We start from the raw sequence: 70,523 nt of genomic DNA on the forward strand, positions 1-70,523 counted from the left end.
GTGCACCATTGCACATTTCATGCCAGACTCAGACGCTGTGGGGATGAAACGGAAGTGGTGGAAAACTGCAGCAGGAGCCTCACGATTACCTAGGAGTTGGCAGGACACGGCTGGGGCAGCCGCCTTAGTGTGCTACAGGCCAGGAAGTCTACTTTCCGAGGAAAAGGGCAGCAGAAAAGCACAGCGAGCAACTTTATGTGCTTACGAGTAACAAGTTGACAAGGAAGTAGCTAAGAGAATGTAATAGCTGGCTACTGGAGGCCCATGGGCTCGGTCTGAAGCTGGGACTTGCCATTAGGAGGAATGCAGGTGGGTGTTGGGTAGTCAAGAGAGGAGCTATCCATTATAGACAGGCTTTAAGAAGAAACTGATATTAAAATCAGATAATCACAAAATGGTGCCCCAAAGAAGAAGCTCTATCTAAAGGAAGCAAACACCTTTTGTGAGGGATGGAGGGGTATTTTTTTATAAAAATAAACTTTTAAAAAAGTTTTTTTCTTTTTCTGGAGTTGCAGGTGATTGTTAGCTGCCATACTGGTGCTAGAAACCAAGCTTGAGCCCTCTGCAAAAGTAGTAATTTCTTTTAACTACTGAACCTTCCCTCCAGCCCATAGATTTTATTCTTCAATTAATTACTTATTCATTTAATTTTAGTTTCAGAGCAAACTTGAGAGGATGCCTCCCACATTCCCAGTGTTCCCCAGTGTGCTTGCTGCAATAAACTAATTTATAGACAGACCCTCATCACCCAAAGACCGTGGATGGTGTTGGGGTTCGCTCTTGGTGTTGTGACGTTTTAGACAACTGCAATGATGTGGATCTACCCCAGAGTACGGTACTCAGTTGTTAGTTTCACTGTCCGAGGCTAAAATGAAATAAATGTGCTTGCTACCAAGCAAGATTGTCACTGTGGGTTTTCTACTGACATTTTGGACTAATGGAAAAGCACCACGCGTTGGAATAGATTTTTAAGTGGAAGCGGATATGTTTTGATGAGTTTTGAATGGATTTACAATCCATGAAGCCCTTAGATGCCAGAAAACAATGCCTGCTTGTGAGGCAACTTGGCGGAAGAGGCAGGAATGATTGCTAGAAGTCAATAGTGTATCAGGGCAAGGGATGGATCAGTTAGACACTTAGCGCTATTGGTGAACAGCCGTTTGGTAACGGGAGGGCTGGCCTCGGGACAGGTCTCTTTCTTGCGTGTTATTTTCACATCCAAGATGTAACCTGTGTTATATAACTGTAGGGAATATTGCTTAAATTAAATCAGCCAAACTAATGTAATGTCTAGGACCTATGTGGAAATCTGCATTGGAAAGTTGGAAGTAGTGTAGTATAGGATACCATGGAACACAGAGTAGTAAGTTCTCCATTATATACTATGGAATACAGTGCAGGATAGATTACCGTTACAGTACATTGTATACTATGGAGTATAGTGCAGGATAGATTACCGTTACAGTACATTGTATACTATGGAGTATAGTGCAGGATAGATTACCGTTACAGTACATTGTATACTATGGAGTATAGTGCAGGATAGATTACCGTTACAGTACATTGTGTACTATGGAGTATAGTGCAGGATAGATTACCGTTACAGTACATTGTATACTACGGAGTATAGTGCAGGAGAGATTACCGTTACAGTACATTGTGTTTTTTTTTTTCAATAAATATTTTGGGCCAGGTAGTTTGACTAACTTTGACCAGGACATAACTTTATTATCTTCCTCACTTCTCAATGAAAGTCAGCATTGTTGACATCAGCCAGTCAAACTCAAACCTGGGTCTCAGAACCATGGTGCCCTGAAGTAGAATGGACCTTAGCGACTGTCCCTCAGGCGGTGCCTCCACCCTTACCATTATAGAACTCACGATTTCCCAAAGTCTGAGAACCTAACTGGTACAAGCACTGTGCTCACTCTACTGAATAATCATGTCTGGAAAACACTGGACACCTTCTAGCAAAGCAGCGTTATTCACGACGAGGTACAGCTCGCACTAGTGTAGGACGCAGCTGAGGACATTCTCATGTGATATTCTGAGGCTTCGCGCAGATAATGGTGAGACTACCAGGAGAGATCAGGTGCTTTGTTCGGGGCACACCCCAGAAAGGAGAGGCTGGAACCCATTTTCAAGAAAAGGGAGGAAAAGGAGCCCTGGAACAGCCCTGAGGTTGAACAGAAGACTAGAGAATTGGTGTGTGCGTGTATGTGTCAGACAAGGAAATTTCCAAGGAGCTCGATGGAAGTTGAAGCTTTATGAGTTTCTCTCTCTCTCTCTCTTTCTTTCTTTCTCTCTCTCTCTCTCTCTCTCTCTCTCTCTCTCTCTCTCTCTCTCTCTCACACACACACACACACACACACACACACACACACACACCATTAAACCAAGAGGGGACCTGCAGAAACAAGAGGTCAAAGGGACAGGTCATCAGAGAGTGGAATGAGGGGGGAAAATGACTGAAATTCATTATATATGAATGAAACTGTCAAAGAATAAAAGCAAATATTCAATGAAATTAAAAAAAAAAACCCTGAGAGTCTGTGTATAACTCGCCCAGTTTTGTTTTGTTTCTGGTGTGTAGCAGTGTTTGTAGACATGTTGTGAGAGGAATTGAGGGTAGGTGTGGTTATAATGGATGTTGTCAGGGATTGTGTGATTACGACAGCTGCTACAATAGACCAGCGGGGAAAAGTGCCACACGGGCCAGATGTCTACAGAGATCACCGAATGAATGCAGTCAGAAGTCTGCAGGAGAAATGTCGTCTGAAATGGTCACAGAGCCTGATGTACGCAGAAAACTGAGTCTCAGCGCTGGCACTCCGTCTTCTAGAATCATGCGGACGGCCTTTTCCTGGCTCAGGGCACCCCGAGTCTACACTTCGGCACCGTTTCTTTCTCCATCACAAAGCAATGTACTGTTTAGGAAGTAGGACTCGCCTCTTACGTCACACAGTGCCGTGTGTCAGAAATTAGCAATCCTCAAGTATTAGCTCAGGTAACTCAGAGCGGTCCCCGAAGGCGGAAATGGAGAGAGAGTGGTTAAGTCACTTGCAAGCAGTACCGAGCTCAAGCAGACTGAGGTCATGACTCCTGACCCCTGTTCTTATCTCTACACACTGGATCCCTGAGCCAGGCAGATCGGGGACTTCGTAGGGAGTTCTGAGCCCGCAGGCCGAGGTTAGATGCTATAGAAAGTCCTGGGAGCTCCTCTTCCACACCTCAAGAGCATGGGCCTTGCACGTGGAGGTCAGAGAGTGGTACGCTGTCTCCCCATTGTGGCCATTTTAGCTGACCTACATTGGAGCCCAAGTTTGCCCTAGTCTAAAGACCCAGACTTCAGAGGGAGAAACCAGGGCCCATAGCAGAACAGCTCTACTCTGTTCTGAACGCAGGTTTTCATTTCTCAAAGCTACGATTTGTGTTTACCTTGGATGGAGACGTAGGCGGTGAGCAGTCCTCAGTACGGACTTTGAGAGCTGTCATGGAGTCATCTTACACGACACAGCGCATTGCCCTTTCTAACTCCTATGAGGAGTTCTGTCCTTGCTACATCCGGCTAAGCTGTGTGTTGACTTTAATCGCTCTCCCTACCTCCAGGTCTTTCAAGGGATGGGGTGCCAAGGCAGAGCTCAGCACTAGTCACACCAGCATCCCCTAAGAGCAAAGCTAAACAAGTGAGAGATTGGAGGGACAGCATCACAGAGCCTCTCCTGCTAGGCTGAGACCTGCTTCTTACTATTTTTATTTTATGCGTCTGGGTGTTTTGCCTGATTGTCTGTGCATCTTGTGCGTGCAGTGCCCACAGAGGCCAGAAGAGGGCGTCAGATCTCCTGGAACTGGAGTTTAGGAAGGTTGATGAGCTACCATGTGGCTGCTGGGTTAAAGTCTGATCTGGAAGAGCAGCCAGTACTTAACCACTGAGCCATCTCACCAGGACCAGACTAACAGCTTCTCTCTACTTCTCATCCACTGAAAGCTGCAAGTGCAAAAATACACATATGTCATCAACGCTGCTTCCTGAGGGGAGTGTGAGGCGCTGAGTAGAAGATAGTGTGGGGAAGAAGGGAGAGAGACGGTTTGCACATGCTTAGAAGTTGGCTTATGCTACCTCATCAAGAACAAATAAAGTAATTTTATTTGCTTATTTGCTCTTAAAACTTTTAAGACCAGCTGCAGCAGATTGCAGGGGAAGCTCGGGGACCCGAGAGTCGAAGGGCTTCAGTTTGAATCCTGCTTGACTATGTACCAGTTGGGCGAGTTTGTTCAATTTGCTTAAATTTCCAGTGCCTTGGGGCCCTCATAGTAAAACAGCAATGACAGGACCTGGAGAGACAGTTAAGAGGCAAAGAACGCAGGTTGCTCTCCCAAAAGACCCAACATTAGCGCTCCCATCAGGCTGTTCACAAGCACCAGGGGTCTGAGCTCCTCTTACAGCCTGTGTGGACACTGAAACACTCTCTCTGACACACACACTGAAAAATAAAATTAGTTTTTAGAATGGTGATAATAGCTGAGTCCAGAAAGGTGAAAAGGTTGGGGAGGACCGTGTGCAACAGTGGCCCCGGCTTATGTAAAGCAAACACATTTTATAGCTGGAGATTTCAACCCTTCCATAAATTATACATAGAACCCATAGAGCTCACCCCTTTCCCAAGAATCAGGACACACGAAGGACCTGACTGGTGGCCAAGAACTGAGTATTCAGGTATTCAGCAGTCTCGCCACCAGGGCCACAGCTAGTAGAGGCGTCTTTGCATCCAGTTTAGACTCGATTAGAACAGAAGTTTTATACAGCTGCAGAATTGTTGGGCTGCAGCTTTGGCTTCACAATATGTGCAGCTGCTCCCCTTCCACCTAGATCATTCCATATTCGCCTCGTTTGGATATCTTCTCCCTTTCGGAAGCTGAGAGCGAGGGCAGGTGCTCCATTACCTCTTTCCCTGGATCGTGGTCAGTGGGGTGGAGGTGGCAGAGATGGGAGGGAAGTTTGACAGTGGGCACCAGCTTCCAAAATTTCTCTGCATCAGCAAACAAATGGGAGAAGAGAGCCGTCAGCAGGCACAGGCAGGTATTGCTGCTGCTTCACTGAGCCTCTCTTGTCTCAGAAATCCTCACTGCCAGTTTCATAGCCCATCCAGCCCAGCGGTGCTGGGCGATGCCGTAGCTGATTGCTTCAGATATCCCAGGCTGGTCTCCCTGGGTGTGAACCCAGCTCTTTGCCAATTTGGAGTAACGAGACAATACAGAAAAAATTTATATATCATGTCAAAATATACATCGTATATTGTGTGGCACGCACTGCATATGTCTGAACACATGCACATGAATAGTGGAGGAGAAGACGAAGCATCGCCCTGACTTCTCCCAGGCCTCTGCTTGCCGAAGGTCTTGTGTAAGGTGGATATGCTTTTCAGGACAGAACTGGAGGTGAGCAAATAAGATGGGGCTGTGTGCTTGAAGTGGCATGGCACATGCCAGTTCAGGAAAGCGCTGGTGAGAAAGGTGCTGCAAGTGCTTGCTTTGAATTAGGAACTAAATTACCTTTAGAATTAAGGAATCGGAAGATGGATAGCCCCAGTTACTTATTTGATGAAACAGAGGAGGGCCGATGGAGCTTGTCTCAGCGTATTAGGAAAACAACCTCTGGGCTCCCGCTGACAGGACACTTTCTCCATGTGCTATTAATTAGATCGTGTTATCAGCTAACAGCAGGGAGCAGACATCCTTTGCATGTTAACTAAAGAGCACTCGCCATTTAGCTACTGGGGCTTGCTCAGTCTTTAAAACTGTCTTAATCATTAGTGAATTAGTTAAACTATAACATTATGAGATAAAAATGATGACTGGTGTCACTCGGGAACAAGTCTGAACTGGACTGGTTGTCAGATGTTCTCTGTACAGTCAGCGCTGACCGTGCGGACAGCTCAGCAACCCGGCTGCCCGTGGTTGTGCAGTATCTTGAGATCAGTGTGTTGGGGAGGTAGGGGTTAGGGGGATGGTCCCGGGGCTTCATCTTCCATCCTCAATCACCCGGAATTTTACAACATATAGTTGTAATTCGTGTATGTAGAGGTCAGAGAACAACTTTGTGGAGCGCGTTCTCCCCTTCCACCTTTCCGTGGCTCCAGGGATCAAACTCGGTACACCAGCCTTGGGTAGCAATCACTTTACCGCTGAGCTGACTTCACCAACTCCATCTCAGCATCTTGGCAGCTGGCATATTTTTCTCCTGCCACTAATAACCCATATTTAATAAAGTACACACACAAGGCTTAATTGATCTATTTTGACTTATGCTTTTAATCAATGACTACCAGTAGAAAATGTGAAGCATGTCTTACAAGACCTGAGAAGATAATTATATCATAACTTCAAAAAACATTCCAAACAGGCTGATAACCATGAGCATAATTTAAATGTAACAAAGAAAGAGTTAAACTATATACATTAAGAGAAAAGGAAAGGGATTTTATTCTATAGCAACCATTTCCTATTAATTCAGTTTCTGTTAGAACTAAACACCTTTTTCTCAGTTTAATTTAGAATGAAGTAATAGAACTTTTATTATCAACTTCATAAACTGTCTTTAAGGAGAAAATGAATTAAGGAGAAAATAGGTGTCACCATATTTACTGGTGAACTGGCTGCATGGTCAACTTGGCTCCTTTAAGTCTGGCTATCATTAGAACTAACAAGAGCAAGTCCATGAGGCCCACAGGGAACTCAGTGGCTGTGGCATCCAAGGGGAGGGCACACTCCACACATCACAATGATGAGAGCTAATGCTCCTACCCTCTGAGTCCACATAAAAAAATTACTACTCTCATTCAAACTAACTGGAAGTCAAACAGTTTAAAAAGTCAGAGTAAAGAATAAAACTATTTTCTTTTCACATAGAGGAAGGACACACCCTCTGCTCCATTTAAAGTGAGTTCTGTGCTGAGTCCCTGCTCCATCAGAATAATAAACTGAAAGTCATTTATTGTTAGTAAAGCTCCAGTGGTCCCTTTCCTACTTCAAAGATGTTTAACACAAAAAAGGCTATTGGTTTGGCTTGAAGCCCTCTGAGGAAATAGTGTGGCGGTGGAGGCAGGCTGACACTGAAGGCCTATCCTCTACAAGCCACCCTGTGCCTTGTATCCCCAGGGGCAATTTACCACTACACTGCCTCCGAGAGATCACCAGAGCACCCCACACATATGGAGTGGGGCAGAGATTGTTCTGTGGTCCCATGGGGAGGAAGAGGCACCATGCTTTGCTGATCAAAACCTACAAAGCAGTCAAAAGTCCAGAGGATCAAAGCCCAGTCAGCCAGAAGAACAGCTTTGGAAATATCGATCTACTCAAGGACTGTGGGAAAGCCAGGGTAGTGGAGGCTTAGTAGGCGACTCCTCTGAAACACGGGCAACAGTGGCTTGGGTAAAAGCCTGGAAGTGAACAGCTGCTAAGGCCACTGTTACTGCTACCACCTCCTGGTATCTATGCTTGGGCAGACATCAGGGGTGGGAACTGAAAAACTGAGGGTTGGAGAGCACTGTGGACAACACAGGACACAGCAGAAAAGAGAGGACACTCAAAAACCTGCTTGTCCTCCTGGCCTTGAATGTTCTGTGCCAGGCAAAGACCTTTGGAGCATGGGTAGGGATCCTGAGAACAGCTGGTGAACAGAGATGGGGTGCAATGGGCACTGCTCCCCATGGGAGGCAACACTGGGCTGAGGACACCAGCAGTGCCACGTCTTCCGGATTGCTGAGGAGCAGGTGAAGAACGGGCCTAACATGGCTGCCCTGCAGAGGGTCTCTGGATTTGCAGAAAACACTGCACAGCAATGATAAGGTACAGCTAGAATCACAGATCACCTCTGCTCTCCAAAGAAAAATAAAGTCCACCAGCAGGGCTTTTCAGGGGCGGCTTCTGTACTGGGATCCTTGGATGGGCTGTGTCTGGCCAGGTCACTGTGTGGCAGGCAGAATAGCTAACTGGCAGGTACCTTGGGAAGGCTCTGTACCCACAAGAGGTTGGGGCAAACTTTCCCAATAGGGAAACTTCTTGGCCAACATCTAAGCTCCGTGAAGAGGCTGGAGCCACAATACTCAAACTCCAATGTGCCTGACTCCTTTTCTCCTACTCCTGGTTCAGAATACCCAGGAGCAGAGATGCTAAGCTGACCTGGGAGGATCCCTGGATCCTGTTACATAACATCAAACTGGAGAAAACAAAAGGGCCTAAGGGGTTGAAAAACAAAAGAGCAGTTTACATCAGACACTGATTTTTTAAAGTCTTTTTGAGCTCAGGAAACTGGAGGCAGATACCACACAGAAAGCCCAGCTTGGCTGTCTGTCCTTTGGTCTGTCCTGAGCAGTTCTGAACATTTCATATATAAATGGGGTGGTACCACTTATGGTTGATCTCTTTCCTACAAGTTGGGCAAGTGTTAGCATTCTTAAGGGAATCACGGAGGCACTGACTACAGAAGCCGTGGCCACATCCTGTAGAAACAATGAGGCGCCCATTCTGCACAACCTCAGTATCCATCCATGCAGATTGGACAACTGACAGTACCGAGGGCCTGAGTCCTGTAGCTCCTTCATCCTTGGCGCTTAGAGGAGTGTGGGTAGTCACACACACGTCTTTGTCCTAGACAGTTCCTCATCATCACTGCTCACCACGCAGCTGTCAGCATGGTCTTGGCATAACCTCCTCCCATTTCTTCCTGGCCTTCTCCTTTCTTCAACAATCACAACAGCGTCATTGTGACTGAGGTCCACAACCAGAGGCTCCAGGGACTCACAGGTGAGGTCCACGATTTCATCACCAGCATTCACGAGTTCTGTGGGTTCTGGTTCCAAGGAAATCTCAGGGGTTGAAGTTGTTCCCCGAGTTCGCTTCTGGGTTTGTGTAGAACTTACTGTTCCACCAGGCCACTCTCTTTGAGGATTCCTCTAAGGCCATTGTATTCATTGTGCTCTCTGGCTTCAATCCACAGAAAAGGAAGTGATCTACACCAAGGTTTATGGGGAGGTGGGATGTTCTCAATCTCTCATGCCCACTGAGTGCTCATCCCGTGGCTTGGAGTCAATTAGCTGTCCAATATTTCCACGTTTCGGAGTTGGTGTGATCAGGCAGACGCCACAGTGGATGTGCTTGAGCAAGGACGTACCCCCTCCACCAGCCGCTAAGGAGACCCACTCAAGCAGGACTCCACCACCTCACAGAGACCCACTTCCGCTCTGCCGGCCCTGGCCCGCACTTCCCGAATACTATTTCATTTTAGCAATAAGAACTATACATCTATTAATAGGCAGGTTAATCACAAGAATACACAATCTCATTCCTTTCCCTCATATTTCTTTTCTGTAATACTTGCCTTGTTCATGCCTTGTGTATGCCAGACTTGTACTAAACAACTGGGTCACACCCCTAATTCCCCATATTGAGATAAATTTGTAAAACAGCTGAAGATTTGATAAATTTAATTTTGTCAAGAATTTAGGTTTCATATCAGCTGTATTTTGCAATAACCATACATACTAACACAATCCAGAAAAAAATGGCTTAACACTTTTGTCTTTGTAGACACAATAGGTTTTTTTAAGTTAAAATTATAGGTATTTTTGTTGCAGTTATTCATAATAATATGTAAAATAGTTTTAAAAATTTACTCTTTTGAGACAAAAGATGCTTGGGGAAATGGAATGAAGGTGGTGATAAAATTCAATAAAGTTTACAATGACAGCAAATATACAGAAACAGATCAGAAGTAAAGCTGATTTATGTGCATGCATTTCTCGTTTGTTTTTCAGTCACTGATGGTTATATTGCTAATGTCAGAATTCCATTGAATAGGATACAGTACTTACTTTTATATATAATTATTGTGCACATAAACCATGTGTACATGGGGGGGAATCATACCACAACTTTGTTAGCTGGCTCTCCCTTTTCACCTTCAACTGACCTCTGACAATAGAATTCAGATATTCAGATATTTGGCTCATGGGGCAATTCTATTATTTTTTGTTTGTATGTTTGTTTTTTTTGTTTTTTTTCGAGACAGCATTTCTCTGAGGCTTTGGAACCTGTCCTGGAACTAGCTCTTGTAGACCAGGCTGGCCTTGAACTCACAGAGATCCGCCTGCCTCTGCCTCCCAAGTGCTGGGATCAAAGGTGTGCGCCACCACCGCCCAGCTGGCAATTCTATTCTTGAGGTGTCTTGTCAGCCCTGAGCACAGTGATTTGAATGGCAATCTATAACATGTGCTGAGAAGCTGCATCCTTGTTGCTCCTGTATACATAAACTGAGGGATTGTAAAATCCACTAGAAGCCGGAAAGTTCTGTCTTACAGCTCTGTCGGTTCCACTGGCTGTTCTTATTTACAACCTTGAAGTCTTCTGGTTGGAATTTCAGTCCCATTGTGAGAGTGCAGCTGACGGCACATAGCAGCCCTGTCCTCCAGACTCTGCACAGTTCACTAGCAGCCGGGTCCTCCAGGCTCTGCACAGTTCACACGACTCTAAAAGGCACCCTGCTCATGATGCGTGTTCAGAGAAAAAGTTACTGAATTAAGTGTATGTCAACAAAAGGAGTCACTCATTTCTCCTCCACCACTCGTAGCCTTTAAGTCAAGTTTTGTTCTGACTGATGACTAAAGAACTACCAGGTGGAAGCAAAACTGGGGCTTTTATTCCTAAAATAAGAATAAGGAAAATATTTTGAGAAAAAAATACAGAGTAAACCAATATAATTTTTACTTTTTTATTAGTGTGGGTGTTTTCCATATAAACGAGAGCAGCACCAACCATTCAGAAACGTAGTTGTGGCCAAAAATAGTAGTTATCTGTAAATTTCTCACTAAAGACCAATTTCATCTTATGATAATTTTAAAAATGTACAACAAGTTAGAAATCAACACACTGTTAGAGAGATGGAGTGGCTCTCTTTCCTCCTCATATTCTCATTGCAGAGCTTTAGTGAAAATCATAAGCACATGGATCTCACATTGTCTACATGTGCAACAAGCTGGCAAAGAAATAGTTGATGCATTTTATAATTTTTAGGAATTATCAACAAGGTTTGATTTTATGCAGTGACTGCAATCCATATATATATATATCTGTATATATATATGACATTTAAACAGAATATGTAGTATTTTACTTTGTATTTACTATTACCCAAAGAAATAATGTTGCACATAGACCCTCTAACATAACTTAGACAAAAAATATATTTTAAAAACAAAATAAAAACTCTTACAGGCTAACTTGGAAGTATTATACTTAGATTTAGGAATTAAAGTCCATGGTATTTTATTATTGACTTGTTTTGTGGTATTTTTTTCCTTGATGTAAGAAAATAAATATTATCTTGAACTTGTGAACTCCATTTATTTGAAAGAGCACCTGGAGCTGCCTTCTATGCCGCAATCTTTATCTCGACAGCAATCTGTGGACACCAGTTCTGAGTACCAGTGCGGTCACCCCTCTATGCTATGTCCTGTCGTTTTGTTCTTGACCCCCAGGACCCTTTGCTGAGGTAGGAACTGCTGTCGTGCCTGCCTTCAGTGGACGGGGACGTGAAAGGCATGCGAGCACGGGTCGTGCACTGTCTGTCTTAACTTGCCATTGGACATAAGCTCCCTACAGTGTGTGAACAAGGTCTCACTACAGCTAGGAATGTATGACAGAGTGGACCGTGCCCAGGAAGCCTGGGAATAGAAATTTAGACCAAACCCTTTCCTGCGCGCCTAGACAGCAGACAGTAACCAGGTGCAACAGTTACGTGGCCAGACCACGAAGTCTGGCCGTACCGCACATAAGGTGAGAGAAAATCACACTTGTGAAGATTGCAGAGCATGAAAACACCACTGTAAAAATGATACCTGGAGACTGGAGGTTCAAAATCACATCTAATTTTCCTGGAAATTAATGTAAGTGGTGCCCGCTTTGTGATTTACCATTGAAAACCGATTGATTTTTTTTTAAAAAATTATGTTAACTAGTATATTGGTCATCAATGTATAACGCTTTATTAACTTTCTATTTCCCTTTAACAGTTCTTCAGCACATGCTTAAGAATGATCATTGATACTGATGATTCTGCACCCTCACATAGTATTAAATTGCATTGGCAATGAGCATTCTCGAATGTTTTTCTCAGCGTTATTCTCTAAACATAATTTAGGGTCTGTGGCGGATGCTCCACTTTATCTAAGGCCTTCAGCATCTTTTGATCTGATCATGTGCAATGTTGAATGGGTAATGCCCATCTTAGCTAGGGCACAACGTAGGGCACTTACAATTCAATGAGAAAGAAAACTTCAATATTGGAATATCTAGAATTTGGGGTTATTTAAAAATAACTAGTTATAACTTACAAGTGATCTTTGGGATTTCTTTGAAAATCTTTACTACTTTATTCCCCCAGAGAATGGGTCCAGGGACCACGGTTTGCTAGAAAGCACACTCATCTATTTAAGAATATTAAGCTCCTGTATCACTTACTGGAACTGTGAACTCTCCAGAGGCTGCCAGCGTCTGAACGAGGTAGAAAATAAGAGCCCCCGCCCCAGCACAGAGATCTTCATTTTTGTTCTGAATTCACAGCCTAGCACAAAAATCTGAGCTTCTGAAGCTTCCTTTTGACTGCCTCTTGACATTTCAAGTTGAAAAAGAAATCACCCAAATTGTCCCCAAAGGAGAGGGAAAAAAATATAGAAAGAGTTTCCTGTTGGTTTGGACTGCATGTTATACATGAATAAGTCTGACCAAGAGAAAACAAACAGAACACCAGAAAGGATTAAGCATAGTGCTACTCACCTGTAATCCCATAGCCTGGAGGCAGAGGCAGGAGGATTGCCACAAGCTGGAGAGTAGCCTGGTCTACATAGGAGTTCCATATCGCAGAATACTACACAGACCTTTACTTAAACAGAGAAATGTGGGCAGGGAGAGGGAAGGAGTAAGAGAGGGAGAGAATGAAGAAAAGAAATGTGGTCAGTGATCTTTCTCACATGTCAGAAGCTTCTTTTCACTGCGTGCGTTTGGTAGCATGTCTGCAATCATGGCACTTAGGGATTAGGAGCAGGAGTTCAAGAGCCATCCTAGATTGCATGAGACCTTGACTGGACCCTTCCCCAAATGAAAGCATTAAGTGCTTTTTGTCAACATACACACATCGCTCCATCCACCTGTCCGTCCGTCCGTCCATCCATTCATCCATCCATCCATCCATCATCCATCCATGAACGATTGGTCTCCTGCATTACTTTGTTGGGAAAACAGCTCAGAGACAGTTTAGTGACCTGTGTGTCCCTAACTCTAATTAGGGACAGTATTTTCAATCTGCCCACACAGGTGAGGGTCCTTAGAATGTCCTGGCCACACTGGTTACACACAGCAGATGTTAGTGCCAACAACAGAGTAGTTTATATAGGACCTATGCATGGTAAAGACAGAGAAAGGTGAAAGGGAATGGCTGTTACAAGCCAGGGAGCCCAGTTGGTGTTTCCAGAAAAATTAAAGAGGGGTTTTTATTAGGTCTGAAAGTCAATTCCTTTTGAGACATCATCATTTAAAAATAAATTAACAAATAGAGCAACATGCTACTCCAAATTTCCCTGTGAGACTGATATTATTTATTAGAGTTTGGAGCCGATATACATAACACCTGACTCATAACCCATTATGTGTGTCTTATAACCCCTCAGACAAAGATGCTAGTCAGCAATTAAAAAAAAAAAGCATAGCACAAAGGACTGAAGCAGAGAGAAACAACATGGTTTAGATGCTAGTATTAGTGGCTAAGCTAGGCTCTGCAGCAAGGAAACCCTTGAGTGCTTAACTGCAAAATACATCAAACAAAGGAACTACACTGTTTTCTCTTAATACAGGAAGATTTTGGTAGCTATAAAAATAGTTTTTCAGCACAAATATAGTTTAACATACTCAGCTATTCTATATAAAAATACAGAAAAATAATTTTAAGTAAAACACAAACTCTAATGCAGTGAGAGAAGCTGAGGAACTGTAACAAAAATGTCAGTTTGAACAGGAGCCTTGCGGACTCCAGCCATTCACCCTCTAGCTGCAGCGGTGTGACTAAGGAAATTCCAATTTAACCATGTTTATTTAACTCTGTTGATATCAGCTGTAGCTTCAGGTTTCTTAGTCACGCGCTTTAGAATGCAGTGATATGTCAAAAGCACTTCCGTTTCAGGTTTAAAAAACCAACAGAGCTGGGTAGAAACCCGTCTTCCCCGTAGAGCATCAAAATAGCAGCCCCTTTGGTTTACTTATTTAGGAGTTTTAGCGTCAAAAAAAAAATAGATTCTCTGAGTTTAAAAAAATACTTTCTTTGGTAATATTTGTTGACATTTCCGATCAGAGTCTGTACAAATTCTTCAAAAGGTATAAAACAAAACTCTTGGGTGTAGATGTACACTCGTGAAGGAATCGGTTAACAGGGAACACATGGTTCCCTTCTTGTCTGTTCCTGGGCTTGCACGTCATCCTCAGGCGGTCTCTGAAGCCCCCAGGAATTCCATTTGTACAGCCGCTTTGGCGGGTGGGGCCGAACTACTCTTCTTCCGGAATTCTGCAGAGATTTCCTTTGGTTTCTGGAACTTTAAAAAATGTAAACAAGGTGAAGGCCAGGACGATCCCAGCGAAGAGGAAGAACACATAAGGCCCGCAGAAGTCCTGCAAGGAGAGCAAACAGTGGTGGTTAGCTGCTGGACAGTCTGCCCGGTCCTGGGGTGGGGGAAAGGCTTGCACCGTGTGGGCACTTACCGCGATGTACTGGAAGCAGAGAGCAATGAGGAAATGGCAGACCCAGTTGCTGAAGGCAGCCAGGGCCAGAGCAGTGGGGCGGGGTCCTTGGCTGAAAAATTCAGCAACCATGAACCAAGGGATTGGACCTGGTCCAATCTCAAAGAAACTGACGAAGAGGAAAATGGCTGTCATGCTCACATAACTCATCCAGGAGAACTTATCCTGAAGACAAAGAGAAAGTCGTAAGTGGGGCAGGTGACTGCTGGCTGTAGCCTCCTTGAGTCTAGCAGCTTCTGAGTTCTCTCAGGCTGAGATCAGAGGCGAGCACAGCTGTGAACCGAGACCCCTCCTTCATTTCCCGGCTGCCCGAACCCGAATAATCACACAGAAACTATATTACTTCCAACACTGGCCAATGGTTCATGCATATTTCTAGCTAGCTCTTACATCTTAAATTAAGCCATTTTTATTAATCTGTGCATTGCTTAACTACCGGTAAGGTTTTTCTTAGGCAGCTACATGGTGTTTCTTTGACTCTGCCTACTCTCTCTCTCTCTCCCTCTATCTCTGTTTGGATTTCCCACCTGGCTTTATTCTGCTAAGCCATTGGCCTGAAATAGCTTTGTTCATTAACCAATAAGAGCAGCACATATACGGAAGGGCATCTCCACATCACACAACTCTCTTCCTTGTGTGTTTGTTTTTCCTCAAATTCAAGTTACTCTGGTTTGAAACAAGTTGATCCAACCCAACCAAATCTTGCTTCTGAATTTGGAGTCCCTGCCCAGCCAATCCCTTGCATTAGGGCTTTTGGGGTTTTGTTTTATAGTTAATCTTTCCCTGTGACAAGCAAGAAGACCCAGAATGCTTAAGTCTTCCTACCAAGATGGCCAGACAAGGTTTGGCTCCCTAGGTGCAAGATGAGCATGTAGGTAGGAAGGGGGTGGGGTCAGGTACGGCCTGTGGTTACACAAGCAGGCAGCCACCCATGCAGCTGCCCCAAATCACAGGTGCCATCCTGGTACTTACATCTCTCACTCCAAGAACATAGTTCCCTTTGCTTTACATTTCCCCTCTCCCTTAGTTAGGAAGTCAGTCTCATGCACTTGCTGTGGGCGGAACTCTTTAACTTGGGAGCCAGAGATGTTTTCCTGTGGTAAAAAAAAAAAAAAACCAAAAAAACCTACCAGCCCAGGTACCACACTTACCCACACAAGTCCCACAGACATGAAGATGGCACAGAAAAACATCCCAATCATTCCAGCTAGAAACAGGGACCGCTGCCCGGCCTTCTCTACAAGCAGTACCTGTGGGAGTTTACACATCGGCTCAGTGTTCTGCTGTCTTCATGCTTGCCCACTTGCCCACTAGGGAGTTTGGAATGTATGTAGTGGGGTGAAGGCAGTACTGTGGCCCCCTTTTACAGACATGCAACAGATGACAGTTGTGTGCCCTGGCACTGCTAGTCTCGGGTGACAGTGGGAATTAAACATTGGTTTCATTTGGCCATATGGATTTGAGAAGTTCAGTCTTGGTATAGACCAGAGTGTTCCCAACACTCTAGGGCCATCCCTCTGAATACAGTAGTGAGAGGCTGTACATCCCGGTGCCTCCTAAGAGAATATCTCTGCCATGAAACTGTGAAAGATCTCCATTTACCAGGGCTGGGGTGGTAGCTCAGTAGTAGATTACTTTCCTCATATGCACAGGCCCTGGACTCAACCCCAAACATCACAAAAGAAAGGAGAAGATCCTGCTGTGCTACAGAGAAAAAGGTGACCCAGTCTCTCACCTGCTGACGTAATCATTGCAAGAGTCCCTGTGCCTCAGACACCTGAGACAGCACAGCTGTTCAGGTGTCGGCCATTCTTACCCAACCTCTCAGGGCTTGGTTAAGTCAAGTTATGACGGTTTACCTGCTGCTAAGTGCATTTGATCACTGTACAGAGAATTTGGTCAGTGCACCAAATCAGTGAGCTCTGTATATCCAGGGTGTGCTTGTATGTACCTTTTGTGGGGGTGAACTGTGTATTTGGAAAGAGGTGACGTCACAGCAAGACGTTAGAGTGCTTCTTCATCCTGACCGAGGAGACCTGCCAACAGTCTTTGAGCTATGGACCTCATATGGATCATCATTTTCTGACTAGTCTGACCCATGGGATCTTGTCAACACTGCACACACACACACACACACACACACACACACACACACACACACACGAGTCTGACCCATAGGATCTTGTCAACACTACACACACACACGAGTGTGACCCTTGGGATCTTGTCAACACTGCATACACACATACACATACACATACACTAGAGTATAACCCATGGGATCTTGTCAACACTGCACACAAACACACACACACACACAGTTTCCCATCTTGGTGAGTAAACCGGCTGTGCTCATCCAGCTGAGTAAGCCAACAGCAAACCAGCACCAGTAGCATGCAGCGCTCTGGGCCCGCAGACATCTGTGGAGCACTTGTCTCTGCCTGCAGTAAAAGCCCTTTTCATCTCAGAGGCCCTCAGATCAGTGTTTCAGATCACTCTAGAAATGGTGACAAGCCAAGAGCCTACATCTAATTACTAAGAAGAAAGCAAGAAAAATGTTCCTATGTGTTTCTTAAAAATTGTTTTATTTTACATGTGTGGTGCTTTATATGTGCTTTTATGTCTGTGTACCACATTCCTACAGTGCTTGCAGGTGTGGGGGGCATCATATCCCTGGGAACTGGAGTTAGAGGTGATTGTGAGCTGCCATGTGGGTGCTGGGAATTGAACTCAGGCCCTCTGGAAAAGCAGTCTGTGCTTTAACCACTGAGCCATCTCTTCTCTTATACATTTGATTCTTTCAAAGCAGGAGGAATGATACATGATGCTAACCTAGCATTATCAGGGTCTGAGAGAACAGGAACATTCCCACAGGATTATCCGCACCTTCTGCCAATGAAAAGTGCTAACTGGATAATAAAAACTAAAAACATGTGTGCTGGATATTGAGTTACATTCTCCCCCGGAAGCTATGGCACTCCAATGCACATGACCAGCGGAGAACCATGGCCAACCACTGGGACATCTGCTGGATCACCGTCCTCGTCTCTGCCCCAGTCTGTACATCCCTCAGGCCCGTCTGTCTTGCTGGAGCTAGGCAGCCACTGCTTTGCTCCAAGAGCCATCCTGCCTCAACCTCCCCATTTTTTCTTCCTGTTTTGTTCTTTTCTCAAGATCATAAGCACCCCTCCATCAGCTTATCACTATGGATGAAAGCCATAGCCATAGAGCCTGGACATCATTCAGAGTACTATTGGGAGCGTCTCTGTTTCTCAAGTACTCAGGAAAAATGGGTTAGATGATCTATGTTGTTCCTGGGAAACAAAGCCACGAGTGCTCATTCTTTCTGCACGCATCAGTATGGACATTGTTTTCAAGTTCAGGGACACAAAACCAGTGTCCTTTGCTGTGTTTTGATATGGTTTGGTTTGCTGCAGTGTCTCGCTGTGGAGCCTTGCTGTACTTGGACTTGAGATCCACCTTCCTTTTCCTGCTGAATGCTAGGATCACAGATGTCTGCCACCGTTAGTATTTGGGAGACCTACATAAAAACTGCAATGCTTTCTTTAATTGTGGCGTTCTGATGAAGTGATTAGAACTGATTTCCTTTGTGTCAGTCATCTATTTTAAGACTTTTGTTAAAAAAAAGAACAAACTCAAAACGCTCCATATTCAAAACAATTAAGGTGCAAGTTATATTTATAATTTACAATAATTATCAATTAAACTGCTCCTCCATTCAAATTAGTTTGGGTATGAGGGAAGAAATAAAATTCTGCACAGTTTTTGTTATTTTTTTCCTCAGGATTTGGGTTAAACAACTTGATGCTTAATATGGCAAATGCTCTTTTAAGTAATGAATTTTAATAATATGTCCATTTTGTAAAAAGTACCATTTTCAGGAGACAGAAGGACTAAGAGTGCCTTGGATTGAGGCCCAGGAATGGCCGTTAGGGACTGAAGCAGCCTTTGGCTTGCACGGGGCTGTCTCTGAAGTGGAGTCTGTAGACAGGGCATTCTGTGTAGTTCACACTCTTTTGCCTCTCCATGATCTAGCACTGGGTAATGAGGTCTGGGGATTCAGGATGTAATTTATTGACCACCCCAAGATAATAGTTAAAGTCCATGTACAGAGGAAAAAACAAGTGAACAAAATAAGCTGAGTATAGTATTATGACCAGCATTAAAACTTAAAAGCATTTGAACATGTCGTATTCAAAGGTAAGAATCAGTGGAGTTTGTCTCGTTTTGAGCAGATTTCATTAGTTGAGAAGCCTTTGTACTACTACTTACTAGGTCACAATATTAAACTAGTCCTTGGCTTTAAGAAAGTAAATAACTTCTCTTTTGGAGTTGATAACACAATGAAATTCCATATTTTATGTCATTTCTACCCAGACTCCCATTACACATATCGGAAGCATCACCAGGAGCCGTTTATTTGTGTTCTGCCCAGGGACCTAACATCACAGGAATCTGCCAAGTTTGTTCAATTCTGTTTGCAAGCTTAGCTATCTATTAGCTCGTTCAGTGTTTTCCCTAGGATACCAGGATGAAACACCTCCACCAGGCAAGGAGAAGCTGGGGAATGTGCCCAGTGTTGCTGCAATGACAAGCTATCAGCCGACCCTGAGGTGTTTAAATAGAGAAGAACAGAATGCAGTCTCGTAGAGAAGGAAAGTCTTGCCAGTGAGTTATTAATTCACCAAATGAAAGAATTACCGGCACCGCCCAGAGTGGAAGGGCCGGTGACTCACCAGCTCAGCCCGCCTCATCTTAGAGCAGTAGCCGGTGTGTGCACAGGACTTTCTCCACCACTCACTTATCTGTGCACACACAGGGCACGTGGACGAAGCTGCGGATGCTTTTAATCATAGGCCACCATCCCACCTGCACTCCCGGGCCAAGGAGCGGGCAGAGTGCTCCTCTGGGTAGTGACTTACAGAGACAGCAGTGAAGATCAGGTTGATGGCACCAATGCCAATGGTGGCGTACACAGGCTGGCTGATCCCAGCTGTCTGGAAAATGCTGGTTGAGTAATAAAATATCTGCAAGATCAGAACAGGCCAGCCGTAAGGGGAGATTCCCCATGAGGCCCCAGAACCAAAATATATAGCTGTTTATTTTTAGTTTTTGTGGATCCATGGTCCCTAGAATCCCGTAAGGTTTACCTAGCCCTCTCCTCAGACAAGTCTTCCTTCAGCATTTAAAGTTCCCGGTTGCTTAAGAGTTCTTGGCTTTCGCTGAGAACTCACTCCATTGCTTCATTCCCTTTATTTGTTTATTTTCTAAACTTTTTGTTAATATATAACCTTATAACAGGTACACCAAGTGAATAGCTCCTGTGTGTTAAAAACTGATTACAACCGTGTAAAGAGAGCCCGGGTTAAGGACTAACTCGTTTCCGGCTCTGCAGAACCCCTCTATCCCTGTATGCATCGTCCTCCCAGAGCTGCTCACCTAACATCTGATATGATAGCTGAATTTGCCAAGCCCTGTACTTGATGTTACTGTATCATGCATATTCTCTTGTTCCGGCTTCTTTTCCTAAACGTTGTCTCCACGAGAATCCTTGTTGCCCTGTGCATTTGGACACTTCATTGTCACTACTGTGTGGCATTCTGATATACCTGCATTACTATACTTCAGTTACTTCTACTGATTTTTAGAATATTTATGAATGGTGTTGCTGGGTATATACTTTTTGTTTTTGTTTTTTTTTTGAGACAACATCTCTCTATGTAGCCCTGGCTGACCTAGAACTCACTGTATAGACCAGCTAGCCTCAAACTTACGAAGATCTGTCTGCCTCTGCCTCCCAGGTGCTGGAATAAAGGTGTGCGCCACCACTCCTGGCAGGCATACTCTCTAGCGATTATTTTGGTGGAGTATGTGAATATTTATGCCCAGAATTTGAATCACTGGATCAAGTGTCTGTTATAAATTCCGCTTTGGCATAGATGCTGCCTAACAGTTACCAAAAAGAAATAAAAGTTTTATATTTTCATCAGTGTGTAGAACAGTTCTAGTTGTCATTGCAACTAAACTACTATCTGTCTGTCTGTCTGTCTATCATCTATCCATCTATCTATCTTTTATCTATCTATCTATCTATCTATCTATCTATCTATCTATCTATCATCTATCTATAATCTATCTATCATCTATCTATCAATATATAACTTGAATCTATCTGTCTGTCTGTCTGTCTATCATCTATCTATACATCTATCTCTATTCTTTATATGCATGCTGGGTCTCTGAACTCAATGATCTGCCAGACCTATTTCCTTCTTCTTAGTAGACCCAAAGTTCTCTTGAATGCTGACATTTTAAAATATTAAGCTAACTTCTAAAAATCATTGAAGCAAATCAAGGGAAATAAATTACTACCGAGTATATATTTGAATATTTGATGTCAGTTTTTACAAATGTCTTCTGGTGACTTAAGCCTAAATTTCTTTCTTTCTCAGCTCACTTTACCTCACATACCCTCCATTTCCTGTGCTTATAGGGTTAGAGCTAGGGGTTCTGAGAGAGGACAAAGGGAGAGTTGGATGTCAGGCCTGACCATGGTCCAACAGAGCCAAGACTTTGCCCATGGCTACAACATGTCCTTCTGTGTTCATCGGTATCCACTGTCTCTGTCAACACTTCTCTCTCCTCACCTTTTCTCTGGTGTCAGGTCATATCTGCAGCAAGGGACTAAGGCAACACAGCCATCACTGTAAAAGGGAAGCAAGTCTGACCTTGGAGTTTGGCCACAGGTCTTTTGACAGGCTTCCCTGTGGCGGCATTAAAGTTCCTGTGGCCCATGTGTAGAGCAGGGTCTCGGTTTAGCAAAGCTTTGTCTTTAATGTATGTGGGGTGTGTGTGTGTGTGTGTGTGTGTGTGTGTGTGTGTGTGTGTGTGCGTGTGCGTATGTGTGCGTGCGTGCTTGGACTGAAGGGCTCTAGAGAGTTCGCACACTTAAGACACTAGTATTTCACACATACTTGGGGCTGAGGCCAGCTTGAGGAAAGCATGTTGTGTGCTTGTGTCTGAGGCAAAGCCCTAGCACCCAGGTGGGCCTGTACCTTCGTCTTTGTTAGCCTGAGAGAAACTGGGAGTCTGTTTGGAAAGCATGATGAGCTTCATATACTTGGAAAAGTTTCCTTGCCCTCTCTTTCTAGATGGAAGAACATACTTCACAGTCATCAAGAGAACAGCTCTTGAGGGGTCAAATTAGAAAGTTAAAGTAAGCAACGTTGATAGAAAATTCCCTGCGTAGCATTCCTGTTGTGGGAGTCATGAGAAGTTCCCGGTTGGGAGAAAAGTCATAGCAACACAATCCGTGCCCAGATAGCTCCTGATCTCTTATTTCCTGTGGCGTTTGTGAGTCAGTGAGCTGTGTCTGGTTCCAGGGCGACACATCTGGAGACTATAAGAAAACTCTGCTGCTGCCCTGTGGAGGAGAGGACGACTGAGGGAGGGAGCCTAGAGCGCACGGTGACCCTGCTGCCTCCATCAGCTTCCCTCAGCGACTGCAGCCATGCTTGCCTTCCTGTGCCTGACAAGCTGCCTTACTCATGCTAGTACGCTAATGACCAAATGTGTCATTAGTATTGCTAATGACAATAGTGGCACGCCCTCCTGATCTCCCTGTTGACATTAGTGCTGGCCTTCACTCCTGTGTGTGTCTAAGTCTGAGTTAGTAATACTGTCTGTAGCAAGGGCAGATAGCTTTTTATAATCTTTTTAAAGCTTCTTTTATATTAAGTTAATAACTGTATTACCTCGATCGGAACCTTAGCCGTGAAATTGTGAACTCCTGGAAATGCTGTCAATCAGGCTCAGTGCTTTATCAGACCTACAACATTATGACGGTCATATCAGGAAGATTAATGACAAATAAACATTCCCTTCCCTCAGAATCCTGTGTGCGTTGAGAAAGCTTATCTAACATTGATGCTCTTTTGAAACCTGGCATTTGACGGTGGTATTAGGAAAAGCTACAATTATAGTGCATCTTGGAGTACTGAAAATGCAGCCCTGTGAACCAAATTTCCAATGCAGCAAGATGAAGAATGGTGAAGAAATAGGAGGTTGGGGAGGTGTCCTGGCCGGGCGTGGGGTGGAGTGGGACGCAGATGCGTTTGTGCAAATGTGTGGGGGTGTGTGCGTGCGTGAATATGTGTGTGTGCCTGTGTATGTATGTATGTGTGCGCGCGCACGTGTATGCATGGGTGTGTGTGTGTATGTGTGTGTGTGAGAGAGAGAGAGAGAGAGGGAAACAAAGAGAGAAGGAGAGAGAAACAAAGAGAGAGAGAGAGAGAGAGAGAGAGAGAGAGAGAGAGAGAGAGTTTTCTGGTGACAAAGAGAGAAGAGGTTTATTTCCTCATCAGCTCACAATCCTGTGTGTTTCTTACTAGCAGAAAGTGGTCTCATCTTATCTAAGAATAGAAAGTCTCTGTGTCATTATCGCTTGCCGCTTGCCGCTAGTCTCCAGTGGCAAGTGCTGAGGGAGGGCAGATGGCACTGGCCTTTGGATTCCTGAGTTCGGCGCACGGGACCCGTGCATAGCAGCTGGGTCTGTGCCCAAATGAATGCAGCCTGGCCCTCACTGGCCAGAGTCTTAAAGAGCTCTAAAAAGTCCCACGTTGGGCACCAAGTGAAGGGCGTGGTCAATCGGCAGTTAGAATTAACCAGACCAGCTCACAGATAAATAATATATTTAATAATTTCACAAACACAGAAAACTCACACAACCGAGATCCAGGGAGCACACACACGCAGCTGGGAGCAAGAGAGAGCAAGGAGCAGCCACTTCACTTCCCCATCAGAGACCCATACACAAGATAGGGATCAGAGCCTAGGATGGGTTGTTGTAAGGATGCTTAAACACAAAGATGAATGGAACCAGCCCCCTTGTTGGCAAAGGTGAGGGCGGCTGTATGTGGTGCTCCTCTAAGAGGTGACAAACCAATTGCGGTCAGGACGAAGATGGGAACGCTCCTTCGGTTTCGGGTGATGACTCTGGTAACAACAACAGAATCATAGGTGATGGGGAGTCTGGTGAAAAACCCCCCACATTTTAACGCCAGTTAGTATTGCATAACTAATAATCATACTCATACCGCATCCCATCCTGAAAGAGGATTTGAAAACAAATATAACATAGACCTATGGTCCCAAGCCTGCTCCTCGGTGTTGGGATGCTGATAGAGATTTTAATCTCTACCCCACAGTTATGTGGGGAGAATGTATCACTCAAAAGCCTGATTTGTTATACTGCTGGACGCAATATGACTGTTTGATCCTCTGCTTGTGTTTTTGCCCCGTTTTTCTTTGTATTGTGGAATGGCACTTTGGAGGGCGATAGTCTTAATTGTTCTTCCAGGATCTGCAAGCTGAGTAACTGCTGGGATGGTTCTGATGGAGCCTTGATCATTTGAGTGCCTGCTGTGATTCCTCTGCCGGGGCTGGTGTCTCAAGAACGGTCAGGAGATCATCCTTCATGGACAGCAGCAAGACTTTGGATAACAGCTGCAATTGTTGCTGCTGTTGCTGTCGCTGCCACTGCGGCTATGCTTGCTGGGGTTGCCGTTTCCCAGACAGCTGTGACCGCAGAGACTGTGGATCAGCTGTCTGGAAGGGTTAGCGAGTCCCTGCAGGCACGGAGTGCTCTGGACTCTCATATGGGACTTGGACTTTTAAATTTAAATCAACAAACTGCGCTTTTGCAAGAACAGGTAGATTCCCTTTGGCTCCTGCAACAAGTGTCTTGTACGTTACACCTGCTAATGTTGTAAATGCTTCTGATATGTTTGAACAGTTGAATGCGTGTTTGGATGGCCCTTGGAATTCCTCCTTTTTGAATTTTACCCTGCAGACAGCTCATCATATTGTTAATATGAATAGCACACGGGTTCCTGCTGTGTCTGGATCCAGTCAGTGGAATGCCATAGTTCAGTTTGGGGGCTGGGTCCAGCAATTGTCTGCAATGCTCTCACTGCGCTGATATTGCTGATATTGGGGTTATCTGTTTTTGGATTCTCTGCCGCTTTATGTGGCAATCCCACGTACAGTACACTGTCACTCAACAAGTGTTGCTCGGGTTGTCTTCGGGTAATCAGGAAGCGCCCCAAGTCTGGCTGCAGAAGTCATGAGGGATCCCTATGATGGGCAACTGTCCTGGTATAGAAAGCTCGCCTAAGACAGGGGTTAAGACCTCCCATAGAGAGGTTAGAGTACCTATCTGGGGGAGTCCTAAGACAGGGGCTCTCATGCTTTTAAAGTAAAAAGGGGGGAATTGCTGGGTCCCTTGAGGACAGGCCTTCGCACCCCCACTGGATCTGTTTTGTACTCTTGTGGTTGGTTAGTTGGAAACAGGAACAAGGACAGGAACAATCTGTCATTTTCAGCAATGTTTCTAAGGCTGTTTGCCCCTAAGATATGTGAGTTGGGATGATGAGCTTCCTGCTTTTGCTGGCTCCGCCTCCCCTGCTGAGGGCTATATATGCCGTGTGAAAAAGTGGAATAAAGGCTTGTGTGCAGAACCTGAAGTAGTGCTGTGCGTTAATCCCGACGTCCCTCGCTCAGAACAACTACAGTTGCCGTGCTGGCGCGGCAAGTATGAAAGCTTCTTTTAGTTACATGAGCGATTTCTAAGAAAAGCATATTATCAGGAACAGGTGTTTGACATAACACATCCTTTGTCCCTGGGAACGTAAACCTCAGACAAGTGGTCTCATCTTATCTAAGAATAGAAAGTTTCTGTTTCATTATCGCTTTCATGGCCTTCCCCAAGCTCCTCTTTCTCACCCTTTCTTTATCTCATCTAGTGACCAAATATGCCTGACGGCTCTCTGCACCTGCCAAATATACTTTCTTGTACCTTCTTATGCAGCAGACACCATGCGGGGTCGGGATCTAGCAAGCCTATCCATAAAGTTCAAAGTATATTATACCACTCTTTGTTCATCAACATTAACCCATCTATTCCCTTGCTCATCATACACCCCAGTGTATGGCAAGGGTTCTGCTGTAGTCTTATACATTCCCACACTGTGCTTCCCTATCCCAGAGCTGTTCCTGAAGAGATAATCCTTGTCTTGTAGATATAAAGAATATCGTCATTATAAAAGAGATGGTGCAAAGCCCATATCCTACATAGCCAGCTAATGGAGAAACCCGTCTATGCCTCAACGGGTGGCCTATACCGGGCCGTCTGCCATTGACCTCCAAGAAGCCTAGTCCCATAGGATACGCAGCTCCCGTCCGGCATAGTGACGTATGTCATGTCACACAGACGACACTGGAGTTGGTGTGGCAATCCCCCAATCATTCCTGAGACCCGAGACCAGGTCCTGAGACCTCTTCACAGTGTCAAGCACCTACCTGGCTTGGTCTTAATCGCCCTCTTCTGATGTTTCCGACAAGAGTCTCATAATGAGTTCATGCACCTTTATAAGGGCATCGGAGTAGGGCGAGTTGATAATTAGGTACCTCTTGACACTTTCCAGGGCGGACAGGCCTCTTGGTGTTTGAAAGTCCCCGGGAAAGAGGCTCGTCCACGTGTCCAGGAGGGTGCAGATGGCCCTGGTGGAAAGGGACAGACAGGACACTTAGTGGCCTGGACTTTCCTTTGCCATCCCGCCCAAGACTCCGTGCATGTGAGACTGCAAAGGAGGGGATATCCAACCCGTAGCCATACGAGGACAATGAGCAGGACTGAGAGGGCCATGGGAGCAGGGAGCTCCATGCGCCCCATGCTCAGGCTCTAATGGAGCACAGCTGAGTGAGCCTTCATGCCATGGACTGAGATGAGGGTAGGGTCTTAGAGGGCCACCGGAGGCCACAGGCTTTCCCCATATCCCCAATTGCAAGGACCGTGCTCATGCAATTCTTTTCACCCTCCAGTCAATGCTTAGACCTCAGTATGGTAGTAGAAACGTGGAACGTGAGCTCCAAGCATTGGCCACCCCTCACCCTTGGTACCCCAGGGAGCCCACCCTGCAGAGCCAAGGCCTGCCTTTCTCAGATTGTAAAGCTCACTTACGCCTTTATTTGCTCATCCTCCTGGCAGCCGGGGTGGAAGCATGCATACCTGGAGGAGATCAGGAAGGATGTTACCTGTGGAGTCCCAGTTCCCTACCTAGAAGACATCTGGGGGGCCTGCTGACTCCTGGAGCAGAATCAAAGTCCAGAGCCTAGAAGTTCTCTCTGCTCTCAGGTTACTAGTTCACCTGCATTCTGTAGGTGCTTCAAATATGTCTGTGCGGCATGTCTACCCAGACATCTCAGTGGACACAGCTTCCCTCGGATTATCCTCCACGGGTCTCCACTCAAGATCCATCTCTATCGGGTGCCCCAATATGAATTCTAGAACCCCCTTTCCAATGGGAGAAGCGCTTTGACCATGCTTCAGAAAAACTGGCCAAGGATAGAGAGCTTCCTGAAGGACACCCACACTCATTAGGGTCTCAGCTGTGGACACAGCAGTCCCTAGGGCCCAACCTGGAGGTAGTAATGTCTGACTACATGCTGCTGGCTTCTGACAAGACTCTAGCAACTAAGTAGGCCCAGAGAAAGGCAGAGGCTTCCCATAAAGGACAAGAGGATGTGAGGCCTCTGAGCCGGGAAGTGGGCACTCACCGCCTGAAGAGCACATCCAGCACCTGCTCCATGGTGGTATGAGCAGGGTAGGCGCTCAAGAAGGCCATCAGGCACTCCAGGTCCCCACGGCGAAGGGAGGCGATGAGCTGTTCTATTGCCTTCCCCAAATCCCCGAAGTTTAAGGACATTGGGACTGAGTCCCTCTGGTCCTCCAGCTGGTCCTGCGGGACGGAGTCCACTGGGTCCCCAGGGAAGGACTCAGTCAGGTCCCCGGGTACTGACTCCGGCTGGACCTCCAGGGTGCAGTCCATGGGGTGCGGGTGCCCGGGAATGACCTCCCCCTGGTCCTCCAGGTCCTCAGAGGCAGAGCCTGTCAGGTCCCCGGGGATGGACTCCTGACTGGCCTCCAGGGAGGAGCCAATCAGGTCCCCGGGGACGGTCTCCCTCAGGGCCTCCGGGTCTTCGGGGCTGGAGCCCATGGGGTCCTCAAGCAAGGACCCGGGCTGGTCCTCTGAGGCGGCGGCCATTGGGTCCCGGTCCTGGTCCTCGGGAGTGGAGCCCATCGGGTCCCGGTGCTGGTCCTCGGGAGTGGAGCCCATCGGGTCCCGGTGCTGGTCCTCGGGAGTGGAGCCCATCGGGTCCCGGTGCTGGTCCTCGGGAGTGGAGCCCATCGGGTCCCGGTGCTGGTCCTCGGGAGTGGAGCCCATCGGGTCCCGGTGCTGGTCCTCGGGAGTGGAGCCCATCGGGTCCCGGTGCTGGTCCTCGGGAGTGGAGCCCATCGGGTCCCGGTGCTGGTCCTCGGGAGTGGAGCCCATCGGGTCCCGGTGCTGGTCCTCGGGAGTGGAGCCCATCGGGTCCCGGTGCTGGTCCTCGGGAGTGGAGCCCATCGGGTCCCGGTCCTGGTCCTCGGGAGTGGAGCCCATCGGGTCCCGGTGCTGGTCCTCGGGAGTGGAGCCCATCGGATCCCGGTCCTGGTCCTCGGGAGTGGAGCCCATCGGGTCCCGGTCCTGGTCCTCGGGAGTGGAGCCCATCGGGTCCCCGGGGATGGACTCCTGACTGGCCTCCAGGGAGGAGCCAATCAGGTCCCCGGGGAAGGTCTCCCTCAGGGCCTCCGGGTCTTCGGGGCTGGAGCCCATGGGGTCCTCAAGCAAGGACCCGGGCTGGTCCTCTGAGGCGGCGGCCATTGGGTCCCGGTGCTGGTCCTCGGGAGTGGAGCCCATCGGATCCCGGTCCTGGTCCTCGGGAGTGGAGCCCATCGGGTCCCGGTCCTGGTCCTCGGGAGTGGAGCCCATCGGGTCCCCGGGGATGGACTCCTGACTGGCCTCCAGGGAGGAGCCAATCAGGTCCCCGGGGACGGTCTCCCTCAGGGCCTCCGGGTCTTCGGGGCTGGAGCCCATGGGGTCCTCAAGCAAGGACCCGGGCTGGTCCTCTGAGGCGGCGGCCATTGGGTCCCGGTGCTGGTCCTCGGGAGTGGAGCCCATCGGATCCCGGTCCTGGTCCTCGGGAGTGGAGCCCATCGGATCCCGGTCCTGGTCCTCGGGAGTGGAGCCCATCGGGTCCCTGTCCTGGTCCTCGGGAGTGGAGCCCATTGGGTCCCCGGGGATGGACTCCTGACTGGCCTCCAGGGAGGAGCCAATCAGGTCCCCGGGGACGGTCTCCCTCAGGGCCTCCGGGTCTTCGGGGCTGGAGCCCATGGGGTCCTCAAGCATGGACCCGGGCTGGTCCTCTGAGGCGGCGGCCATTGGGTCCCGGTCCTGGTCCTCGGGAGTGGAGCCCATCGGGTCCCGGTCCTGGTCCTGGGGAGTGGAGCCCATCGGGTCCCCGGGGAATAACTCCCTCTGGGCCTCCGGGGAGGTACCCATCACGTCCCTGGGAACTGACTCCTGCTGGTCGTCTGTGGAGGAGCCCATCGGGTCCCCAGGGACTGGCCCTGGCTGGTCCTTCGGGGAGTCGCCCATAGGGACCCCGGGGAGCGACTCCAGCTGAGCCTCCAGGGAGGAGCCCATCAGGTCCCAGGCGATGGACTCCTTCTGGTCCCTGGGGGCGGACTCAGTAAGGCCCCTGGGGGCTGACTCCTCCTGCTCCTCTGCAACCTGAGGAGAGATCAGGGTGGGTGGTTCAAACTGGCACAGGACTACAATGTCATGATTAGTTATTATCATTCCACGTTTTCCTGACCCTTTCACTCTGCCAAACACCAAGTTTGAGAAAACTGAGATTTCAGAGTGGTTACCTGGCTCTGGCTGCCCTGCCTCACCTGTCTTCTCCTTTCATGGCTGCCGAATGGCCAGAGGCGCTGGAGCCACGATCTCCAGGAACCTCTAGGGCCTCTAGCTCTCCTCCTCCTCCCATTGGTGTCATCGTCGGAGTTCCCACGACTCCCACAATAACAACACCACAGGAAGCACGAAGGCATGACTACTAGTCAAGCTTGTCTAAAGACAAGTGAGCCTTCTTGGCTGTCTCTAATCAGCTGGCTGCCTGGTTGCAGGTTTCTGCATTGTTATGTCACTGTTAAGGAAGTGAGGTCACTCCTGGGGTCCTCATGCCCGAGTCCTCTCCTCACACAGGCCTTCCCCAAAAGCCTCTTAGGCCCCCTCCCTCCTCCCACGTGCACTACTTGACACAGAAAGATACAAAGGTGCTTCCCATTCCACTGCTCCTAGGGATGTCTGGGTACAGGCAGCACCTCGGCTTTCCAATCTGACCTCCTATTGTTGACCTGCATCTGAAATTCTAAACCCAATCCTAATTGCCCTAGCACACCTTAAACCCTCGCCATGTTGCCTTGCTTCTAGGCTACTTTGTGTGTGTTCTCTGTGAAATATGAGCACACATCACCTGCGTGTTGGGTTTTTAATGAGGATCTCGAGTGGGACTTTAGTTTTTTAGCAAGATTTTTTTTTTAAAAAAAATCATTCTCTTTTGCTTTGTATTGTATTGTTTTGTTTTGAGACAGGATTTCTTTGGATAGCCATGGCTGTCCTGGAACTCACTTTGTAGACCAGGCTGGCCTGGAAATCTCAGAGATCCACCTGTTTCTGTTTCCTGAGTACTGGGAATGAAAGCATGCACCACAACCAGGGTCATGAGTGAGGTACTTGTATAGTTAATTATAAGCGTGTCCTTTTTTGAAAAAAAAAATTTTTTTTTTGATTTATGTTACAGACTCCTTCAGGTCTCTGCACCTAGGCATCGCCGATGTCTCCTCTTTTATTGTGAAAGTTTGCCAGCAAGGGAAGCGGTACAGGGAAAGACACTGGGGAAAGATCCAGCCAGGAGGCCTGGCGCCTTCAGCAGCTCCTCCCCACTTCCCATCTTCCCCAGTGACTGCTGAGCTTCACTGCTGCCCCCGTGTGGAGGAAAGGGACACAGCCGGCGAGAATGCCAGTGGAAAGTGCAGTGGGATGTTTTTAAGTACAAGTCTGAGGTGTGGGTAGGCGAGATTTCTCAGCGGTTAAGTGCACTGGCTGCCCTTCCATAGGTCGTGAGTTCAATTCCCACCAACCCCATGGTTCCTCACACCCGTCCGGAATGAGATCTGATGCCCTCTTCTGGTCCGGCATGCAGACATACATGCAGGCTGAATACATATCCATAATAGGTAAATAAATCTTTAAAAAACATGTAAAACTAAATAAACCTTAAACTTAAAAAAATGCTAAAAAAGAAGTGCCATCACTGTTAATATCTCAAATATATACACGAATTTATACAAACCAGCAGTATCATATGAATTTGTAGTCTATTTGTGTTCAACATTGGACAATTTACATGAACATTTATTTCTGTACTTAAATTACAAGGGCTCAAAGTAATCATTCGTGCTTAGCAGGCAGAGCACGGGGCAGCTCTCCTTTACTGACGAGGCAGCGGCACATCCCTAGAGGAGGGGGCAGTGGGGCTTCAGCTGGTGCAGCCCTGTGGCTCCTTGCAAGGCTCAAGAGTATTCCCAGGCCGCCCCACATTGTTGGACGATGTTGCCTCATCAACATCCTCACACAGGGATGCTGACAGGCCCCATCCCCGCCTGGAATTGAAGGCAACCCCCTGTGGCAAACTTACCATCCCTCTCCCTGAATGCCATTCCTGTGACCATGCTGTCTAATTCATGCTGCGGGGTGCTCCTCACTTTGCCCCCAGCGTCAGGCACCGGGCCTCACTTGCCCATGGGCCTCACTTGCCCATGGTTCAGACCCTGCTCTGCTTGCGTGCAGCAGAGCTGAGCACCAGGACCTTGCTGTGCACTGCAGGGAGGTCAGAAGAACCTTGCTGACTTCAGAACCGAACTGACCATGTCTCAGAGGAAGCAGTTCTCTTCCTCGTTTTACAGGTGAGAACAGGGAGGCTCGGGGATGTTAGTGGACTGGTTGTCAATTCCGCATAACAAACCACTCAACAGTGGAGTGACTAAGGAAATTATTGTTACTGTTACTGTCAGATTACTGTTCACACTTCCACGAGGCATCACTTTCAGCCTGGCTCCACTGAGGGTTCCTTAGGCCATGCTCACGGGAGTCACTCATGAGACTATGTCTACCTGGTGAACTCCCAGGCACTCATTGTGTTTGGTCTCAGAAAGAGGCAGGCCATCCCATCTAGAGTTTTCTGGATCAGGGTAGCCCAGGAATCTTCACACAGTCACTGTGTGAAGTTCCCAGAAAGAGAACAGAGGCGTCAAAGCGTCTGCAGATCCAGTACAGGACACTGCACACCACTCCTGTGACCATGGGAGTCCCTCACTGCTCCAGCTGTTAAGAGGGGCAAAGGGGCTTGAAACTGTGATGGATTTGTAGCCTTTGTCCTGTCTTAAAAATCTTGTCCAGCAAGCAAACTCTCTAAGCTCACCGAGGAAGTGTTGGCACGCAGAATTGGGCCTGAAGCATCTGCTTCAGTCTGTGGGTTTGACCGCAGTGGTTACTGTGGGAAAGGAAGGCCTCTTTTTCTTCAGTTCCTCATGCTTTCTGGACGCTTCTGCTCCCGCACCCAGCCCCACGGTGTGACTGCATCAGTTTTACCCGTATGCTCAGGTGCTAGTTCAGAACTTAAAGGAACGTTTCTGTGGTGAAAATCTGATGTGATCTTTTCCTTAGAAACATTCATGAACCTTTATTTATTCCTGTCTTCTGACTCCTTGGCCCTGACTGGGGAGCCAAGCATTTACACTCACGTTCACCAAACTCTACACCGACTCAGACACGTGAGCAGCTCGTATCCCACTCAAGGACACTATGTGAGTTTAAAACCCCTTCCTTCCTGTGGTATCTAGAAGCAATCAAGAATGCGCTTTTGGGAGGAGGAATTTCATTTCATTCAAAGCTAATCTAAGTGTCTCAGAGAGCTAGATTCAAGAAGCCATTTTCTTAGGAGGTTCTGAGCAACATTGTGGAAGAGTAGCTTGGGGCTGTCTTTGGAAACAGAGGGACCAAGCCTCCAAGCTAGCGCCGACCAGCTTCTTACAACAAATTATGATGAAATAAAACAAATCGAGCAAGATATAGATTTTTTGGACAGTTTAAATTGCCTGCTGGTTAATGCAGAGAACACATTATTCAAAATTCAAGTCATATTCAAAGTATATTTTCGTTATTGAAGAAATAAGTTCTCTGAATTTTGTAACATTTGAATTTTGTGACATTGTGTGTATGTGTGTATTTATAATCTGGCATTCTTTTTTTTTAACTGTTTATTTATTTATTATGTATACAATATTCTGTCTGCATGTATGCCTACAGGCCAGAAGAGGGCACCAGACCTCATTACAAATGGCTGTGAGCCACCATGTGGTTGCTGGGAATTGAACTCAGGACCTTTGGAAGAGCAGTAAATGCTCCTAACTGCTGAGCCATTTCTCCAGCCCCGACACTGTATATTTTTTAAATCTAATACTCATTTTTCTTTTAAGCACATAGAAAGTTTAGAGTAACAGATACAAAAGTCCATAAAACTTTTTGAAAGAATCAATGCATGTCATCTTGTTACCGTAATAGTATTTGACACTTTTTAGATAGCTTATTTGGTTTTATGGTGTACATAAGAATAAGATTGCAGCCGGGCTGTGGTGGTGCATGTCTTTAATCCCAGCACTGGGATAGCAGAGACAGGTGGGGATCTCTGTGAGTTCAAGGCCAGCCTGGTCTAGGAAGCGAGTCCAGGACAGGACCCAAAGATACAGAGAAACACTGTATCAAAAAAAAGAACGAGACTGCATCTTATTGTTATCCCATCTTTTTTACTTTTCTATGGCTGTGAGGAGACACTATGCCCAAGACAACTTCCAGAAGAAAGCTCTAAACGGGACTTACAGTTTCAGAGGATGAGTCCATGATCGTCATGGCAGGGAGCACGGCAGCAGGAAACAGGCATGATGCGGGAGCAACAGTTGAGAGCTCACATCTTGAAACACATGAGGCAGAAAGAGAGCTAACAGTCACGCCTCTTCCAACAATGCCACACCTCCCAATCCTTCCCACATAGTTCTATGAACTGGAGGGAGGGTCAACTATTCAAATATTTGTGCCTATGAGAGTCATTCTCATTCAGATACATATTCCATACCTGTTCCTGTTGGCTTCTGGCCAACATATCAGAATGAAAAATGCATTTTGTCCAACTCCAACAGTCCCCCGAGTCTTTCAGTCTGAACAATCTCACAGGACTCTCTTAACTGTAATCCCCCTGTAAAATAATAACAAAAAAATCAACTACATACTTCTGATATACAATTGCACAGTTATACATTACCATTCCAGAACACATGGTAAAATAATAGAGGACAGTGAGGAAATATTGGACCAAAACCCCCAAATTTCAAATCCCATAGCCCTGTGTCTACTGTCAAAGGGCTGACTTAGACGGCTCCACCCCTTTAGCTTTGCTGGCTGCAGCACAACTCTCTCTCTCTTGGGCTGTGCATTAGTCAGGGTTCTCTAGAGAACAGAACTGATAGAACGTGTGTGTGTTTCTGTGTGCGTAGCAAGTGAATTTATTTCATCATAGATTTATGATATACCCAATTTTTCTAGGTCTCTGATATGAAGTGCTCTCTCACTGGCTAATCCCATCCTAGTGTTTATTGCAAAAATCTTCAACTATTCTAAATATTGCACTCATTTGGGCATCTTTCCCAGAGCTGATCTAATTATATAAGAGGAGCTTTAGTTTTCTGTTCATTTAAACTCAAATTTTTACCTTTTTAATGAATTGACCTGGTATTTTGACTAATGCTGCCCTAAATTTACATATTGCTTGGAAAAAACTGGCAACTTTGCAACGTCACTGGGAAATGTTAAATGGGTGTGCTGATGGGTTTTTGGGTTTGTTCTCAAGACAGAGTTTCTCTGTGTAGCTCTGGCTGTCCTGGAATGCACTCTGTAGACCAGGCTGGCCTCAAACCCACAGAGATTCCTGCTGGCTCTGACTCGCTATGATAATGATTCTTTTTTTTTTTTTTAAAGATTTATTTATTACATATACAGTGTTCTGCTTGCATGTATACTTGCAGGCCAGAAGAGGGAACCAGATCTCATTACAGATGGTTGCTGGAAATTGAACTCAGGACCTCTGGAAGAGCAGTCAGTGCTCTTAACCTCTGAGCCATCTCTCCAGCCCAATGATAATGATTCTTTAAAAACTTTGCAGTTGCTACAGCCTGCAACTATGCTGAGTTCTGCTGCAAAAGAGTCTTTATCAATAGGATTAAGTTAAGGACTAGCAGCGAGGAAGTTGCCCTGGATCTTCTAGAGAGTAACTAACAAATACCACCATGAGAGGGTGACCAGAAGCAGACAAGGAGATGTGAAAGTTGTGTCAGAAGATGGGGTATGGGCCACAAACCAAGAAGAATGTAGACAACTTCTAGAAAATGAAACAGGTGTGGGAATGACTTCTCTCCTAGAGCCTCGAGAAGGAAGGCAGCTCTACTGACCCTGTTTAAACTTCTGACTTCCATAACGTAGCTGCCGATAGGGCTAAGGAGGGGATGGATCCCTATGCAGGAGTATAGAATCATCGTCTGCACACTTCATGCCTGTCTCATGTTATTCTTTACTAACAGAGGAATAAATGTTTAGAAATTGGGTAGGCAAGCTTGTCCAGAAGGGATTAAGTTACTTTTTAAAATGTAATTTCCCCTGTCAAAGATTTTGAAAAAGAGTTCCCAGTGCGGAGTCTGAACTTCATAGTTTCATGAAGTGTGTTGTGGTACCAACATGAAATGTGCCCACAGGCTCATGCGCTCCATCACTCAGTCCCTTATTACAGTAACTGTAACCTCAGTCCTCGCTACTTCACTGTTAAAATGAAGTCTTACTCACAAAGACTGGTCCTGTGTTTCCTCTTAGGTGTGGCTAGACCTGTCTCTATTTAACCAGGCTGCTCTACAATGTTAATCTCTAAAAAATATTTGTTTTAGTTGTTGCTAACAGTTTTAGTTTATTACTTATATTCTAATTTTCTGTAAAGTATCTTCTTAAACAGTTCTTACTCTGTATTAAATTTAGAAATATTTACCTTTGGGGTGCTACACTTTGCCCTCTAAACTCTAGATTACACTGAAAAGCTACTTATATATGCCTACTTACCAAGAATTAATCCTATGACAAATGTTTTCATGTGAACTGGGTCATAGATCCACACATAAACCTAGAAGAATCAAGAAACCTCAGTGCTTAAAAGTTCTGCGGTCACACTGCAGTCAAGTGTACTCCACACTGCAGCTCCTCGAAGGCACCCCAACACCTAACACCCGAAGAACGTTTTCCTTTCAAGATCAGAACTACACTCAATCATTAAAAGGCTCTCAGTTTGAGCTCTCAGTTTCTGTAAAGTACAGCATTCTTCCATTTCCGAGTTCTATTTTGAAAAAACTTTTTATCGCTTTTATTCTGATCTGTTTATATTTCTAACACTTGGGATTTCAACTCAACCCTTATTACACTGTTTCCATATTCCCTGGGAATTAGATTCACAAACATTAGTTTGGCTACTCATCACTAAATAAAACCCTATATTTTAAAAAGAGACATTTTCCAATTTTAAAAGTTCAGAGACATGGTGTTTCTTGAGTGTGGGGGTATGTGTGCACACAAACTAACCTTTTCAAGATGACAAGGGTTCAGCTTTTGTTCAGCCTGCTTCCTCCTGGACAGACCTACAATTCCTTCCTGGTACAATGGGCAATCTGCCAGTTGGTTCTGAAGACTTATGGCAGGTGTCTACCGTCTCCTACCTAACTGGTAACCGACAATGCTTACTACATTATACAGAATACAGAAAGATGTGTAGGTGCCTATGTCTTTAGGGAACTCTAAAATTCTTTACAGAGAATTGCACTATATTTTACTATACCAATCCCAGTGTCTGTGAAGCATCTGGCACACACGGATGTACTCAACGCTTAACTCAAGATATCTAAGCTCTTCCCAATGCAGAATTTAAACAGAGAGCCCTAGGAAACACTGCTTTTTACATATTTGATAATTGGTATCAGTGAATTAAGAAAGAATATGTCTTGAAATTCACATCAGTTTGGCGGCTAAGACATAGTTATTATTTTTGTAGTAGTTAAGTGACTACCATAACAGCCTCCATGCAAGGCCATCATCGCATAAATCTCACTACAAAAGATAGAATGGAACTATGCCCTTGAACAAAGCATTAGCAATGTTGAAAATTTCAGGGCTCCAAGAGCTGCGTCTGATGAAACACTGCTGAAGAGCCAGAAACCAGTAGGTGATTCCCATGAACCATTCTCCTGCTTCTCTTTATGATAACAGAAATTCTGTGTTCTGACTGGGCAAATTAAACCCTCAGTATAAAAAGTGCATTTTGAAGACCTTATTTCAGGTGATCAGTAAATCCAAGTGTGCATTCATAAGAAGGTTTCCTGGAAAGGAATAAACATGCCTCTCCTTCCTTTTCTCTGTGGATGTAGTTTTAGGGTTGATGGTCTTTATGGATCACGAGGCACCCTGGCCAGAAGATTCTAACACAGGGAAAAAGAAAGGAGGATCTCAGGCCCGCCATGGAGCTCCATGCCTGTGCTGCTCACCCCTAGACTACACTAATGAGAAAGAGTCCAGCATGTGTTCTATACTAAGCGATCGTAATTTCGGGTTTCACATCACTCATATCCAGTCAAATCTGACTCTAACATCTTATAAAACTAGCTTAGAAAAGTGAATTTTTTGAAAGTGACTTTCATGTACTTAAATTAAGTATTAGATTTTTCTAAATTATTTCTTTTCGTAGTGATGGTATCAAATATATTTCTAAGATTTTTCTAGGAAAAACTGGAATTCTATCATACTCAAATCCAATATTCTAATCTCACCTCATCTCCATCCAGAAAAACTTGATCATCATGTGGCTCAAGTTTGACTTTTTTCTTAGTTTCCTTCTTTTTTTGGAGTTCCTGAAGTTTCCTCCTATGAACAGACAGGTGAATAGAATAAATGCTTCAGATAGCAAACAATGCAACATTAATGAAGGGAGAAATCTGATGATTGCAACACTAATAAAAATCCTTGAGATCAGTATTTACAGATAGCCCAACAGTTACTTCATGTGGCTGTAAAAGCTTTATGATCATAGGACAATTAAAGATCACATGTACAAATGATTTTTACTTTTTTAATTTGTGTGTGGATGTTTTCCCTGCATTTTGTCTAAAACACGTGCATGCAGAGCTTTTAAGAGAGCCAGAAACAGATTCATCGCAATGCCCAGCAAAATCCCAGCAAAATTCTTCAAAGACCTCGAAAGAACGGTACTCAACCTCATTTGGAAAAGCAAAAATCCCAGGAGAGCCAAAACAATCCTGCAGAATAAAAGAACTTCTGGAGGCATCACAATCCCTGACTTTATACTCTGCTACAGAGTTACAGTATTGAACACAGCCTGGTATTGGCATAAGAACAGAAAGGAGGACCAATGGAACTGAACAGAGGACCCGGATATCAATCCACACATCTTTGAACATCTGATATTTGATAAAGAAGTAAAAAATATCAAATGGGAAAAAAGCATATTTAACATGTAGTGCTGCTATAACGGGATATCAACATGTGGAAGAATGAAAATAGACCCCTATCTATCACCATGCACAAAACTCAAGTCCAAATGGATTAAAGACCTCAACATAAAGCCAGACACACTGAACCTTATAGAAGAGAAAGTGGGAAGTACAATTGGATGCACAGGCACAGGGAACGACTTCCATTTAGAATCCCAGCAGCAGAGACACTGAGAGAAACAATAAACGGGACCTCCTGAAACTGAAAAGCTTCTGTAAAGCAAAGGACACGGCCAACAAGACAAAACAACAGCTTACAGAATGAAAAAAGATCTTCACTAAGCCCACATCAGACAGAGGTCTTATATACAAAGAACTCAAGAAATTAGACACCAAAAGATCACATAATCCAATAAATAAACGGAGTACAGACCTAAACCAGAGATCTCCCAACAGAGGAATCTTAAACGGCTGAAAGACACTTAAGGAAATGTTCAACATCCTTAGTCATCAGAGAAATGCAAATCAAAACAACTCTGAGATTACATCTTACACCTCTAAGAATGGCCAAGATCAAAAACACTGATGACAACTTATGCTGGAGAGGTTGTGGGGAAAGGGAACACTTCTGCATTGCTGGTGGGAACGCAAGCTGGTACAACCCCTTTGGATGTCAGTGTGGCGATTTCTCAGAAAATTGGGAAACAACCTTCCTCAAGACCCAGCAATACCACTTTTGGGTGTATAACCAAAAGATGCTCAATCGTGCCACAAGGACATGTGCTCAACTACGTTCATAGCAGTTTAATTTGTCATAGCCAGAACCTGGAAACAACCTAAATATCCCTCGATCAAAGAATGGATAAGGAAAATGTGGTACATTTACACAATGGAGTACTATACGGCAGAAAAAAATAACATCTTGAATTTTGCAGGAAAATGGATGGATCTACAAAACATTGTTTTGAGTGAGGAAACTCAGACACAGAAAGACAATTATCACATGTACTCACTCATAGGTGGTTTGTAAACATAAAGAAAAGAAAGCCAGCATACAAACCACAATCCCAGAGAACTTAGACAACAATGCGGACACTAAGAGAGACTTAAATAGATCTACATGCAAAGTAGAAAGTATAAAAAGACAAGATCTCCTGAGTAAATTGGGAGGGTAGGGACCTTGGGGAGGATTGAAGGAGGAGGGGAGAGCCAGGGAGGGGATCAGAGAAAAATAAAGAGCTCAATAAATATCAATAAAATAAAATAAAAAATTAAAAAGAGAGAGAGAGACATCCCCGGAACTGGAGTTAACAGAGGTTATGAGCCGCCACGTGGCTGTTGGAAACTGACTGTGGGTCCCCTGAACAACAGTGCGCCATCCCTCCAGCCCCCACAGTGACTTTTAAAGTTTTAATTTAACTTCAGGAAGCTTACCTTTTTGGACTCTTCCTTTTCACCATCTTTCTTTTTCTCTTTTTCCTTTGTTGCCCTTTCTTCTTTTGAATTTTCTTTCTTGTTCTTTTTATCTTCTTCTTTCCCACTTTCAGAAATTTTCCTTCTTCTTTTTCTTTTTTTATGTCTTTATCACACTTCATTTCCATTACTTTCAGAGCCCGATGAAAAAACTGTTTCTTTAAAAGTCTGTGGGAAAAGTGACAGTTCTAGAATTACAACTCCCATGAATTACAAAGACACAAACTTTTTAAAAAAGCAACTATATCAAGACCCAAATAAAATGAGCAAGGAAGATATGAACTGGCAACTCATAAATGAAATTATCATCAGTAAGACTATGGAAAAAAATACAATCAAGTAGGACAAGCATACAAAAGAGTATGAGGAATTCCACAAAAGAAAAAATGCCAATCATTCTCTGAAAAGCAGTCAAAACTGTCATTTGAACTAACACAAGTGACGTTACTGCTTTGAGACTTACCCGCAGAGTCTCTATGAAGTCTCAGTGACAGTAATTACGACTCATTCTCAATGTTATGCCTCTAACACAAGAGTCAAAGGGAACATAGTTTATTGAAGAAATGTCAACACGGGAAACTGTGTTCCCGACTTCTGGGGCACCTACACTCTCTCTTGCTTGATTGGGTTTCCTTGTGATACCCAATTAATTCTAGCTCATGGGCATCCTACACAGCAAATGTCAAGATCTCCTCATTTGGCCTAGTCTTGTTCAGAAGCAGATACTTGAATGCAATTGTGAAACTGCTCCAACTGCCCCCCCCAATAAATGTTATTTATATCTGTTTGGTAATGTATAAATAAACAAGAATTTGAAATGAATCTTCAATGATTACTACTTGTAAATACAAAGGGGAATTTAAAAGCAGCAGGTTAAGGAGTTACTTAAGTAAGGAGAAGAATGTTCTTTTACTTCAGAATGTCTTGAAAAATTATTATAGAAGATATATTCTATTTTGCTTATATAGCCACTCAATATTTAATGGGAAATATATAATTTTTATGGGAACACCAAAATTTTATTAGATTATAGATGCCCACATACTAAAACTTCTGCTCAAAATAGTAATGTGATTAACTATAAAGTAATATTACAGCAATTTAGAATTGTCTCTACATCATTAGTTTGTGTCTTTGGATTTCAATTTACTCTGTGGAAAAAAACTTTTTCAGTCACTTACCAAAAAAAAAAAAAATCCTCAGTAAGAAGTTGCAGAAGGGCACAGACCTAGCAGGGCTGCTGCTTCTGCTGCTCGTCCAGCATGGCTGCCCACACACAGCAAAGCCAAGCATGTAACCACTGCCTAATAAAGGCACTTCCCAGCAAGCCCCCGGCCAACATTTGCTCAAATGGAGAGAAACTAAGAGCAATGCCACTAAAATCAGGACCAAGACAAGGCTATGCATTCTCTCAACACTTACTCGACATAGTACTTAAGTTTCAGCTAAAGAAATACAACAACTGGAGGAGACCAAGGGGGATGAAAACAGGAAAGGAAAAAGTCAAAGGATCCTATAGCTGATAAGCACTTTCAGCAAAGCAGCCAGATACAAATTAATTCATAAAAACCAGTAGCCCTCTTATATACAAATAATAAATGGACTGAGAAAGAAGGTGGGGAAAACAACACCTTTCCCAATAGTCATAAATAATACAAAGTATCTTGGGGTAATTCGAACCAAACAAATGAAAGACTTATATGATAAAAAAAATTTAAGACTCTAAAAACGATATCAGAAGATAGAAAGTTCACCCATGCTCATGGATCAGTAGGATTAAATAGTAAAAATGGTGGAAAATTCACCGTCGCCATTGTCAGAGCAATTTATGACTTTGTTCTTTTCTTAATAATGTGTATTAAGGAGCAAAAAAGCACAAATTTGTACTGCCAGGGGCAAATATAGGCAGGACAAGGAGGTACAACCACAACAACTTCAATACAAACTGTAATACAGTAACTATCCACCTTAAACCGTAATAATAAATTTCAAAAGCCTAGGAATAGCATAATTAGAAACTGCTGTTGTCTTGACACTATGGTGTAAAGACCTATGTGAAGTTGGAATATGTCTCTAATTCCCTTCTGTACCCTGTTCAAAATTACTGTTACACCAGCCAAATTCGAAACTTGCTGAGTGTTAGTATCTCTCCCAGAGTATTTTTAAAAGGTTTAAACTTTAACTTATATAGTTCAAAAGACCCGTGGGTTAATTAATCAGTAAAACTTTCCAAGTAGATATAAAATGAAAAAAGAAAAAGCCATCTTGAGCTAGGAACAGAAAGACAGAGTGAGGCAACTTGGGACTGGTTTATTAACAATTTAGCACATGCCATCAACTTATTATGCCTTTGGGTTTCTGGGTGAGCTCGTGAGGAGCTGGTCACATCGATATTTACCCCTTATCAACAAAGAACACACAACTGGGAGGGAAGTGCGGGGAAGAGATGCACAGATGACGTCCATCCCTACAGGCTGAGGGGGATGGAGTGCAGGGAGGAGGTTGCAGAGCTGGCACAGGAAAGGTGCCACCAGCTCATCGCAGCACCGACCGGGCTGGGTTTGTTTACACCGCATCGCCTGGAGGAAAGCCTTCTAGCCTCAAGTAGGCTGTGCGGTTAAAAGAACTCCTGAGAGGCAGGGGAGGGCCAACGCCACCTAACGTCTGCACCGGGAGCCCGCAGGCCGGGCCGGGGGCAGGGGACCGGGAGCGCAAAGCAGCGGCTCGGCCCTCGGGTCCGCCTCCGCCGCCTCCCACCCCAGCCACCGTGGCCTTCATTTCGGCAGCGCCAGGATGAACGGGGAAGGGACGGGAGGCAAGGGACCGCCGCTGCCGCCGCAGGAACGCGGGACCGGGAGCGGGGTTCCGAGCTTCGCTCCTCCTCCCTCCCTTCCTTCCCCGCCTCTCCGCAGACCCCGCGGCCGAGCGGCCGCCAGCACTGCCCCGCCGCAGGCCTGTCCCCGCGCCGCAACCCCGCCGAGACATCCTGCCGCCGCCCGCCCGCTCGGACGTCTTCCCCGCTCCCTCCGCCTCCCGGGGCGCCCAGGTCCCCGATTCACGGCTCCGCCGAGCTACCTGGATCCGCTTCTCCTGCCGCTTGTATCCTCGGCCGCTCCCGCCTGGTTCCTTCTGACCCGGAGCATGGACGGCCAGGAGGCGGCGTAAAGCTCGCGAGAGCGCGGCGGCTCGCGGCCCGGTACGTAGTCCGCCGCGGGCTCCGGGCTGCGGGAGGCTCCGGCGGCTGTGGGCTCCGTGCTCGCCCCGGGCGGCGGAGGCAGTGGCGGAGTGGGTCCGGGGACGGCAGGCTGCGACGAGCCTGGGCTCTCAGCCCCGCCTGGGCGTCCGAGTCGCCTGGCAGGGTCCCGGGCCCCCGCCCTCGGAGTCCCCGGCGCCGGGGCGAGGCGGTTCCGGAGGACACTGGACCTCGGGGTAGCACGGAGTCCCCTGTGGTAGGCGCTTCCTGTCCCAGCGAGCCCCTTCGCGCCTCTCTCAGTCTCCTGAGGTTCCACGGAGAAGATGAACGACGAAGGCGGAGTCAGCTAGAAGTGCTTTTACAGAAGCGTGGTTGGGGCCCTCAGTCCCCAGTGCTTTCTCAGTGTGAGGGGTTGGTTCCACCACTGACCTCCCAAAACTTGGGGTGTGTTCCCCTCCCCCAGGGGCCTGCTCAGAAGTCTTCTTCAGAATCCAGAAGGCAGGAAGAGTCCAGGGCAGTTAAGATGGAAAGAGCAAGGCTGAGTTGGGATGAAGGAGACTGCAGGCCACTTCAAGTCCGCCGTTTATTTACTAGGTACCTTGTTATTTTAGAGCCTTCTAGACCAGAGAGAAGAGCTCAAATTGATAAGCTCTTAGATACAAGTTCCCATGACACTGTGGGAATTTCAGACCGCTGTAGCTGTAGAAAGTTGGGGGAATACAGACGAGATAAAGACAATAAAGTTGAATTCTACCACTCAGGTCTGTTAACCATTTTAATTTTCTGTAGTCCTTTGTTCCCACTTTATGTGTACACCTGATGCGTGTATGTTGACTTTACCCATTTTCTCTGGCCCCAAGCATCATACAATATGGTGGTCTGCTTTTTCACTTTTACACTGTAAACACATTATTTCAAAATTCTCGACGTCTCTATTTCATATGTCTAATATAATGATTGATATGTAATTAAGGTGAATTGCAGCAACTGGTGCCTGATCCTTTTGTAAAGTAAGATTGTTAAAGGTCTCTTATTTTATTTTTTAAGAGTTCGATTCTACTCTGAAGGCAGTCATTTCTTTTCCTTCCCACTGAGATCTGTAATTTGGATCTGTGCTGTCAGGGAGCAGGAAAATTAATGACTTCTCACTAATTAGCCCACAACATAGAACATAAAATGTATTTTTGATTTGTCTAGTCCTTCCTACCCAATGATGATTCTGTTCTGTGCTGTTTTATTTGGAAGGCACTGGATTGTTTCTATAGGTCAGTTGATCTGTACATGAAAACACTATTTCATTTAGTAGAGATTGACTTCTTTCCAAATGTAAAGGGTTAGGTTATGCTTGTGTTGATCAGGGATGTCTAGATAAATATATATATATATATGTTATATGTTATATTTAATTCAATATATAAAATATATATTAAAAGGGAATTTGTTCCATCAGGTGGCATAATACTATTTGGGTTGTCCAACAATAACTGTCTCACTCTGGGGATGATGAGAGCCCGGGTAGTGGCTCAGCCCATGAAGCTGGGTAGCTGAGCACCCCGGTCTAGTGCTGAAAACCTGGAGGGTTCCTAGAGCTGTCTTGGTGTTTGGGACATGTTAGGATCTGCAGGCATTTGCACCCTAGTAACAGTGAAGGAATTCAGCAGCAGGAAGGAGCAGCAGCAGCAGGAGGAAGCAGCAGGAAGCAGCAGCAGCAGCAGCAGCAGCAGCAGCAGCAGCAGCAGGGCAGATGAGCTTCCCAGTGGTAGTGAAGGAAAGCAGGCAAAAGCAAAAGCTTCTTTCTACCTCCTTTCTTGAGGTTGCCACAAAAATCTACCACTAATATTTAGGGTGGGTCTTCCCTTTTCAGATATCCCGATGAAGAAAATCCCCTATAGATGTGTCCAGTGGCTTGCCTTTCAGTTGATTCCAGATTCAGCCAAGTACAATCCCAAAACTAACCATTATGAGCTCCTTCTCAAACTATGGTTCTATTACCTTCAGAAGAGATTTAATTTATTAGCCTCATGTTCTCCTTGTTACGCACACTAGACCACAGTTGGTTTCTTCTTTCTCTCTCCCATCCAGAATATTTCATTTCTCAAGTCCAATGTCTTCTTTCAGCTAGCATTTATTTGGTATTTGACAATATTGGTTGTTCACATATTCTCCATCTTGACCTTTATGATACGTCTTTAACCCGCCCTTCTCCCTTTTTTCCTAACCAAATCTCTGTTCATAGACATTTGCAAGCAACAGTGTACTCTCTCAAAAGTGATACTTGTGTTTCTGTTGCAGTGGTAGCCAGTAACCCCTTCTCCCAAGACAAGGTTTCTCTGTAGTTTTGAAGCCTGTCCTGGAACTAGCTCTCGTAGACCAGGCTGGCCTCAAACTCACAAGATCCACCTCCCTCTTACTCCTGATGGTGGGATTGAAGTTGTGCACCACTAACTTCCGGCTGGTAGTCAGCTTTTTAAAAAGCATTAAAAGGGTCAATTTACACGAGATAAGGAAGAATACAAAAATATGTTGATAGGGCAAAATCAGACAACAAAAGTTTGAACACTGAATACTCATTTTCTGTAGTAGTCTGAAGAAAGGGCTCCTCGCCTACCTACCTATTACCTGTCTGCCCTTATGAAACACCTATGTTGTTTGGTTTTAAAATTTCTCCACGTTAGGCAGATATCTCGTGAGATGACAAGGGGTAGGGAAATGACACAAAGGTCCTTGTCCCAGACCTTTCTGCCCTTCCTGCTTCCTAGTCCTACGAGGCAGATACACTGGGTTTTGTGTGCCAAGATGGCCCTGCAGTTTCAACTGGTCATTCTTAGTTCAAACATCCAAAATGCTTCAAAACCTTAAACATTCTGAATATTGAAATGATGCTACAAGTAGGAAAGAGCATGTCTGACTTTAATGAGTTGCAGGCCACTAGAAATAGTGTGTAACATTAATTTCTAGTTGTATCTATCACATGTATTTGAAACCTATACAGCTCATGTATATACAAAGCTTCGGTTTCCCCATAAAAATCTGAAATTCGATACAATTATGATGATGAGGATTTGGGATAAAGAATATTCAACTTGTAGAAATTTCCTCCTCCTTAATCATTTTTGATTCTCCTGTTTGCATGTTCTGGGGAATTTCAGCTACACTCTCAGCTCAATGTTGAAATCCTGCCTGGATATGTATTTCCAGGTTTCTTCCAGATGTCTATCTGCACTGGGTGTTGAACTAGAAATCCCCATGCCACAGCAGCACCTTTCCCCTTCATTATATAACTGTAATTTCAGTCACTACATCATCCACTCAGTCATGCTAGAAACCTTGAAAGTATGCCAGCCAGGCCCTACTGTTAGTCATTCACTGGTCTTGTGATTGTACGACTGAGATGTTTGGAATTCTTCCCTTCCTATCACTGTCTTCATCAGGTCTTGGTTACTCAGTGAACAATTACTGTGACAGCCTCCCAGTTGTCCTTCACTACCCTCTGTGCACCATACCGTCTTTTCCACTCTTGTTGACCACCCCCATTGCTGTGTATTGTGCACAGAACATTGTATAATGGCCAATATTTGTTCATATAACCTAAGAGTTGCAGTTCTGGGTCCCCTCTTCTACTTATGACTCACATACACTGGCTCAGTATCTGTTACGCCATCAATGATGGTAGTGCAGACTTCGTCAGAGCCATTTCTTGTCCAACTGCTATTTCTCTTCCAGATGAGTAGCACTGACTTTCTTATATATTTTTTCCTAAAGCAAAAATATAAGAGACTTTTCTGAGACATTTTTTTAAGAAAAAGAGATGTATCAGACAACAAAGAGGACCCTAAGAGAGACATACATGGATTCACTTAGGAAGGGGAAAAGGAGAAGCTCTCCTGAGTGTAGGGGCAGGGGAAGGGTAGAAGGAGATAGGGGAGAAAGGGAGTAGAAAAAAGTATAGCTCAATAAAAACAATACTAAAAAGAAAAAGATTCAATTTAGTTTTTGTTAAGGGATTGTGGCCAGTGTTTTCCTAGGTAATGAGGGATATAATGGTGACTCAGGGTTGGCTATCCCTACCCTCGTGGAACTTATCTTTTAGGGAGAACAGATAAATACATGAAGCAAGTCGTGAAGTTTCTTAAATGCCTTGACAGATGTGGATGCATGAAAGAGCTGTTTGCAGTTGGAGGGGGTGGCACGGTCCTCCCTCTCCTTCCCCTTCCCCCGTCCCCCACCTCTCTCTCTTTCTCTCTCTCTCTCTCTCTCTCTCTCTCTCTCACACACACACACACACACACACACACTCACACACATGTTTTGGGAGTAACTTCCGCTGCCTCAACCAATAGTCGCTGAAATACGAGCCCACAGTGCAGCGGGGAGCGACTTCTGCTCCGTCAGCCAATAGCCGCTGAAATACCAGCCCACTGGGGCGTGGTATATTTCTCTTTTAAAAAGAGAAGCAGATCCGGATCAGGCTCTCTTGGTTCCGGCTCTTGTTTCCAGTGCTTGGTTTCTGGTTCCTGCTCCCGGCTCCTGCTCCCGGCTCCTGCTCCAGCAACTAGGCTCCCTTCCTGACGGTTTATGGTGTATGTAAGTTTTACCCCCCAAAATAAATAACCCCTTAAAACATAACTGGTGTGGGATTGATTCGCTGATAATTGGCAGCCCATGTTGGGCGCCATATGTAACACGAGGGCCGGCTTGTTGGGGTATCTGTCTCGCCCAGTACCCCAACAAGCCAGCAAGTCCCAAAGAAAATCACACGGAATCTATATTAGGTTATAAACTGATTGGTCCATTAGGTCAGGCTACTTATTAGTTCTTATGACATATCTTAACCCATTATTCTGATCTATGTTAGCCATACGGCTTGGTACCTTTTCCAGCTGTCAGCTTACATACTGTCTCTTCGGTGGTCTGCACAGGAATGGCAGAGGAACTTCTCTGCTTCCCAGAATTCTCCTGTTCTCATTGCATCACCTCTACTTCCTGTCTGGTTTTCCTGCCTATACTTCCTGCCTGGCCAATCAGCGTTTTATTAAAATACATGATTGACAGAATACAGATAATTCTCCCACCCCCCCCCCCCACACACACGTGCAGGCATGGCAAGCAAGTGAGTAAGCAAGCTGAGCAAGTCAGTAAGTCAAAGTCTTTCTCTACTTCAGTTCCTGCCTACATGTGTTTCCTTGAGTCCTGCCATGGTTTTCCTTCATGAGGGACTGTAACTTGTAAGCCAAATAAGCCCTTTTCTCCCCATCTTGCTTTTGGTCAGAATGGTTCATAAAAACAACAGAGAAGCAAACCAAACAAAGAATTTGATATATGTTGTTAAAAAATTAGTGCATTAGTACTGCTGTCAAAACAAATTTAATATAAATTATAATAAGCCTAATTTTGTCTAAAAATTTAATTTGATTCTTTGAATTCTTAACAAAAATAAAGGTACATACCTATAGTCCCAGCTATCAGGACGCAGAGACAGGCAGTTCTCTGAGTTCAAAGTCAGCCTAGTCTACATAATGAGGTCTAGGACAGCCAAGGCTACACAGAAACTCTGTCACATAAAAACCAAAAAAAAAAAAAAGAAAACAAAAACACGATAAAATGGGCCATTGAAAATCTGTAATAAACACATTTTTGCAAAGATTCAGAAATACACAAATTTTTTTCTCTTCAGTGAAATAGTAATTGTTTTATTGTTTTGATTTAAAATATTTTTATTCATTTTACATACCAATTATAGTTTCCCCTCCCTCCTGCCCTCCCACCCCCCTCCACCTACTCCCCAGAGAAGGTAAGGCCTCTCCATAGGGAGCCAACTAAACTTGGCATATCAAGTTGAGGCAAGACCAAGTCCCTCTCTGCATAATGGCTGAGCAAGTTATCCCACCACAGGGAATGGGCTCCAAAAGCCAGTTCATACACCAGGGATGAATCCTGGTAACACTGCCAGGGGCTCCACAAACAGAACAAGCCACACAACTGTCATCCACACTCAGAGGGCCTAGTTTGGTCCCATGCAGGCTCCCCAGCTGTCTGTATAGGTCCGTGAGCTCCCACTAGCTCAGATCTCTGTGGGTTTCCCCACCATGATCTTGACTCCTTGTTCATCTATTCCCTCCTCCCTCTCCTTGACTGGACTCCAGGAGCTGAGCCTAGTGCTTGACTGTGAATCTCTGCATTCTTCTTCTATCAGTTACTGTATGACGGTTCTGTGGTAACAATGAGGGTGGTCACCACTCTGATTACAGAAGTCTGGTTCAGGAACCCTTTTCACTATTGCTAGAAGCCTTAGCTGGGGTCATCCTTGTGGATTCCTGGGAATTCTCCTAGCACCAAGTTTCTCCCTAACCCCAAAATGTTTCCCTCTATCAAGTTATCTCTTTCATTGTTCTCCCCCAACCTCCCCCAACTTGGACCATCCAGTTCCCTCGTGTTCTTATCCCCCATCCCCTCCTCTCTGCCTCCCCCCAGTCCCCAGTTTACCCAGGAGCTCTTATCTATTTCCCTTTCCCAGGGCAATCCATGCATCCCTCTTAGGGTCCTCCCTGTTACCCGGCTTCTCTGGGGAAGGCATCATCTTTAACAGCAGAAGATACACAAACACCCAAGGAAAAGTGTCTGAAGATGCACAGGATTTGTATGAAGGAGTTGTAAAAGCTAATTGAGGAAAATTGGATAAAGGAAGTTGATTAAATATTTAATGCTTGCTGAATTGTCGGTGGACACAGATCCCCCAACACACACAGTCAATTTTGGGCCTGTAGAAACCACAATCAACCAGATGCCATTGGCCCCATTGAAGCCTGAATCAGCAATGAACACAGATGGTTCCCCCAGACTTTTGTACCATGTACCAAGGCCTGGGCACAGAAGAAAAGAAAAGAAACAGCTCCATGCCATCCCTTATGACTGGGTTGCACACTATTCAACCATGTGCCATCTGTGCCCCAACCAAGAGCCCTGGTGCTGGGTGGTTGGGCACCATTGTGGAAAGGGTATAGGTGAGGAGGTGGAAGAGAGAGTCCAAATGGTTTGGGGGCTTGGAAGATCCCCAGTGGCAGATCCAGAAAGGTGAGGGTTGAAAGGAATGGGCTGATGTGAAATGCCAACTAGCTACCCAAGTTCAGCAAGGTTGCTGGGCCTGGTCTATGACCAAGGACTAGGTCTAGATTCAGGATCCTGGAGCTGCTGAGGGGTGCTGAGTAGTACTCCATTGTGTAAATGTAGCACATTTTCTTTATCCACTCTTCAGTTGAGGGGCATCTAGGTTGTTTCCAGGTTCTGGCTATTATCTGCTATGAACACAGTTGAGCAAGTGTCCTTGTGGTATGATTGAGCAGCCTTTGGGTATATGCCCAAGAGTGGTAACGCTACGTGTTGAAGTAGATTGATTTCCAATTTTCTGATAAATCACCATACTGATTTCCAAAGTGGCTGTATATGTTTGCACTCCCACCAGCAGTGGAGGTATGTTCCCCTACTCCACATCCACTCCTGATGACTTAAGCTGTCATCAATGTTTTTGATCTTAACTATTCTGACTGGTGTAAGATAGTATCTCAAAGCCATTTTCATTTACATTTCCCTGATGACTAAGGATGTTGAGAAATTCCTTAAATGTCTTTCGACCATTTGAGATTCTTTTGTTAAGGATTCTTTTTAGTTATGTACCCCATCTTTTAATTATGGGATTATTTGGTATTTCGATGTCTCGTTTCTTGAGCCTTTTTTATATACATTTTGGAGATTAGTCCTCTGTCAGATGTGGAGTTGGTGAAGATCTTTTCCCATTCTGCAGGCTGCTGTTTTGTCTTAGTGACTGTGTCCTTTGCCTTTCAGAAGTTTCTCAGTTTCAGGAGGTCCCATTTATTGTCACTCTCAGTGTCTGTGCTACTGGTTCAAGGCTACTTCTCACTTTCTCTTCTATCAGGTTCAGTGTAACTGGATTTATGTTGAGGTCGTTGATTCAATTGGACCTGACCTTTGTGCAGGGTGATAGATATGGATTTATCTGCATTCTTCTACATGTTGACATCCAGTTATGCCAGCACTATCTGTTGAAGATATTTTCTTTTTTCCATTGTACAATTTTGGCTTCTTTGTCAAAAATCAGGTGTTCATATGTCTGTGGATTAATGTCAAGGTCTTCAGTTTGATTCCATTGGTCATGTGTCTGTTTTTCTGCCAGTGCCAACCTATTTTCATTACTGTAACTATAGAGTAGAGCTTGAAGTCAGGGATGGTGATACCTCAAGGAGTTCTTTTATTATATAGGATTATTTTTGCAATCCTGGATTTTTTGGTGTTTCATGTGAAGTTGAATGTTGTTTTCTCGAGTTTGTAAAGAATTATGTTTAGATTTTGATTGGGATTGCATTGCATCTGTAAATTGCTTTTGGTAAGACTGCTACTTTTACTATGTTGGTCCTACCTATCCATGAGCATGTGAGATCTTTCCATTTTCTGATATCTTCTTCAGTTTCATTCTCCAAAGACTTAAAGTTCTTGTTAGATAGGTCTTTCACTTGTTTGATTAGAGTCACCATAAGATATTTTATATTGTTTGTGGCTATTATAAAGGGAAATATATCTCTTATTTTTTCTCAGTTCATTTAACATTTGTATAAGGGAGGGATACTAATTTTGTTTTAGCTAATCTTGTATTCTGACACATTACTGAAAGTGTTTATCAGCTGTAGGAGTTCCTTGGTAGAATTTTTGGGGTCACTTATGTATACTATCATATCATCAGCAAATAGTGAGAGTTTGACTTCTTTTCAATTTGTATCCCCATTGATCTCCTTCTGTTGTCTTATTGCTCTAAATAGAAGTTTAAGTACTATATTGAATAGATATGGAGAGAGTGGACAGCTTTGTCTTGTTCCTGATTTTAGTAGAATCATGTTGAGTTTCTCTTCATTTATTTTGATGTTGACTGTTGTCTTGGTGTATATTGCCTTTATTATGTTTAGGTATGTTCCTTGTATTTATGATCTTTACATGACCTTTATCAGGAAGGGTGTTGTTTTTTTTTTTTTTGAAGGCTTTTTCAGCATCTAATGAAATGATCATGCGGTTTTTTTCTTTTAGTTTGTTTATATGGTGGATTGCATTGACAGATTTTCATACGTTGAATTATCCCTGCATCTCTGGAATGAAGCCTACTTGATCATGGTGGATGATTTTTTTTAAGTGTTCTTAGATTCAATTTGCCAGTATTTTATTGAGTATTTTTCATCAATGTTTATGAGGGAGATTGGTCTGTAATTCTCTTTCCTTGTTGCTTCTTTGTTTGGTTTGGGTATCAGGGTAACTGTGGCCTCATAAAAAGAATTTGGCAATATTACATTCATTTTTATTGTACAGAACAATCTGATGAGTATTGGTATTAGCTCTTCTTTGAAATTCTAATAGACTTTTGTGCTGAAACCATCTGGCCCTGGGCTTTTTTGTGGGGGAGACTTTTAATGACTGTATCTATTTCTTTAAGGGTTTAGATTTGTATCATTTGTACAGTCTTGATTTAATTTTGGTATGTGGTACCTATCAAGAGAGTTGTCCATTTCTTCTAGATTTTACAATTTCATGGAGTATAAGTTTTGAAGTCAACCTAATGATTCTCTGAATTTCCCTACAGTCTGTTGTTTTGTCTTCCTTTTTGTTTCTGACTTTGTTAATTTGGATATTCTTTCTCTGTTCTTTGGTTAGTTTGGATAAGGGCTTGTCTAGGTTGTTGATTTTTTTGAAGAATCAAATCGTTTTGTTTTGTTGATTTTAATATCTTTAAAAATTTGATGATATTTTCATTTATGTATAGGATTCTATTGATTTTTAGGTTTTTATTCTATGGTAGTCAAGGTTAGTAAAAAAAAGAGTAATCTGCACAGGTATTTAACATGAAAGAGATGAAATTAAAGGAACTGGATGCTTTCAAAACTGAGTAGAGGTTGGAGCAATAGCCTGGGCCTGCTGAGATGACGGCCAGATGCTATGAGAAGAGCCCAGACAGGGGAGTGAGCGAGTTCAAGACAGCAATGCTGGCTTCAGGAAACTCCCCAAGAAGCTGTGATCCAGCTACCAGGAAGCCCAGATTGGAAATTTGCTTCTCACACTTTTGAGGTTGCTCTTTAGCCCACAAAGATAAGAAAATGGGCCCCAGGCAGAGAAATACTCAATGGTCGGTAGATAGCCTCCTGGTTGCAGCCTGTGCGTGGAGCCAGCAGGTCATTTGGATATAGAATTCTCACGAAGCAGTGTCTTTTCTTGCTGCAGATCGGTCACGGTTCTTTATATTGTCTCATTACTCACCTCAGAGCAGCTTCCAGGCCTCCCACCACTGCACACTGTGCGGAAATTCAGACGGGATACGGGCTTTCCTGGGTGACTGCTGTCATCTTGTTATCCCTGTGCTCCTGCGGCTGTTGACCAATCAGGGGCCACTGCAGTACACACAGTTTGTGATTTCTATTAATAACTATTTTTGATCTAAGCATATCTTTTAGCATTTCACACTAAAGTCAGATTCATACCAGTCACATGACTCCAACAGCCTCGCCGGGCCCAGCAGGGTTAGTTTTGAAGGTGGCCCGAGACACTGCATCTTAGAGTTCCTTCATAGCTTGTCTCTACCCTAGCAGAATGATCCATGGTGTGTGCTGTTAGTCATTTTCTTCCTGTAGACTGGAGGCCTAAGGAGCTGACAACTTATCTGTTCCGTGTTGGATAAGTAATAAGCTCCTGAATTTGGGTGGATGCCCAAGGACTCACGAGTATGGGCTCATTGAGTCCTTGCTGGTTCCATGCATGAAAATATAACCAGCCAAACTCATGGCTCCAGCAATGACAGTTGTGATCTTGTTAGCCACCAAGGTCCTCCAGAATGTGTGGCCCCTGAACAAGGAGCTCCAAAGTGGGTTTGTGTCATAAGGTTGTCATAAGGTGTATGTCTGTGGGACCAAGTCCTCCTAACAGCCAGTAAGGTCTATGATATATGTCTTCTGCCTTTGAGTTCATTGGCATCCTCCTCTATGGCCTAACCCCTGCATGAGGCTTTGAGGTTGAGCTTCATCAGTATTATGAAGCTATTCCATGTCCACCCTTCTTGGTCTGGGTGGGGTGACCTGAAAAGACACATGAGATTTTCAAGAATCTACAAAACCAATGTTAGTGCCAACAGCATCACCACCACCACTGGATCCTCCATGGGGCAGGGGGTAGGGGTCAACTGTTACTGTAGTTCATGAAAGCAACCATTTTCTGCCTCTCCTTTCAAGTTCACAAATTTTGTGGCCGACCAACTTCTATATTTCCAGTTCTCCAACCCCTTTCTGCCTCTGCTGAGGAACCACAGACATCTCAGTGAAAGCTGGGGAACTTTCCTTGCCAACCCCACCCAGCCTGTGGCACTGAGGAAGACTTAGCAGAAGGTATATTTTGTTTCTGATTCTGTCTGAAAATGATGGGTTCCTAATGATTAATCCTGTAACAGGTAGGGAAAGGCTTTCTGCTTTTCTCTATCTTTGTGAAATTGAAACTAAATGTATTCGTCCTGTATCTGGGTTGAGAGTGAGACAGTAGAGATCACAGAAACCTTAAAAGACAGCCTGCCCTCATTTCCTGGGAGCAACTAGACAGCTGTGCAGTAAGAATGGGTTGTGAAGTGTTTCATCATGTATTAGTTGCTTCGTTGTTAACTAGGTTGTGTATCACATTGCCTGGCAATGTTAGACCAGGCAGAGCAACTTGAAAAGAATGTCTGATGCTGCCATCTGGTGGCATATGACAGCTGCAGAACTGTTGCAACAATACGAGCTTTACATCTTGTAAATAATGTTTGATTATACGCAATAGACAGATGCTAGTCCTAGTCGTACCCAAAGAAGCTTCCGCTTGCAATAAATAGTAGTGAATGCAGAGACTCATGGCTGCTCAAGGTGCTGAGAAAACGTGAAAATTGAATGCTCGTTCCTACAGACAGTACCTCTACTATACTGTCCTGTCTGAGGTTCAGGAAACGCGCTCAAAGAGAAGGCAGACGAATGTGAGAGCTAGAAGACAGAGAAAGGGGCTGGGAAATGCCGTGTTCTAGGCATGACACAGCTATGCAGTCAATCTCTCAGCGGTTACGCCTGCCTCCGTTGACTGGGCCTGCACAAGGTAGGGCCTGTCATCAGCCAAGCCTGGACAAAATTGGTGAGACGGTATCCCATCCCGATGACATACTGGCCACTAGTAGATTCTGAGGAGAAAGCAGGCTTTGTCTCCCCTTTGATATTCACAGGAGGATGTGGTGACTAGTTCAAAAGGCTCCCAGAACTACTTCAAATCGAATATTCACAAACAGCCCTTCCTAAACTCAGTGGGTCACAAACAAAACACAAAGAGGTAAATCTGAGAAAGAGACTTGTAAAGAGTAAAGAGGTGATGGGGGAGTTGACAGAGTTAGGAGGGAGATGGGGAAATGGACTGAGTAGCCATTACATATGCATCTATCAAAGGAGAAAAATTAGTAAGAGTTAGATATAAAAGAACCAGTGCTAGGGCTGGAAAGATGGCTCAGTGGTTAAGAGCACTGGCTGTTCTTCCAGAGACATGGGTTAAATTTCCAGCACCCACATGGCGGCTTACAACTGCTGATAACTCCAGTTCCAGGGGATCTGATATGATACCTTCACACCAATGCACATAAAATAAGTTAAATGAATCATTTTTTAAAAAAGAAACAACGTGGATCCAATTTTTATGGACCCAACTTGATTTCATAATGAATTAAATACTATGTACATATTTTCAACTATAAAATATTACTTGGAAACCTCCTCCAATGCTGCATGGAGCAACAATTACATTATCTTAACCACATTTTTGCCAGTGTAACTGCAATGTATGTAAATCCTCTGGATGGTACAATTAGCAAAGGATAGCATTTGATGTCAAGAGAATTATTAAGATATTTGACTCAGTTTCTTCATTTGTATTCTGAAAGAATGCTTATACCCACTTTTAGGGTTGACGTGAAAATGAACGACCCTGTGAATGAAAAGACTAGGGTCTCGGGTCCCCTCTGAGGGAGATGCAGTTGTTGTTCATGGAGTAAGGGATAGTGTTTTAACGTTGTGCAAGTTTGTGTGTAGAACTGGTTTGTTTAGTAAGTCTGAGAAAATGCTAAAAGAGCAGTCCTGCCCTTGCTGAATGCTGACTTGCCCGGCTTCCAGGCCGGACCCACCACCTAGTGGTGTGAGATAATTGTCTGTATTCTGTCAATCATGTTTTAAATAAATGCTGATTGGCCAGGCAGGAAGTATAGGCGGGAAAACCAGACAGGATGTAGAAATGGAGCAAAGAGAAAAGGGGAAGGCTAGGAAGGAGGAAGCCCATTCCTCCATTCCTGTCCAGACCACCAAGAAGCAAGATATAACCTGCCCAGCTGTGAAAGGTACTGAGCCGTGTGGCTAGCATAGATAAGAACAATGAGTTAATATAAATTACAAGGGCTACTAGGAAGCCTGACCTAATGGGCCAATCAGTTTATAATCTTCTGGAGTCCTCTGTGTGATTTTCTTTGGGGCTTGCTGGCTGAGGGGAACTGGGCAGGATACAAACCCCAACAAGCAGGCTCCTTCATGTTACAACCTGGGCTCCTCCAGGCCTGAGGGAGGCTAAAAGCAGTGGAACAGGGTGTGGGGCAGATCCAGGATTTGAAATGACAACATCAACTCTTCAGGGTTTCTCTGCAGCTTTGGAGCCTGTCCTGGAACTCACTACATGACTTCAGTCAGTTTCCCCTCCTGCTGTGCTGGACTGGCCCACTCTGATGCTGTCTTTTACCTGGAATCCTGATTCTGGCCCTGTCAAGATGGGGGCCTCCCAGAAGACGTCCTGCACAATTGATGCCCCCTCACCCTATGGATAAATACATTACTGAAGCTCAATCCCTGTGCAATGATGTGGACTCTCTGATGCATGGAACTGAGACTGGTGGGTGAGTTCCCTTTATCCCCAGGCAGCTATAATGAACAGATCTGTGACCCCTTTAAGTCCTGCGCACTCAGTTGGTCTCTCTGGGGACACAAGCACCTTAGCTGCCCAAGGTCAGTTATGTGTGACAGTTGGTGATAGAATCATCAATGGAATTTTATGGGAGAGGGGGCCACAAAAGCAGGGTGAGTGGCAGTTGGGTGGCTACAAGCTGTATCCCTGAACACTGGAGGAATGTTTCTTTATAATTATTATTATTAATACTATTATTTATAACTTGACATTGTTACTCATAGATGGTCCCGAACACTGAAGAAAAGCCGAGTATTACTTCAAGAATATCAGCATGGTTTAAACATCGTCAACAGCATGAAAGAACCTTCCTGGAAACTGTGGCCACTCGTCTCTTCAAACTGTGTACTTACTATGGGCGACGGTGAGTGTGGGCCTGGCCTTGTGCTCATGGGAAGCAAGGATCTCACGAGATCACAATTAGTCCTCATCTGCTTCACAAAGATTACTGCTACCCAGACACAGGAGGCTGCACCTAGAGCAGAAAGCCCTCGGAAGGACTCTTGCTCAGCCTGAGATCTAGCACCTGACCCTGGCCTTTAGTTCCCCAGCAGACAGCAGCGAGACACAATGTCTAGCTCTCAGATATTCACCTGGTCCCCGTCAAAGCAGTGGCTTTTGCCTCCCTTTCTCCAAGATGGTCTGTCTCCATGGAGCCTCTCCCAGAACTAGTGTGATATGCTTGGGGATCCTGCTAGGCCGTGTACAAGCATGCTGAGCGAACACTGTAACCGCAGTTTACACAATGAAAAACAAACAACGATTAGTTAAAAGCAATATTTAATTTAACACAGCATTGAAAATAGCTCGAAGAATACAAAGGCTGTTACTCAGGAGAGGGGAAGCTGGCTGTGGGTCTTGGAATGCTGCTGGGTTGAAATAAGGGGGTGATTCTGTGGGGAACAATAGAGCTGGTGCTGTCTGCCGAGCAGAGAGATGAGGGACGCCTAAAGAAGCAAGTAGGCCCGGCCAATCTCTGGACCCCCCCAGGTGAAGTTGCACTGTGTCTGCTGACATAGTAAGAGGTTGAGTATCTGGAGTATCCTTGACTGCAGGTGGGAATGTGACCCCGACTGCTACTCCAGCTGTACATGTGACACAGGACCTTACGTTGGATTTTCTGACCTCAGGCTGCTCTGGTTCTTGCTAATTCTGGATTGTTCATTGCTTGGAACTCTAGATTTGGATGTGCAGTTCTGCCTCAGCTCTCTGGATCTAAGGATGGAGACAGATGTGCTGCTGATGCAAGCATCTCTAGAAGGGGAAGTGACAGTGGAGGGACAGGAGACAACATGCCCAGGATGAGACCTCTTTCTCAGTCTTTCCAAACATAGGAGAGACCATGTCTGCCTGGATTCCCAGATCCTATCCTCCAAAAGATCACATGCCCAGGCTAGGGTCCGGTGACTGCTCCTGCAAAGAGGAGCCTCTAAAGGATCCCCCAGTCATTCCTGAGACGCAAGACCAGGTCCTGAGACCGCCTCACAGTGCCCAGCATCTACCTGGCACTTTCTCAGTCGCTATCCTCTGAATCACTTGCCAGTTCTGCCTGCAAGTTGGTATGGAGCTCATGGACACAGACAAGGACATCTGAGTAGGGCATGTTAAGAATCAAATAGGTCTTCAACCTCTTCAGAATGGACATGTCTGATGCCTTGGAAAAGTCTTTAGGGAACTTATCAATCCATGTGTCCGGAAAGGGACAGACAGGACACTTAGTGACCTAGACTTTCTTTTGTCCCCACCCCCACCCCCAAGACTCCGTGCATGTGAGACTGCAAAGGAGGGGATATCCAACCTGTAGCCATACGAGGACAATGAGCAGGACTGAGAGGGCCATGGGAGCAGGGAGCTCCATGCACCCCATGATCATACACCCCCGTGTATGGCAAGGGTTCTGCTGTAGTCTTATACATTCCCACACTGTGCTTCCCTATCCCAGAGCTGTTCCTGAAGAGATAATCCTTGTCTTGCAGATATAAAGAATGTCATTATTATAAAAGAGATGGTGCAAAGCTCATATCCTACATAGCCAACTAATGGAGAAACCCGTGTATGCCTCAACGGGCGGCCTATACCGGGCCATCTGCCATTGATCTCCAAGAAGCCTAGTCCCATAGGATACGCAGCTCCCATCCGGCATAGTGACATATGTCATGTCACACAGACGACACTGGAGTTGGTGTGGCAATCCCACAATCATTCCTGAAACCCGAGACCAGGTCCTGAGACCTCTTCACAGTGTCAAGCACCTACCTGGCTTGTTCTTAATCGCCCTCTTCTGAAGTTTCCGACACCAGTCTTACAAGGAGCTCATATACATGTATCAGGGTATCGGAGTAGGGACAGTGAATGATGAGGTACCTCTTTACCCTTTTCAGGACTGACATGCCTTTTGGTGTAGCAAAGTTTCCGGGGAAGACGCTCGTCCACGTGTCCAGGAGGGTGCAGATGGCCCTGGTGGAAAGGGACAGACAGGACACTTAGTGGCCTGGACTTTCCTTTGCCATCCCGCCCAAGACTCCGTGCATGTGAGACTGCAAAGGAGGGGATATCCAACCCGTAGCCATACGAGGACAATGAGCAGGACTGACAGGGCCATGGGAGCAGGGAGCTCCATGCGCCCCATGCTCAGGCTCTAATGGAGCACAGCTGAGCGAGCCTTCATGCCATGGACTGAGATGAGGGTAGGGTCTCAGAGGGCCACCGGAGGCCACAGGCTTTCCCCATATCCCCAATTGCAAGGACCGTGCTCATGCAATTCTTTTCACCCTCCAGTCAATGCTTAGACCTCAGTATGGTAGTAGAAACGTGGAACGTGAGCTCCAAGCATTGGCCACCCCTCACCCTTGGTACCCCAGGGAGCCCACCCTGCAGAGCCAAGGCCCGCCTTTCTCAGATTGTAAAGCTCACTTACGCCTTTATTTGCTCATCCTCCTGGCAGCCGGGGTGGAAGCATGCATACCTGGAGGAGATCAGGAAGGATGTTACCTGTGGAGTCCCAGTTCCCTACCTAGAAGACATCTGGGGGGCCTGCTGACTCCTGGAGCAGAATCAAAGTCCAGAGCCTAGAAGTTCTCTCTGCTCTCAGGTTACTAGTTCACCTGCATTCTGTAGGTGCTTCAAATATGTCTGTGCGGCATGTCTACCCAGACATCTCAGTGGACACAGCTTCCCTCGGATTATCCTCCACGGGTCTCCACTCAAGACCCATCTCTATCGGGTGCTCCAATATGAATTCTAGAACCCCCTTTCCAATGGGAGAAGCGCTTTGACCATGCTTCAGGAAAACTGGCCAAGGATAGAGAGCTTCCTGAAGGACACCCACACTCATTAGGGTCTCAGCTGTGGACACAGCAGTCCCTAGGGCCCAACCTAGAGGTAGTAATGTCTGCTACATGCTGCTGGCTCCTGACAAGACTCTAGCAACGAAGTAGGCCCAGAGAAAGGCAGAGGCTTCCCATAAAGGACAGGAGGATGTGAGGCCTCTGAGCCGGGAAGTGGGCACTCACCGCCTGAAGAGCACATCCAGCACCTGCTCCATGGTGGTATGAGCAGGGTAGGCGCTCAAGAAGGCCATCAGGCACTCGCGGTCCCCATTGTGAAGGGAAGTGATCAGGTCTTTAATCAACTTTTCTGAAGGGAAGTGATCAGGTCTTCGATCACCTTTTCCAGATCTCCAAAGTTTAAGATTCTAGGGTATGTGCTAAGGAAGGCAATGAGAGACTCGCAATTCCCATTCTACATGGAAGTCAAAGTTTTGAAGCTGAATACCTTCATGTACTCGGGGCAGACTCCTGGTCCTCCATGGCAGACTCCTTTTTGTCCTCCGGGGTGACATCCTTCTTGTCCTCCGGGGCTGATTCCTTGTCCTCCATGGTGGACTCCTTCATGTCTTTGGGGATGGACTCCTTCCTGTCCTCTGGGGTGGACTCCTTTTGGTCCTCCAGGACGAACATCTCAGGATACTTTTCAACCTGAGGAGAGATCAGGGTGGGTGGTTCAAACAGGCACAGGATTGCAATGTCAGGATTGGTTATTATCATTCCACGTTTTCCTGACCCTTTCACTCTATCATCCTTCAAGACTAAACACAATGAAGGCAACTACTCACACAGATTCAGAGGATTCCTGAGCGCAGCAGACGCGAGGACACTCCTTACCTTTAAGATAGATGCCACAACAGGGACGCTTTCGTTGTTGAAGTTCACTTCTGTTCCAGAATCCAGTCTTTCTTTAAGGGCTCGGAATGCTCTTATATCACCTGATGCTCTGAAGATGCCTTCGGTGACTGGCCCTTTTTCACTAATAAAGGCTAGGATGTCCTGAGAGGAAGAAAGGGAAGCACCTGTCACTCTATCCACAGCACAGAGCATGGTTTCCTTCTTCTTGAGAACCAGGCCAATGGTGTGCATAGGTGCAATGCACAAACTGGCATGGACGAAGAGGACATTGAACTGGATTTGGTGCTTCCATCACCTGTGGTGCCCAACCCACCTTAATGTTAAGGCATTACTTATTTACTTACATCACCTGTGGTGCCCAACCCACCTTAATGTTAAGGCATTACTTATTTACTTACATCAGATTTTCCACAACGGATAAGTGATTTCTGCAAGTTCTCCAATACACAGCTCCTGGTGAATAGCACCCTCTTACCTTCCTAATCTTAAGCCAATGATTTGATGCACACTTGTTTCTCCACTTGAGGATAGAATTGAGTGGGGGTATTTAGGAGAAGCAGGATTTTGTCCTTCGGACAACCAGAGAAGGGCCATGTGAGACCTACCAGAACTGCTGTGGGCAGATTTCCATCCTCACAAATGGCAGATCATTTCCCAAGAATTTTCCTGTCTTAGCAACTGGAAAGCTGCGCACAATTGGTCCTGGTGAAGCACAGAGCCCCTGTGGAACAACAGAGATATGAAAGGCCGTCTTTTCTTAGCTCTTGGCTCCTCTGCATCTAAAGAGAATGCAGATATAATTATATGGGGTACTTTAACTTATGCAGCCTTTGTTACAGATTTCCAAATGCATAATGTTCCTGTGTAATGCATGCAATCAAAGTAATAATCATTTGTAATATATATTGCGCCACATTCTAAAATTGGCTGCTCATTCTGTCATTGTGTATGTTCTTCTTCCCTATATTCTACGCTGTTGTTAATCTTAGAGACTTGAACTGAGTGCCCTCTAGTGGGAAATCTCACAACTCAATGCTGTCTGACCACACATTACACCATGAGATTCTTGATGCCTCGTTGAACAAGCACCTCTGTTATGTTGCTGTCAGATGCTTCAGTGGTCACATCCTTATTCATAGTCACACTTCTGGTGTTCAGATAAAGAAGTGTTCCATTATTCTCAAATGTCATAGTGTGTCTCTTTCCATTCTTAGCTTTCTTGTTGAACTTTTGGAAGACCCACTGTCAAATTTCTCTTGAAAATTTATAGGCAGTTTCTACCAGCAGGAAAATGCCTGTAATGTACGGGTAATATTTTACTTTATAGTGGTTTTAGTAAACTCCCAATCACTGCTTGTTGTAAAGGATATTTTCAGGTGTAAATGAATCTTTTAAGTTGTGATAATAGAACATCTATACTTACCTATATTTCTTCATTGTGACGAGGAGCAGTTGGACTTCTGGGCTCTACATCATTGCCTGTGGGGCCCGTGCTGCCACTGGGGTGGGGTCTCCTTCACACTCATTTTCTTCCATCACAATTTGTCAGTTTGTGTGTCAAACGCATCGTAAGTGTTCTCCCCATCAGAGCAAACCGATGGGCTCTCGAGATGAACTGGATGGCCTTCTCCAAATATTTTTGGATAATTCTCAGTTAGGAAACTGACCAGAGAAATCTGTGACATAAGAGGCAAACACAGAGATCTCTGACCTTTTGCATGGTTGTAATTCTCATTTTAGCCTTGAGGCTAAAAGTTTGTACTTCAAAATTCTGAGAAAAAGTCACCTTCTATAAAATAGAGGGGAGTTTTCTGTTAGAAAAATGAAAATACTTTATGACCGTATGTTAAAATGTGACCATCACAGTGCAATACCATATGGGGATGATTTCCAGTGTTCCCCCCTGTGATGGGTAGTATATATTGTTAACTTGTCTCAAATCCTTCCACTTGTGACAGATGTGGCTGAGCATGTTTGTAAGGACGCTTACAGAAAGGCACAGGAAGGAGGAAGACTACCCTTGAATGAGGGCACCATGTGTTAAGATTGGGTGTCTAAAAATAAAGGACAACTTTCATGGGTCTCTTGTTTGTTCAGTGCAGATGCAATGCTAACAGGTTTATTACAATGGGAGATATTTGAAGGAAGGCCTATTTGGCTGATATTGAATAATTTTGGGTCTGCAATGACAGGTTGTTTGGACCCTAACTTTATCTTCCATCCATTGATGCTATACAATATGAGGAAATGATGTTCTGAGTCAGATGTTGTAGATTATTATTTTATAATGTGTTACATTTGTTTAGGTTATAGAACATCTGTTTGGTAATGCAAAGATGTGTTTCGTTCCTTTATATTGCGTTTTTAAACTGTGAGGCTGTGTTATGCGCCTGTTTAAAACACCTGATTGGTCTACTAAAGAGCTGAACGTCCAACAGTGAGGAAGGAGAAGGGATGGGAGACTGGAAGTCAGAGAAAATAAATAGAAGGAGAAATATAGGAGGAGCAATATCTAGGAACAAGTAAGGGAAGAGAACTCTAGGAGTCAGCCACCCAGCTACACAGCAAGCCAGGGAGTAAGATGTAAAGAAAGGTTTATATGGGGAGAACTTGAGGGAATGGGATAGTCGAGATGGAGGAAGGACAGATATGAGAACAATGAAAGAAATATCTTGCTTGAGGGAGCCATTTGGGGGTTAGCAAGAAACCTTGCTCTAAAAAAAATCCCAGGAATCCACTAGGATGACCCCAGCTGAGACCCTAAGCAATAGAGGAGAGGGTGCCTGAACAGCCTTGCCCTGTAGTCAGACTGATGATTATCTTAAATATCACCACAGAACCTTAGTCCAACAACAGATAGAAACAGAGGCAGAGACCCACATCGGAGCACTGGACTGATCTCCCAAGGTTTAGTTGAAGAGTGGAAGGAGGGAGAGTATGAGCAAGGATGTCAAGACCATGAGGGGTTCACCCACTGAGACAATTTGCCTGAGCTAATGGGAGCTCACCAATTTCAACTGAACTGGGTGTGAATGAGCATGGGATCAAACTAGTCCCTCTGAATGTGGGTGAAAGTTGGGGCAGACTGAGGAGTCAATGACAATGGCACTGGGTTTTGTCTCTACTGCATCTACTGGCTTTTTGGGATCCTATTCTCTTTGGATGTATACCTTGCTCAGCCTAGATGTAGTAGGGAGGGACTTGGACTTTCCACAGGACAGGGTGTCTTGCCCTCTCTTAGGATTGGAGTGGTTGAGAGGAGGATGTGTGGAAGGAGTGGGAGGGTAGTGGAAGGAGGGGAGGTAGTGGGAATTTGGATTGGTATTTTTTTAAATAATAAAATAAAAAATAAAGCTTTATTGGCAAACCTCAGAAAAAAGAAGTGAAAAATGAAATTTTTATTATCAATATTTGTATTTTCCTAAATTGAATTTGAAATAAAATTTCTACCTAGCAAATAAAAAAATCTTTGTCTCCTTACCTTTCTGGAGACATCTGGCAGTTCTGAGTTGCAGGAACCAGGCAGGTGTAGAATACTCAGGGTGATGCAAACAGCTAAATTTGATGATGTCATATGGTTGAGTTCAGAGTTTTGCTCAATTTTGTACAATATCCAGAAAAGTTTATTTAAAGATAGACATTTGGTTGGGGTAGTGAAAGACTGCACACAGAGATAAGTTATTTTAAAACAATAAATTTCACTCATAAAATTATAAATATGAAGAAAGGGAACAGAGTAATACTCTGTATCTTATTCATGATTTTCTGAGAATCAAATTAAAAGCAGAATATGTTCTATAAATATTGCTTAGAATATCTCCCCAAAGTCAGAAATAAATGGAGAAATTTAATTAATGAATATACAATGTACATACACATGATGAGATTATAAGCATGGGCCACTGTGAGTCCCCAAATCATACTTCTCTTTTCAAAATGTCTTCTGTGTTTGTGAACAATTGAAACCATTTGTTCCCAGTCAATATATTTAGTAAATGATTCTGTGCTATAAAATCTAGTGTGTCTAAGCAAACATGACTTCTATTATTGTGTTAAATGTTGTTCCCGCCATTAGTGAAGCATTACCTCTGCACTGCAGCTACTTCCTTCTCTTCACACTCGTAGTCAGGGACACCAAGCCATTCATCATATCGTCCAGATGTCAGCACACTGCCTGGTATATCTCAAAGAAATTCCTTACGGACATAGAGTAAGTGTTATGCGGAAAATAAAAATCACAGAAATTACTCAAAATACTTTCAACTGTAAAAGTATATTTAGTTCCAACTTAGTTCCTTGTTCCCAGCCTGTCCCCTAGCTGAAGCCTTGTCTGACGTTTGACACACTGAGTTTTGAGCAGATTTTGAGCAGAGGAAACTAGCACACTCGAAAGAAATCAACATCTCATCTCAAACACCATTTTTAAATGACAAAATACACAGTATGTCCATTTCTTCTCAATCCAGGGTTTTATGCTTCTAACCCTAATGGCTCTGAAAACGTGATCTAATTGCAGGGACCCATGTGCTCATAAGCAAGGTCTGATTAAGCATAGACTTCCTTTCACGTGCTGTGTGTCCTGAGAGAAAACGCTTCTAATAACATCCTGTACGCGGTGGTGGAAACGGAACGTGTGTCTTTGTACAGTGACTGTCAGGTAAATGTCACACACTGGGCATGTGGCACTTGATAATACATGGAGAGCACAGAGGTGTGCGCCTGTCATCTCTGAACTCAGGAGAGGAAAACGTAAACCTCAGGTTAGACGTCAATGCAGCAACCTGCATAATTCCTTGTTAGCCAAAACTGAGTGGAGCCTTGATGTTAGTCGTTAAAAAATTAAGATTTCCAATCACCTTGACGGCTTCCAGTCACAGGCTGTTTGTACTGGTCACATGGATTTAATTTTCACAAAATGTACCAAGCTACTTTTACTTTTATTATCACACATTAAGAATTATTCCATTATCAGTTATCTAAAACTATCAAGTATTTCTAGAGCTGTCCCACGTACCATGTCTGGACTGAGGTAACTGAGAGAGGTCAGTGAAGAAGCTGTACCAGTTACCCTTTCTGTTATCACTAGTACATAACAGATACACAAAGCCCACCATGGCAGTGTATATACTTCTGATATACAATTGCACAGTTATACATTACCATTCCAGAACACATGGTAAAATAATAGAGGACAGTGAGAAAATACTGGACCAAAGCAAGACCAAAACCCCCAAACTCCAAATCCCATAGCTCTGTGTCTACTGTCAAAGGGCTGACTTAGATGGCTCCACCCCTTTAGCTTTGCTGGCTGCAGCACAACTCTCTCTCTTGGGCTGTGCATTAGTCAGGGTTCTCTAGAGAAGAGAACTGATAGAACGTGTGTGTGTTTCTCTGTGTGTGTGTGTGTGTGCGTGTGTGTGTGTGCAGCAAGTGAATTTATTTCATCATAGACTTATGATGTGACTTTATTCTGCCCAGTCTTTCTAGGTCTCTGATATGAAGTGCTCTCTCACTTAGGAGCCTAAGAACTGTGTTGGACAGGCAAACGTTCGAATACAGTTTGCTTGTGTGTAGAATAAATTAAGTGCATGTCAAGTTGCACTATAATCTCTTAGACTATTGTCTCTAATGATGGAGATGTAAACCCCTTCTTTCCTGGGTAAACTGCGAATGTCAGTTCATGTTGTTTTCTACTAACAAAAGAGGGATTCATTGCTGAACCATTATCCCAACCAGTCGCTTCTTCCAATTATGGTCTATTAGACCTTTTTTTCCATTATTAAAGCAATGTTTTTAATCTTCTGTACAAATGAATGGTCCTGAAATCCCTGCCCCTTCCATACGTGCCCTCTTTGAAGCCATTGCTACACTACAGTCAATACAAATTATGTCCATTTTCAAGAATTATGTTTTCAGATAAGGGGGCTTCGATTTAAATCATTGAAGGTGTTGCGTGTGGTGGATCCAGAGGCAGGGTGAGTAGGTAGGATGCTGACCCTACTCCCATCGAGACTAAGCGGTCCATGCTATGGGAAATAAGAGTATATGTGAGCGGAGGTTGGAACGGGAAGCAGCGGATGATAGAGCAAAGTCTGTGTTCCCTAACCAGTGGGCTATGTGCACCATTGCACATTTCATGCCAGACTCAGACGCTGTGGGGATGAAACAGAAGTGGTGACAAACTGCAGCAGGAGCCTCACGATTACCTAGGAGTTGGCAGGACATGGCTGGGGCAGCCGCCTTAGTGTGCTACAGGCCAGGAAGTCTACTTTCCGAGGAAAAGGGCAGCAGAAAAGCACAGCGAGCAACTTTATGTGCTTACGAGTAACAAGTTGACAAGGAAGTAGCTAAGAGAATGTAATAGCTGGCTACTGGAGGCCCATGGGCTCGGTCTGAAGCTGGGACTTGCCATTAGGAGGAATGCAGGTGGGTGTTGGGTAGTCAAGAGAGGAGCTATCCATTATAGACAGGCTTTAAGAAGAAACTGATATTAAAATCAGATAATCACAAAATGGTGCCCCAAAGAAGAAGCTCTATCTAAAGGAAGTGAACACCTTTTGTGAGGGATGGAGGGGTATTTTTTTATAAAAATAAACTTTTAAAGAAGTTTTTTTCTTTTTCTGGAGTTGCAGGTGATTGTTAGCTGCCATACTGGTGCTAGAAACCAAGCTTGAGCCCTCTGCAAAAGTAGTAATTTCTTTTAACTACTGAACCTTCCCTCCAGCCCATAGATTTTATTCTTCAATTAATTACTTATTCATTTAATTTTAGTTTCAGAGCAAACTTGAGAGGATGCCTCCCACATTCCCAGTGTTCCCCAGTGTGCTTGCTGCAATAAACTAATTTATAGACAGACCCTCATCACCCAAAGACCGTGGATGGTGTTGGGGTTCGCTCTTGGTGTTGTGACGTTTTAGACAACTGCAATGATGTGGATCTACCCCAGAGTACGGTACTCAGTTGTTAGTTTCACTGTCCGAGGCTAAAATGAAATAAATGTGCTTGCTACCAAGCAAGATTGTCACTGTGGGTTTTCTACTGACATTTTGGACTAATGGAAAAGCACCACGCGTTGGAATAGATTTTTAAGTGGAAGCGGATATGTTTTGATGAGTTTTGAATGGATTTACAATCCATGAAGCCCTTAGATGCCAGAAAACAATGCCTGCTTGTGAGGCAACTTGGCGGAAGAGGCAGGAATGATTGCTAGAAGTCAATAGTGTATCAAGGCAAGGGATGGATCAGTTAGACACTTAGCGCTATTGGTGAACAGCCGTTTGGTAACGGGAGGGCTGGCCTCGGGACAGGTCTCTTTCTTGCGTGTTATTTTCACATCCAAGATGTAACCTGTGTTATATAACTGTAGGGAATATTGCTTAAATTAAATCAGCCAAACTAATGTAATGTCTAGGACCTATGTGGAAATCTGCGTTGGAAAGTTGGAAGTAGTGTAGTATAGGATACCATGGAACACAGAGTAGTAAGTTCTCCATTATATACTATGGAATACAGTGCAGGATAGATTACCGTTACAGTACATTGTATACTATGGAGTATAGTGCAGGATAGATTACCGTTACAGTACATTGTATACTATGGAGTATAGTGCAGGATAGATTACCGTTACAGTACATTGTATACTATGGAGTATAGTGCAGGATAGATTACCGTTACAGTACATTGTATACTATGGAGTATAGTGCAGGATAGATTACCGTTACAGTACATTGTATACTATGGAGTATAGTGCAGGATAGATTACCGTTACAGTACATTGTATACTATGGAGTATAGTGCAGGATAGATTACCGTTACAGTACATTGTATACTATGGAGTATAGTGCAGGATAGATTACCGTTACAGTACATTGTATACTATGGAGTATAGTGCAGGATAGATTACCGTTACAGTACATTGTGTACTATGGAGTATAGTGCAGGATAGATTAGCATTACAGTACATTGTATACTATGGAGTATAGTGCAGGATAGATTACCGTTACAGTACATTGTATACTATGGAGTATAGTGCAGGATAGATTACCGTTACAGTACATTGTATACTATGGAGTATAGTGCAGGATAGATTACCGTTACAGTACATTGTGTACTATGGAGTATAGTGCAGGATAGATTACCGTTACAGTACATTGTATACTACGGAGTATAGTGCAGGATAGATTACCGTTACAGTACATTGTGGTTTTTTTTTTTTCAATAAATATTTTGGGCCAGGTAGTTTGACTAACTTTGACCAGGACATAACTTTATTATCTTCCTCACTTCTCAATGAAAGTCAGCATTGTTGACATCAGCCAGTCAAACTCAAACCTGGGTCTCAGAACCATGGTGCCCTGAAGTAGAATGGACCTTAGCGACTGTCCCTCAGGCGGTGCCTCCACCCTTACCATTATAGAACTCACGATTTCCCAAAGTCTGAGAACCTAACTGGTACAAGCACTGTGCTCACTCTACTGAATAATCATGTCTGGAAAACACTGGACACCTTCTAGCAAAGCAGCGTTATTCACGACGAGGTACAGCTCGCACTAGTGTAGGACGCAGCTGAGGACATTCTCATGTGATATTCTGAGGCTTCGCGCAGATAATGGTGAGACTACCAGGAGAGATCAGGTGCTTTGTTCGGGGCACACCCCAGAAAGGAGAGGCTGGAACCCATTTTCAAGAAAAGGGAGGAAAAGGAGCCCTGGAACAGCCCTGAGGTTGAACAGAAGACTAGAGAATTGGTGTGTGCGTGTATGTGTCAGACAAGGAAATTTCCAAGGAGCTCGATGGAAGTTGAAGCTTTATGAGTTTCTCTCTCTCTCTCTCTCTCTTTCTTTCTTTCTTTCTTTCTTTCTTTCTCTCTCTCTCTCTCTCTCTCTCTCTCTCTCTCTCTCTCTCACACACACACACACACACACACACACACCATTAAACCAAGAGGGGACCTGCAGAAACAAGAGGTCAAAGGGACAGGTCATCAGAGAGTGGAATGAGGGGGGAAAATGACTGAAATTCATTATATATGAATGAAACTGTCAAAGAATAAAAGCAAATATTCAATGAAATTAAAAAAAAAAAACCCTGAGAGTCTGTGTATAACTCGCCCAGTTTTGTTTTGTTTCTGGTGTGTAGCAGTGTTTGTAGACATGTTGTGAGAGGAATTGAG

General features: G+C 44.8%; 3 protein-coding genes, 1 long non-coding RNA gene and 1 pseudogene across 7 annotated transcripts; 1 reads left to right on the plus strand and 4 right to left on the minus strand.

Moving 5' to 3' along the window:
• Positions 1 to 8,303: 8,303 nt before the first annotated feature.
• Positions 8,304 to 9,073, minus strand: LOC148118819 (E3 ubiquitin-protein ligase RNF4-like; annotated as a pseudogene).
• Positions 9,074 to 13,626: 4,553 nt separating this feature from the next.
• Positions 13,627 to 20,927, minus strand: LOC148118820 (solute carrier family 2, facilitated glucose transporter member 2-like). The gene is made up of 5 exons (XM_087899540.1): positions 20,013 to 20,927; positions 19,785 to 19,889; positions 15,993 to 16,091; positions 14,803 to 15,006; positions 13,627 to 14,712 (listed from the first exon to the last, which is right to left on the minus strand). Exons 3-5 carry the CDS (start codon positions 16,041 to 16,043, stop codon positions 14,590 to 14,592), a joined length of 378 nt encoding a protein of 125 aa, XP_087755666.1. The 5' UTR covers positions 16,044 to 16,091; positions 19,785 to 19,889; positions 20,013 to 20,927; the 3' UTR covers positions 13,627 to 14,589.
• An 856-nt stretch (positions 20,928 to 21,783) lies between these two features.
• On the plus strand, positions 21,784 to 22,754 carry LOC148118821 (uncharacterized). The gene is made up of 2 exons (XR_015735781.1): positions 21,784 to 22,078; positions 22,245 to 22,754. It is a non-coding gene; the product is annotated as an uncharacterized LOC148118821 (long non-coding RNA).
• Positions 22,755 to 23,535: 781 nt separating this feature from the next.
• LOC148118822 (uncharacterized) lies at positions 23,536 to 43,137 on the minus strand. 4 transcript variants are annotated; one of them, XM_087899539.1, is made up of 11 exons: positions 43,001 to 43,137; positions 39,887 to 40,093; positions 37,772 to 37,865; positions 36,021 to 36,081; positions 33,997 to 34,116; positions 33,744 to 33,834; positions 31,504 to 31,685; positions 27,478 to 29,531; positions 26,882 to 26,929; positions 26,221 to 26,421; positions 23,536 to 23,856 (listed from the first exon to the last, which is right to left on the minus strand). In XM_087899539.1, exons 7-10 carry the CDS (start codon positions 31,504 to 31,506, stop codon positions 26,232 to 26,234), a joined length of 2,295 nt encoding a protein of 764 aa, XP_087755665.1. In that variant the 5' UTR covers positions 31,507 to 31,685; positions 33,744 to 33,834; positions 33,997 to 34,116; positions 36,021 to 36,081; positions 37,772 to 37,865; positions 39,887 to 40,093; positions 43,001 to 43,137; the 3' UTR covers positions 23,536 to 23,856; positions 26,221 to 26,231. The 4 variants fall into 4 exon arrangements, with proteins under 4 accessions (XP_087755665.1, XP_087755663.1, XP_087755664.1 ...); XM_087899537.1 differs by lacking the exon at positions 31,504 to 31,685; XM_087899538.1 differs by lacking the exons at positions 31,504 to 31,685; positions 36,021 to 36,081.
• A 15,936-nt stretch (positions 43,138 to 59,073) lies between these two features.
• Positions 59,074 to 60,947, minus strand: LOC148118823 (ral guanine nucleotide dissociation stimulator-like). The gene is made up of 4 exons (XM_087899409.1): positions 60,942 to 60,947; positions 60,680 to 60,861; positions 60,085 to 60,132; positions 59,074 to 59,624 (listed from the first exon to the last, which is right to left on the minus strand). The coding sequence occupies exons 1-4, from the start codon at positions 60,945 to 60,947 to the stop codon at positions 59,435 to 59,437; spliced, it is 426 nt and encodes a 141-aa protein (XP_087755535.1). The 3' UTR covers positions 59,074 to 59,434.
• Positions 60,948 to 70,523: the final 9,576 nt, after the last annotated feature.

Source organism: Myodes glareolus, chromosome 20, assembly GCF_982192425.1.
Source record: "Myodes glareolus chromosome 20, mMyoGla1.1, whole genome shotgun sequence".
Taxonomy (NCBI): Eukaryota; Metazoa; Chordata; class Mammalia; order Rodentia; family Cricetidae; genus Myodes; species Myodes glareolus.

Excerpts from the sequence above, each read along its gene's own strand:
- LOC148118820 (XM_087899540.1), bottom strand. The coding sequence starts at position 16,043 with ATGATTGGGATGTTTTTCTGTGCCATCTTCATGTCTGTGGGACTTGTG. Across the intron at positions 15,007-15,992 it reads TGTCTGTGGGACTTGTGTGG|GATAAGTTCTCCTGGATGAG; the intron begins GTAAGTGTGGTA and ends CTTTGTCTTCAG. Across the intron at positions 14,713-14,802 it reads TCTGCTTCCAGTACATCGCG|GACTTCTGCGGGCCTTATGT; the intron begins GTAAGTGCCCAC and ends CTCTCCTTGCAG.
- LOC148118822 (XM_087899536.1), bottom strand. The coding sequence starts at position 29,854 with ATGCCTTCGTGCTTCCTGTGGTGTTGTTATTGTGGGAGTCGTGGGAAC. Across the intron at positions 29,532-29,695 it reads GCCATGAAAGGAGAAGACAG|GTTGCAGAGGAGCAGGAGGA; the intron begins GTGAGGCAGGGC and ends ATCTCTCCTCAG. Across the intron at positions 26,930-27,477 it reads CTGGATGTGCTCTTCAGGCG|GTATGCATGCTTCCACCCCG; the intron begins GTGAGTGCCCAC and ends GATCTCCTCCAG.
- LOC148118823 (XM_087899409.1), bottom strand. Across the intron at positions 60,133-60,679 it reads CTGGATGTGCTCTTCAGGCG|GTATGCATGCTTCCACCCCG; the intron begins GTGAGTGCCCAC and ends GATCTCCTCCAG. Across the intron at positions 59,625-60,084 it reads GAGGATGAGCAAATAAAGGC|GGCCATCTGCACCCTCCTGG; the intron begins GTAAGTGAGCTT and ends CCTTTCCACCAG.